General features: G+C 45.9%; 2 protein-coding genes across 5 annotated transcripts; one reads left to right on the forward strand and one right to left on the reverse strand.

Moving 5' to 3' along the window:
* The first annotated feature begins 4,736 nt into the window (after positions 1-4,736).
* Positions 4,737-41,560, forward strand: MASP2 (MBL associated serine protease 2). Of its 2 annotated transcripts, XM_060258997.1 has the most exons (11): positions 4,741-5,154; positions 7,478-7,700; positions 9,577-9,754; positions 14,395-14,526; positions 24,706-24,902; positions 28,130-28,277; positions 30,281-30,399; positions 34,350-34,428; positions 37,679-37,816; positions 38,940-39,014; positions 40,739-41,560. In XM_060258997.1, the coding sequence occupies exons 1-11, from the start codon at positions 5,147-5,149 to the stop codon at positions 41,512-41,514; spliced, it is 2,073 nt and encodes a 690-aa protein (XP_060114980.1). In that variant the 5' UTR covers positions 4,741-5,146; the 3' UTR covers positions 41,515-41,560. The 2 variants fall into 2 exon arrangements, with proteins under 2 accessions (XP_060114981.1, XP_060114980.1); XM_060258998.1 differs by lacking the exons at positions 24,706-24,902; positions 28,130-28,277; positions 30,281-30,399; ... (2 more) ...; positions 38,940-39,014; positions 40,739-41,560 and adding an exon at positions 17,032-17,223 and having other exon boundaries at positions 4,737-5,154.
* A 4,564-nt stretch (positions 41,561-46,124) lies between these two features.
* On the reverse strand, positions 46,125-56,066 carry TARDBP (TAR DNA binding protein). 3 transcript variants are annotated; one of them, XM_060258734.1, is made up of 7 exons: positions 55,906-56,066; positions 52,300-52,553; positions 51,769-51,932; positions 50,415-50,555; positions 48,991-49,161; positions 48,037-48,154; positions 46,125-47,059 (listed from the first exon to the last, which is right to left on the reverse strand). In XM_060258734.1, exons 2-7 carry the CDS (start codon positions 52,535-52,537, stop codon positions 47,037-47,039), a joined length of 855 nt encoding a protein of 284 aa, XP_060114717.1. In that variant the 5' UTR covers positions 52,538-52,553; positions 55,906-56,066; the 3' UTR covers positions 46,125-47,036. The 3 variants fall into 3 exon arrangements, with proteins under 3 accessions (XP_060114717.1, XP_060114716.1, XP_060114715.1); XM_060258733.1 differs by having other exon boundaries at positions 46,125-47,120; XM_060258732.1 differs by having other exon boundaries at positions 46,125-48,154; positions 55,906-56,041.
* Between the last annotated feature and the right edge of the window lie 15,107 nt (positions 56,067-71,173).

Consider the following 71,173-nt stretch of genomic DNA (forward strand, 5'->3'; position numbering starts at 1 on the left):
AGAGGCATCCTAGGGAGTCCTGCTCCTCAGAGCCAACATGGCACCTGTTCACGCCAACGCCATCCATCCTTCCTCAAGAGCCGCTTCTCAAAATGTCAGGAAGAGCTGCTTTGGCTTGGCAATTTGACTGGTGTTCCCAGTTCAGGGCACCTGCCAAGCTCTAGAAGGAGAGGCTCTCCTACTGGCTTGCTCATTTGTTCGGGGGGTTTTATCTGTGGGCTTGAAACACCCATTAGTACTCCTTGCTAATATCGGCACCAGCTGGCACTCGAACAGAAAGTTTCCTGTTTTGTTGGGCAATGGTGAATGTAAGAGCGTAAGAACAGGCCTGCTGGATCCGATCGGTGGTCCATCTAGTCCAGCATCCTGGCTCACACAGTGGCCAACCAGGGCCAATCAGGGGAAAGCCTCAGCCTTTCCCTGATAATAACAGCCCTGCTGGATCAGACCAGTGGTCCTAGTCCAGCAACCTGTCTCACACAGTGGCTAACCAGGGCCAATCAGAGGAAGGCTGAGTCTTCCTCTGATAAGAACGCAAGAACAGCCCTGCTGGATCAGACCAGTAGTCCATCTAGTCCAGCATCCTGGCTCACACAGTGGCCAACCAGGGCTCAGGCCTTCCCCTGATAAGAACACAGTCCTGCTGGATCAGATCGGTGGCCTATCTAGTTGAGCATCCTGTCTCACACAGTGGCTGACCAATTGCTTTGAAAGACCAAACGAACAAGGCATAGGGGCTGAAGCCTTCCCCAAAGGTGCCTCTTAGGATTGGTATTCAGAGGTTTACTGCCTCTGAATGTGGAGATTCACTTTAGAACAAAGCAGGAGTCAAGTCACACCTTTAAGACCAACAAGGTTTTATTCAGCATGTAAGCTTTTGTGAGCTAGAAGCACATTTCCTCAGCACGCTTCTACCACACGAAAGCGTACGTTCTGAATAAAACTTTTTGTTGGTCTTAAAGGTGAAACTTGACTCCTGCTTCGTTCTACTGCTTCAGGCCAACACAGCTGCCCACCTGGCTCTATCGAGATTCACTTTAGTTACCATGGCTAGTAGTCACTGATAGATCCCTCCTTCATGAATCTGTCTAATCTCCCTTTAAAGCCATTTATGTCTGTGGCCATCACCACGTCTTCTTGTGTGTGAAGCACTGCCAAGTCCCAACTGACATGGCAACCCCATAGGGTTTTCAAGGCAAGAGACATTCAGAGGTGGCTTGCCATTGCCTGCCTATGTGGCAACCCTGGATTTCCTTGGTGGTCTCCCATCCAAGTACCAGCCAGGGCAGACTGCTTAACTTTCAAGATCTGAAGAGAGCAGGCCAGCCTGGGCCAACCATGTCATATGAACATATGAAGCTGCCTTCTACTGAATCAGACCCTCGGTCCATCAAAGTCAGTATTGTCTTCTCAGACTGGCAGCAGCTCTCCAGGGTCTCAAGATGAGGATTTTCACACCTATTTGCCTGGACCCTTTTTTGGAGATGCCAGGGATTGAACCTGGGACCTTCTGCTTACCAAGCAGATGCTCTACCACTGAGCCACCGTCCCTCCCCACCGTCCCTCAGGGCACGACTTTTTATAAAGAACATCTTCTTACAAAGAACACTTTGGGGTTAGGGGAAGTATTGCCCTCCCAAACCCAGCCCTCCACACCCACTAACACCCTCCCCACACACACACAGGCAGCCTGTTTGTCCCTCTCTCACATGGCCCTAAATTCCTCTGTCTGGGGGGGGGGGGGGGTGGCACTTTGTGGATTGGCTCTGTCTTCACATTCTGTTTCGGTTTGCTGCCCAACAGCCTGCCTGGAGTGGAGTTTTCTTATTTTTCATTTGCAACCTCTTCTCAAACTGTTTCCACCTATTGAAAAATAATAATTTGATTCTCAGAACTGTGAGCTGCTATAGATTTGTGGGTGACGGGAGGCACTGGCAGCCTCAGAGAGCAGACACCTCAGATAACAAGGGCTGACGTGTTAAGATGGCTGGCTAATTGCAGGATCTCTGGGCAGAATTCATCTTCGGACTGAGAAAAGAAGAGCCAGTTGAGAGGCTGAATTTCCTCTCCCTCAAACCTTCTGAACAGGGGGGGTGTAGGGAACCCCGAGATGTACAGAAGATTGCAGCTAAAGAGTTAGAAAAGACAATCTTGGCAAGGTTTAGGGACCATGTGAAATTTTTTGAAGTTGGGCGAGCAGGTTCATTTCAAGCAAATCTTCTCCGCAGGGCTTCTCAGTCACTGGAATAAAATGATGATATTGGATTTATATCCCGCCCTCCACTCCAAAGAGTCTCAGAGCAGCTCACAATCTCCTCTACCTTCCTCCCCCACAACAGACACCCTGTGAGGTAGATGAAGATATTGGATTTATATCCCGCCCTCCACTCCGAAGAGTCTCAGAGCGGCTCACAATCTCCTCTACCTTCCTCCCCCACAACAGACACCCTGTGAGGTAGATGAAGATATTGGATTTATATCCCGCCCTCCACTCCAAAGAGTCTCAGAGCAGCTCACAATCTCCTCTACCTTCCTCTCCCACAACAGACACCCTGTGAGGTGGGTGGGGCTGAGTGGACTCTCACAGCAGCTGCCCTTTCAAGGACAACCTCTGCCAGAGCTATGGCTGACCCAAGGCCATTCCAGCAGGTGCAAGTGGAGGAGTGGGGAATCAAACCCAGTTCTCCCATCTATGAGTCCACACACTTAACCAAAGACAAAATGACCTGCATATAGCAAAAAGCTTACACCGTTCTCAAAGGTTAGGCTGTGATTAGCCATTTCCTGTTCAAAAGCTGCAGGCTGGAGCTCAATAAACCAGAGTTGCCAATCCCCAGGTTGGGGCAGGGGATTCCCCTGGTTTGGAGGCCCTCCCCCCGCTTCAAGGTCATCAGAAAGCAAGTGGCCACTGGACTCAAACTTCTTCATGTAAAATCTGAGTCTGTGAGAGAACAGTTGCTAGTAAAAGTAGGCACTGTTCAGCTAGATGGACCACTGGTGTGAAACTTTATTGAAAGGGTCCACAGTTTACAGCAGAGCACACACTGCTTGCATAAAGGTAAAAATAGTCCTCTGGGAAAGCACCAAGTCGTTTCCGACCCATGGGGTGATGTCACACCATGACGTTTTCTTGGCAGACTTTTTGTATGGTGGTTTGCCATTGCCTTCCCCAGTCATAGAGTTGGAAGGGACCTCCAGGTTCATCTAGTCTAAATCCCTGCACAATGCAGGAAACTCACAAATATCTCCCCCTAAATTCATCTACACTTTCCCCCCAGCAAGCTGGGTACTCATTTTACCAATCTTGGAAGGATGGAAGGCTGAGTCAAGCTTGAGCCGGCTACCTGAACCCAGCTTCCGCCGGGATCGAACTCAGGTCATGAGAAGAAGAAGAAGATATTGGATTTATATCCCGCCCTCCACTCCGAAGAGTCTCAGAGCGGCTCACAATCTCCTTTACCTTCCTCCCCCACAATAGACACCCTGTGAGGTGGGTGGGGCTGGAGAGGGCTCTCACAGCAGCTGCCCTTTCAAGGACAACCTCTGCCAGAGCTATGGCTGACCCAAGGCCATGCTAGCAGGTGCAAGTGGAGGAGTGGGGAATCAAACCCGGTTCTCCCAAATAAGAGTCTGCACACTTAACCACTACACCAAACTGGACTGGACTGCAGTACTGCAGCTTTACCACTCTGTGCCACGGGGCTCCTGCCCAAGGATCTCTAATAGCAAAGCTGTGAAGACCAACAGCACCTGACAATGTGGGAAGTGGCTGTCAGAAGAGATTGCCCTTTGCCTGCTTATAGCGGAAGGCCTTCTGGTGGCTGGGCTCTCTGCGTGCGTTTAAATGGCCACCTTTCCCACATTTAAACACAACACTGTTAAGACGTTCAGACGCTAGTTCCTGGGTTTTAATAGCAGGAAATAAAATTTAAATATGCCTTCATTCATTCAATCAGTTTATTATTACAGCCCATGGCCAGCATAGATTAAAACAGCAGGAACTCATTTGCATATTAGGCCACACCCCCTACATCACCATTGTTTCACACAGGGCTTTTTTTGTAGAAAAAGCCCAGCAGGAGAGCCAGTTTGGTGTAGTTGTTAAGTGTGCCGACTCTTATCTGGGAGAACTGGGTTTGATTCCCCACTCCTCCACTTGCAGCTGCTGGAATGGCCTTGGGTTAGCCAGAGCTCTCACAGAGGTGTCCTTGAAAGGGCAGCTTCTGGGAGAGCTCTCTCAGCCCCACCTACCTCACAGGGTGTCTGTTGTGGGGGAAGAAGATATAGGAGACTGCAAGCTGCTTTGAGTCTCTGATTCAGAGAGAAAGGCGGGTTATAAATCTGCAGTCTTCTTCTTCAGGAACTCATTTGCGTATTAGGCCTCACCCCCTGGCATCAAGCCAGTCGGAACTGCGTCCCTTGTGTTCCTGCTCAAAAAAAAGCCCTGGATCAAAACAAACTAATTTACATAAAATACAGAAAGTGCACAGCCAATGGGGGTATTATAGTTTAATATACAAAGACTTTAAAAACAAGGTATTTCAGGGGAGAAGGGAAGTTATCGCATTCTTGAAAGGAGCAGTGTATGAATTCTGCCAGAGACTGGATCAGGTTTTGTTTGTTGTAGTTGCTGAACAAGAGCCAGGATTCTCAGCCTGTTTACACATATTGCACAAGAATGGGGAAGACCAAATTGACGAAAGGGAACTAATGTTTCTAAAAGGTTTTCCCCTCCCATTCCTCCCACCTCTCCTGCCTAAAGAAATCATGTAGTTCCCAAAGCCTGCCCCAGGTCTTCTTCCGGACTTTGCTTTCTACCCTGCACAAGCACCTGGTCTATTGCTCGAGAGCTGAGAATTCAACACACGCTCTGACGGCTCATCCACTAGTATTTTTCATCTGTAAAAAGAGAACAAATGGACTGAAACATACTCATGCTCACTCGTTGCGCCGATCAATCATCTCTTGTGGAACTTATCCACCTATCAGACTGACGGGAAAGGACAAGATAAAGATTGGAGTTCAAAATACAGGCAAACACGGCCGAGCCAAAAGAAAGGACAACCTTCCCCCAACAGAGCAAACATAGCTGGGAGAGCGGCAGCATATACGGAAATCTTGGTGGAGTTTTCCTGGGCTTTTTACAATGTTAAGGTGGGTTCTAGCCACAATGTCTTCCCCTCCAGGAAATCAGGGGCCTTTCTTCTGACTCTTTCTTCTGTTTTTAGCCATGAACCTTTACCAATATGCAATTATGGAATTCACTGCCACAGGAGATGGTGGCAGCTAAAACCATAAACAGCTTCAAGAAGGGACTGGATAAACATATGGCGCAGAGGTCCATCAGTGGCTATTAGCCACAAGGCAGTGATGCTCTGTATTCTTGGTGCTTGCGGGAGTAACAGTGGGAGAGCTTCTAGTGTCCTGGCCCCACTGATGGACCTCCTGATGGCACCTGGTTTTGTTTTGTTTTTGGCCACTGTGTGACACAGAGTGTTGGACTGGATGGGCCATTGGCTCAATCCAACATGGCTTCTCATATGTTCTTATGTCTGGGGCAGTGATGCTCTGTATTCTTGGTGCTTGGGGGGCAACAATGGGAGAGCTTCTGGAGTTCTGGCCCCACTGGTGGACCTCCTGATGGCACCTGGTTTTGTTTTGTTTTTGGCCACTGTGTGACACAGAGTGTTGGACTGGATGGGCCATTGGCTCAATCCAACATGGCTTCTCATACGTTCTTATGTCTGGGGCAGTGATGCTCTGTATTCTTGGTGCTTGGGGGGCAACAATGGGAGAGCTTCTGGAGTTCTGGCCCCACTGGTGGACCTCCTGATGGCACCTGAGTTTTGGCCTCTGTGTGACACAGAGTGTTAGACTGGATGGGCCATTGGCCTGATCCAACATGGCTTCTCTTATGTTCCTATGTATATGATTGCCCCTAAAATACTCTCCTGTAAGGGCTTTGCATTCCCCCAGCACACTGCAAGTCCGTATTAGTTGGATTGGGCTTCAAAGAGCTGCTATACAGATTGTCCCACTGAGCAACCGACTCTGGAGGCTTTTGGATTCCGTCCAAACCCGTGATAGCTAGGCAGAAGTTCCATGTTCACAAGCAGTATTTCTTTAATTATGAGATGTTGAGGACAAACAACAGAGGGGATGAATGTCATCTTCATCTTCTGCATGGGAATAGCTGAGGGATACAAGGGACATTCCTGAAAATGTTCACTGAAATGCTTTGTGCTTTATCCTGCAACATTCCTAGATTCTTCACTGGGGAAATGTAGGCAAAGTTTAGGTGGAAATCTTGAAGAATCTTCTCTTTCTATATGCACCTGTGCTCAATTTATATTTCTCTAAATGGCTATTGCTTATAGTCCCCCCCTCTGCACATACACAGAGGATATGATTCCTTTTTGCATGAGGCTTCTTAGTTGCAACACCTCTGTTTGGGTTGGCTGAAAGAGATAGTGTGGGGGGGAGGGAGGGAGTCTTCATTGCTGACCTTCCAAAAGAGGATTGTGCTATTTGATAGGACTTTTCTGCAATGCTTTGGGGGAATGCAGCTGGAGAATTGGGGCAGATGGTGCAGGATGAAATGATTTGTGAGTCAGGTGGTATGCTATTAGGATTCACTGTGTATTTATTGTTGTTATGGATACTATCAGACCTAACCACTCCAAGTCATCGCAGGGCATTTATGTTGGCTAGACTAAACGCGTTTCCCTCCAAAGTTTTACAAGGGAGATATCAGCGAGTCCCTTTAGCCGACAGACTTTGCTCCTGTGGAGCAAATACCCCTGACTCAATCCAGCATATATTGCTTGATTGTTCTTTATACCATAACCTCCGTAAAGATTTATTTGGCAAGCTTTCTTTTTCTCCAGATTTGTCTATTCTGCCACCCTGTTATTATTTATTGAGTGATACTGAGGGGGTGGTTAGTGAGGCTGTGGCAAAATTTCTGGCTGACATCCTTACATTTAATTCTGACCATGTTTGAATGCATCTGTAAGCTCGGCTTTATCTTGATTTTATCTCCAATGTTTAAATTTTTATATTCTGTGTATTTTTATCTGAATCTATTATGCCATTAAAGGTTTGGTATGGTACTATCAGGTAAGGATGCCAGCTGAGAGGTGGGACCTGGGGATCCCTCAGAATTACTACTCTTCTCCAAACTACAAAGATCCATTCGCTTGGAGAAAATTGATGTTTTGGAGGGTGGACTCAATGGCCTTATATCCCACTGAAGTCCCTGTTCTCCCCACACTTCATTCCCAAGAGATTCTCAAACTGGATCTGGCCACCCTACATCCTCATCCCCCACTGGCGGCCAGGGAGGACCTGGCAACTGTAGTCTTTTGCAAGTCGCTTTGAGGAGGAAAGGTGGGACATATTCCAAATAAATGAAAGCTCAGAAATCGGCACAGATTTGCCATCCACTGCGCTACTTCTTCATTCCTCTTTCCCGCAGGATTTGTCTCTTCTTGGTTGCCTTCTGCCATGTTGTGGTCAGCGATGTTGTCCAACTGCAAAAAATGTATGGGAGGATTGCGTCTCCTGACTTTCCGAACGTTTACCCCAACAGCAAGGAGAGGACGTGGAATATCACCATGCCCCAGGGTTACACCATCCGCATCTACTTCACCCACTTCAACCTCGAGTTGTCTTACCAGTGTGAATACGACTATGTGAAGGTAGAGGCACCTGTTGTGGGAATAAGTGGGGTGTTTTATGTGGCTTTTGTGCCAGTTCACAAAGTACATTGAGGGCTGTTGTAGATCTGGAAGGCAGATGATTTCACATCCATTCAACTAGCAAGGGGCTCTTGTTTAACCTGGTAGCTCAGTTCTTGCAAATTCATCTTATCACAGAACATAAGAGAAGTCATGTTGGATCAGGCCAATGGCCCATCCAGTCCAACACTCCGTCACACAGTGGCCAAAAACTCAGGTGCCATCAGGAGATCCACTGGTGGGACCAGAGAAGACTCTGGAGAGATCGCATATCTGACAACTAGAAAGAATCTACTTATTCCTTCATGAGAATGCTGCAGCCAGGCTACTAATGGGGCTTCCTCGTCAGGAGCACATTCAGCCTGTGCTGAGAGCGCTGCACTGGTTGCCTGTTGCGTACCGAATCCATTTCAAGGTCCTGGTATTAACCTTCAAAGCCCTATATGGCCTAGGACCTACCTATCTGCGGGACCGCCTTGCCCCACATGTTCCCCAGAGAGCACTGCAATCAAGTTCTCAAAATCTTTTGGCTGTCCCTGGGCTAAAGGAGGCTAGACTCCACCAGAGCAAGAGCCTTCTCGGTTGCAACCCCAATACTTTGGAACACCCTTCCAGAAGCCATCAGGGCCCTGCGGGATTTATCACAGTTCCTCAGGGCCTGCAAGACTGAACTGTTTTGGATGGCATAGAACATCTCATGGGAGAGGGCTGCCGCTGTATCTGGGCCCATAGCGCTTTTATTACTAACTGCCCAGGATCTGTGCATGTGAGAAAGAAAACATTGAACATATGAACATATGAAGCTGCCTTATACTGAATCAGACCCTTGGTCCATCAAAGTCAGTATTGTCTTCTCAGACTGGCAGCAGCTCTCCAGGGTCTCAAGCTGAGGTTTTTCACACCTTTTTGCCTGGACCCTTTTTTGGAGATGCCGGGGATTGAACCTGGGACCTTCGGCTTCCCAAGCAGATGCTCTACCACTGAGCCACCGTCCCTCCCCATTATATGATCCGCCTGAAGTAGCACCATCGTCATTTATCTGATTGTTTTATTGTTTTAATATTGTTTTTGTTTACTGTCTATTTTATGCTGTTAGCCACCTTGAGTCTGTATGGAATGGGCGGGATATAAATATAACGTAAATAGATAAATAAAATAAATCACCCACAGAGACCAAAACATATGAAGGGCCTATTAAGGTTACCTGGTCCCAACAAGGCCAGAGGCCTTCAAGGAAACAAGGCAGCAGTCCAGCTTCTGCACGGACCGAAGTTCAAGGTCCCCTTTAAAATCAAAATCGGAGGTCAGCCCGAATACTGCTAATCAAGCCCTTTGAGAGGCTAAACCAGCCCATCTCTTTGTCTCTCCTGCTAAATTAATTAGCATTCCTTTAGAAATGCATCTGGAAGGCTGTGAGCTAACTTCCTCCCTTCCTCCTGCTTGGTGCCAACTTCCCAGGATACAAGGCATTTCTCCACACTACAGTTTTTTCCAGGTGATCTGCAGCTACCACCTGGAGACTGGCAGCCGCACTTTGGAGCGCCTTCCCCCTTGAGGCACACCTGGCACCTACTTCACTTTCTTTTAGGCACCAGGCTGAAACACATCTTTTTACCCAGGCTTGTGGGTTTTCTCTTATTAATCGGTCTGCTTCTGTTTTGTGGAGTGTTGTTTGTGCCGCTTATGTCTAACAGCTTGTGTTTTGATGGCTTGTGTTTTAATACCGTGACTTTTAACTGCAAGCTGCTTTCAGCAGGACTCTGAAGAGGCAGCACAGAACTATTCTAAATAGATAAACTTGCCACCCCACCCCACCCCTGCACAACCCACATTACAGATGCAGTCTGGAGGGGAGGTCTTGGCCACTCTGTGTGGTCATGAGAGCACCGACACGGAGGAAGCCCCGGGGGACAAGACGTTCCACTCGCTTGACAACAACCTCGCAGTGACCTTCCGATCGGACTACTCCAATGAAAAGGGGTTCACAGGCTTTGAGGCTTTCTACTCTGCTGAAGGTGAGGGGTGAAAGATGGTCTTTTCAGCACCAATAGAAACAGGTGTGCTGCAGAAAGTTTGCTGTCTGTGATTCTTTCTGAGAGCCAGTTGGGTGTAGTGGTTAAATGTGCGGACTCTTACCTGGGAGAACCAGGTTTGATTCCCCACTCCTCCACTTGCAGCTGTTGGAATGGCCTTGGGGCAGCCATCGTGGTTAAGTGAGCGGACTCTTATCTGGGAGAACCGAGTTTAATTCCCCCCTCCACTTGCAGCTGCTGGAATGGCCTTGGGTCAGCCCTAGTGGTTGTGAGCGGACTCTTATCTGGGAGAACCGGGTTTGATTCCCCACTCCTCCACTTGCAGCTGCTGGAATGGCCTTGGGTGAGCCATAGTGGTTAAGTGCGCAGACTCTTATCTGGGAGAACCGGGTTTGATTCCCCACTCCTCCACTTGCAGCTGCTGGAATGGCCTTGGGTCAGCCATAGTGGTTAAGTGTGCGGACTCTTATCTGGGAGAACCGGGTTTGATTCCCCACTCCTCCATTTGCACCTGCTAGCATGGCCTTGGGGCAGCCATAGTGGTTAAGTGAGCGGACTCTTATCTGGGAGAACCAGGTTTGATTCCCCATTCCTCCCCTTGCAGCTGCTGGAATGGCCTTGGGTCAGCCATAGCTCTGGCAGAGGTTGTCCTTGAAAGGGCAGCTTCTGGGAGAGCTCTGTCAGCCCCACCTACCTCACAGGGTGTCTGTTGTGGGGGCAGGGAGGTAAGAGCGGGCTAAAAAAATTGAATTAAATAAATAAATAAAATAAAGGAGATTGTGATCGCTCTGAGACTCTGAGGTTCAGAGTATAGGGCAGGATATAAATCCAATATCTTCTTCTTGCAATGCAGAAAACATAAACGCCCGAGATTCTGTGCTTGAACCTGTGTGGTTAGAGTGCTGACTACTGCTTTAGATAATAGTTTTGATTTATCTCTTTTATTAGATTATTTTAGGGAGACTGATTTTTATTTGGGTTTTATTACATGGATGGTTATTTTTAACTCATGAATCATCGTGTGAATCTTGTGAAGAGCACACGACAGATAAATAAGATATATAATAACAATAACTTGAACTTCCTTAGATTTAGAATCTGCTTACGAACTGGGTTTTACTGCCAAAAATCAATCTATGCATTTAAATGCATTAGATAGGAAAATAAACCAGATTTCAATGGCATTTTCCAAGCTTTCAGGTTTTTGTCAGTGTCGTGGCAGTTCAAATATCACGCTATCCGGGGCTTTTTTTTTTAGCAGGAACGCAGTTCCAGCTGGCTTGGCATCGGAGATGTGGCCTAATATGCAAATTAGCTCCTGCTGGGCTTTTCCTACCAAAAAAAGCCTTGTGTGAAACAATAGTGATGTCAAGGAGTGTGGCCTAATATGCAAATAAGTCCCGCTGGGCTTTTCCTACACAAAAAGCCCTGATGCTATCAATAGGCTTCCCAACCCCCCCACCCTGCCGGGGGACCCCTGGATTAGCAGCCTAATCCCCCGCTCTCTAAAAATCTGAAAGCGGGGGTGGGGGGTGGAACGGCACCGTGTCTCTTTCCCTGCCTGGCTTCAGGCTTCTCCCTTCCTCTGGGTCACAAAGACCCACCCACCGCCAGCCTGCTATTCGCTCCAGACCGGCCTCCCTTCGCGAGGTGCATGCTGGGACTCATAGTCCTTGCATCCTCTCCGGCTGCTGGGTGGCGTCTCCTTGGGGAGTCTGGCCGGCAGGGGTGGGGGAGCTCCACCCCGGAGGACCATGTGCGTTTCTACCTCCGGAGGCTTCAGTCGCTGATTGAAAGGCTTCCTCTTGGGATGGTGTGTTGTGTTACTTTGAAGAAGTTGGCAGCAACTCGTGAGTAGAAAGGCCCATCCCCTTCAGAGTCACCAGAAATGGGGGGGGGGGACACATCTGCTGAGCATTATTCTCTATGTGGAGATTGATTCTCATAGGGTATAATGGGGAATTGATCTGGAGGTTTCGGGGGCTCTGGGGGAGCTGTATTTTGAGGTAGAGGCACCAAATTTCCAGTATAGTATCTAGTGACTCTCCCCAAAGTATCGCCCAAGTTTCAAAATGATTGGACCAGGGGGTCCCATTCTATGAGCCCCAAAAGAAGGTGCCCATATCCTTCATTATTTCCTATGGAAGGAAGACATTTAAAAAGGTGTGCGGTTCCTTTAAATGTGATGGCCAGAACTCCCTTGGAGTTCAATTATGCTTGTCACACCCTTGTTCCTGGCTCCACCCCGATGTCTCCTGGCTCCACCCCCAAAGTCCCCAGATATTTCTTGAATTGGACTTGGCAACCTTAGCTATCGATACGATTTCTTTGGTCATTCCCTGCCTGTCTTCCATCCCTTTGGATTCACATTTGAGGACTGTTTCCCCACTTTTTTTTTGTTTTTTTATTTATTAAATTTGTTTCCTGCTGCCCCTGAGTCTGGCTCAGTGGGTGACAACCACTTATAAATATACAATGTACATATACATTTGAAACCTACTAAAATAGAATATTTAGTCCATAATGAATCAGTTTGTTCTGCATATGCACTGAAGTGCTGCAGCAGCCTCAAGGGTGGGGAAGAACTGGGGTAACGCTGGGATCAGGCCTCAGATTCAGCAGCTCACAGAAGCGCAGCTCCTGAACCTTTCTGTCACCTCCCCCTCTTGCTCCCCACCGATCTTGTCCATTGACTAGTAGGTGCAGCTGCATAACAATCCCCGGATTAGGAGAGCGGGCAGCCAGCCAGTCACCAGGAGCTTTGCCACGCCCCCAGCAGCCCTCATTAACCCCTGGAGAAGCCCACACCACCCTTTCTCCACCTTACGTGATTCCGAGTGGCATAACGGAACCGGCCCGATTCTGCCTTCAGACCCAGTCCCATCAACTCCCTTTTGAGTTGCCAACTCCTGAAGGGAGCTTATCTTCTTCCCGCCATGAGGGCACGCTGCCACCACCTGTTCAGTTTAGGGGTTCCTGTCCGAGAGGAACAGGACTCCCAATCCCCCTTCCTGCCAGTTCTGTGGCCTCAAGGTCCACTGCCAACCCAGCATCTGGTTAACAGCGACCACAGTCCTTCTTTGGGAGACCCCTGGAGTATTGGCACCCTTGCCAACTGTATACCTTACAGTAGCGTGGTCTAAGGTTAAGGTTGCCAATCCCCATGTGGGGGCAGGGGATTCCCCGGTTTGGAGGCCCTCCCCCCGCTTCAGGGTTGTCAGAAAGCGGGGGGAGGGGAGGGAAATGTCTGCTGGGAACTCTGTTATTCCCTATGGAGATTTATTCCCATAGAAAATCATGGAGGATTGATCTGTGGGTATCTGGGGCTCTGGGGGGGCTGTTGTTTGGGGGTAGAGGCACCAAATTTTCAGTATAGCATCTAGTGCCTCTCCCCAAAATACCCCCCAAGTTTTAAAAGGATTGGACCAGGGGGTCCAATTCTATGAGCCCCAAAAGAAGGTGCCCCTATCCTTCATTATTTCCTATGGAAGGAAGGCATTGAAAAGGTGTGCCGTCCCTTTAAATGTGATGGCCAGAACTCCCTTTGGAGTTCAATTATGCTTGTCACAGCCTCGATCTTGGCTCCACCCCCAAAGTCTCCTGGCTCCACCCCCGAAGTCCCCAGATATTTCTTGAATTGGACTTGGCAACCCTATCTAAGGTGGTTGGGAAATCTATGTGGTACAGAGGGACTACCTTTTTAAAACAGACAAAATATTTATTTAAAATTTATAACTATTTACAGGCATTCTTAAATACAGGGTGAACAGAAGTAATAAATTAAAGTAGGGATAAACGCTCCTTCTTTCCCTAATATATAACTTGCCCTAACCGTACCTTCCAGAACCGACTCACCAGTCTCCAAAACTCAAATCAAACTCAACCGACTGTCAGCTTCCCCTGACAACTTTTAACTGCCCGTTTCCCTCCAAAAACCTCTAATATAAAACCCAGTTCCCACCCAGGAACTGGTTTTTCCTCCTGCAGCCTGAAAGACTTCCTGTCTCTCTAGGAGGCCTCCTCAGAAGTGCTGCTTCCAGACAGGAGGGGAGGGCGAAGGAGGAATAGACTAGGCCAAAGCCTTGCCTAGAGTTTAAGACTCCTCTAGCCAACTCCCAGACAAGCACAGGCCTAAAATGGAGTTTCTCCACACTGATCTTTTGACTGGGGGGGGGGGAGGACAGCCCAGGAGAGCCCCAGGCAAGAGAGGCCTGCTTGGGCTGGCTGGATCACTAGCCAGCCCAAGCGGGCCTCGCTCACCTGGGGCTCTCCTTTCTTGCATCAGGTTGCTTTTGGCGGGGGGCGGGATATGCTAATGAGTTTTGCTAATTAGCTCTGCCACCTATTTTTCTACAAAACGACCCTTTACTGGGATGTTTACAAAGTTGTCTATACAAGGGTGGGGGGCGGGGGGGAGTAGCATTAGGGAATGAAAACTGAACTTTAAGGCAGTCTGGAAAACAGCAACATTGCACCTGTGCCAGGCTTTCCTCATGTCCCGTTATCAACCTTGGTACTGTGTATGCAGTCATACCTTTCTATAAATCCTGCCCCACAAAATAGCTTCGTCTCACTTTGGGCAAGATCAATTTAACCAGCTCTCTCCTTTCACCCTCCCTCAGATATTGATGAGTGTCAACAGCGAATCGACAATGAACCAATTTGTGACCATTATTGCCACAATTACCTGGGTGGTTTTTATTGCAGTTGTCATATCGGCTACGTGCTGCACAAAAACAAGAGGACTTGCACAGGTGAGTCTGTCCCATGGAAAATGGCAATACGGTTTCTGACAAAGAGTGTCAAGCCGCCCCATTCGTGAGCTGGTTACCAGCATTGACTTCCAAGTACAACTTCAGAGCAAAGTGGCTAAGTAGGCTTCCCACCCCACCCCCCGCCCTGCCGGGGGACCCCTGTATTAGCAGCCTAATCCCCCGCTCCCTAAAAATCTGATAGTGGGGGGGAGGGTGGAAAGGCGTCGTGTCTCTTTCCCTGCCTGGCTTCAAGCTTCTCCCTTCCTCCGAGTTACAAAGACACGCCCACCGCCGGCCTGCTATTCGCTCCAGTCTGGCCTCCCTTCACAAGGTGCATGCTGGGACTTGTAGTCCTTGTATCCTCTCACGTCTGCTGAGCATTATTCTCTATGTGGAAATTGATTCTCATAGGGTATAATGGGGAATTGATCTGGAGGTTTCGGGGGCTCTGGGGGAGCTGTTTTTTGAGGTAGAGGCACCAAATTTTCAGTATAGTATCTAGTGACTCTCCCCAAAGTATCGCCCAAGTTTCAAAACGATTGGATCAGGGGGTCCCATTCTATGAGCCCCAAAAGAAGGTGCCCCTATCCTTCATTATTTCCTATGGAAGGAAGACATTTAAAAAGGTGTGCGGTTCCTTTAAATGTGATGGCCAGAACTTCCTTGGAGTTCAATTATGCTTGTCACACCCTTGTTCTTGGCTCCGCCCCGATGTCTCCTGGCTCCACCCCCAAAGTCCCCAGATATTTCTTGAATTGGACTTGGCAACCCTATGGTTAAGGCTCAGGCCATGTGCAGCACACCGTTCCAGCAGTGCAGAATTCAGCACTCAACACCTCAAATTTCATCCCGCCCCCCCCCCCCCCAAAAAAAACCCCACACACGCACACCCTCAATCTCCTACTCTTTATGGTCGCAGTGATAGGTCTGAAAACATTTCGGTTGAAGTGATGTTTCTGGGGAGGGAAGACAACATTGTACAGGCCTGTGTTGTCACATCTGGAAAGCTAAGCCAGGTTGGTACTTAGAAGGGAGGTCACCAAGGAAGACTCTGCAATGGCAAACCAGCTCTGCTTCTCATTTGCCTTGAGAGCCCATGACTGGGGTCACCATATGTCCGTTGGGACTTGACAGCATTTATGTACAAATGCATATCTCAGGAGGTTGGGGAAGGCGAATGGAAACAGCCTGAAGTCTGGAGTAAGGTGTCCTTGCTTAGGTCTTGGTGATTAAAAGAAGCAAAATCAGCTGTGCAAAACAGGGTCCCCAACCACCGGTCTGTGGACCAGTACCAGTCTGTGGCCTGCTATCAACCGGGCCATGGAGCAAGGCAGAGGTGCTGCACGACCCCCACCTGCCCAGGACCAAGGTGGATGAAAGAGGCAGTGCGGCCTTGCTCCAAGGCAGGGAGGCAGCCTCAGAGTGAGGCAGAGTAGTCCCGTCACCCCTTTCACCCGCCGAGGACCCGATCAGCTGATCGATGGGGGTGGCAGACTGGCCTTCTGCTGCCTGGCCACCTAGCAGGGAGGTGGCAGAAATGGCCCAAGACTCCTCATTTAAAGACCCCCCCCCCATGTTGGGCATGGATGTGGGTTGGACCGGGGGGGGGGGGCAGCCTGAGGCGGCAAAAACCCCAGCGCCCCCCCCTCCCCCCTATGATCCATGGAAAAATTGTCTTCCACGAAACCAGTTCCTGGTGCCTAAAGAGGTTGGGAGACACTTTTAAGAGTAGAATAAAAATGAATAAGATGTAGCTTTCTGCCAAGAGTAAAATTTCAGATACCATGGTTCAGAATGGTATTGTTTGAGCACAGGCTGTAGCCCAGGCTAAACCTAATTAACCCCATGTTTGTACACAGAAAGAGCCCCGTGGCGCATTGTGGTAAAGCTGCAGTCTGAACTCTGCTCAAAACCTGAGTTCGATCCCAGCGGAAGCTGGTTTCAGGTAGCCAGCTCAGGTTGACTCAGCCTTCCATTCTTCCGAGGTCGGTCAAATGAGTACCCAGTTTGCTGGGGGGAAAGCGTAGATGACTGGGGAAGGCAATGGCAAACCACTCCGTAAAAAGTTTGCTGTGAAAACGTCGTGAAAGCAACGTCACCCCAGAGTCGGAAATGACTGGTGCTTGCACAGGGGACCTTCTTTTCCTTCTTGTGCACAGAATGCTAGCAGTTACTTTAGCTTGGTATGGAAGAACAATGGTATCCCATTTTGGACTGTGTATACCTACACACCAAACGTATCAATTTATATAATATGGCTTCTGCTAAAGAATCATGGGAATTTTAGCTTGCTAAGTGTATCTGTAGTTGCAGAATCCCGATACCACTCACTGAACTACAATTCCCAGGGTGCTTTGGGGAGAAGGAATGAGTCTTAAACTAGTATATGTCTTAGTTGGGGCTGAATCATAGATATATGACTTTGGGTGGGAGCACTCACTCGAGAAGGCTGATATTTACTAGCCCTTTTTTCTGTCCCTCTCTCCTCCCTCCTTTATTTTCCAGCGTGAAATAAATATAATCGCTTCTTCACAGCTTAGACGGAGATAGAAGCGCCAGCCTTCCCTGCTGAGCCGCCCATAGCTTCCTGCTGCGTTCAGAGGGCTATGCTTGATCAGTGGCTAAGCTTGCCTATTCCCCCTGCCTTCTAGTCTGCTTCCTGCAGTTAATAAAAATGGCACCTTTTTTTGTTCCTTCCCCAAGCTTGATGGAGCCTGCGATATTTTTTACATTGCAGCACCAAGAGAAAAGTGAATTCCTCATAAGGAGCACAGGCTGGATAACGGAGGTGTTTAGCAAGGCCGAAGGGACAGAGGAGGGTGCAGTCACAGAACCACAGATAAGAACTGTGTTGCAACTGGGGTCAACAACCCTCAGAATTGGATAAGTCTGGAACAGGGTTGCCTGCATGCTCTGCTGAGTTTTCAGCTCTTAAGGCAGGAACGGATAGGCTTTAAGGTGTGTGCCTCAAATTCCAAAATGTTAGCCCTTACGAGCCTAAGTAGCTGTAAGACGGGGATACCAGCCTGCAGGTTGGCACACCTGGTGTGGACCTGTAAGAGCACAGTGGCTGTATGTTAGAACTGGAGTCAAGCTTGTGACATGCCAGTGCACACGGAGAACCCGTTTGGGGTAATGCACAAACACTAATCAGAGAGAGCCAGGTTTAATTCCCCACCAGTGTTCCCTCTAAGCTGAGTTAGTGAGCTAGCTCAGTTTTTTAGCCCCCGGATCACACATATTTGTTTTAGCTCAGGAAAAATGCCCCCAGAGCAACCAGATTTATGCAGTAGCTCACAATTTTAATGCCAGTAGCTCAAAAAGTAGAATTTTTCCTCATAAGACTCCACAGCTTAGAGGGAGTATTGTTCCCCATCCCTCCACCTCCACCTGCTGGTATGACCTTGGGTCAGTCATAATTCTCTCAGAGCTGTTCCTCTCAAGAGCAATTTCTGTCAGAGCTCTCTTCTTCTTCTACCTACCTCACAGGGTGTCTGTTTTGAGGGGAGGAAAGGGAGGTGATTGTAAACCACTGAGACTCCTTCGGGTAGTGAAAAGTGGGGTATTAAAACCAACTTTTCTTCTTCTTGGATTCCCTCAGTGTCTCATCTAGTTAAACCCTGACTCGGTGGCAGCCCCAGAACATGGTGCTCCAGGCAGGTGCCCCCCCCGGCACCCCCCGCCCCCCTGAGCTTGCCGCAAGGACGCCCAGCCATACTGGCTTTGAGGTCTGCGCATGTTTTGAAGAGACCTCTGGAGGAAGTGTCCTGGGCATCAGGAGAGGGGGAAGCCTCAGGAAGAGGGGAGGGACGGTGGCTCAGTGGTAGAGCATCTGCTTGGGAAGCAGAAGGTCCCAGGTTCAATCCCTGGCATCTCCAAAAAAGGGTCCAGGCAAATAGGTGTGAAAAACCTCAGCCTGAGACTCTGGAGAGCCGCTGCCAGTCTGAGTAGACAAGACTGACTTAAAGGGAGGGACGGTGGCTCAGTGGTAGAGCATCTGCTTGGGAAGCAGAAGGTCCCAGGTTCAATCCGTGGCATCTCCAAAAAAAGGGTCCAGGCAAATAGGTGTGAAAAAACCTCAGCTTGAGACCCTGGAGAGCCGCTGCCAGTCTGAGTAGACAAGACTGACTTTGATGGACCAAGGGTCTGATTCAGTATAAGGCAGCTTCACATGTTCAAGCCCACTTCAGCGGCCCCTCCCTCCCGCCTGGTTTGCCTACTGGGTGAGCTGGCCCTGCTCGGTGGATCTGCAAGTCCATATTCATTGCTTGGTACAAGGAAAGACCAAGCCGCTATCCTTTGTTAATAATAAGCTCCTTTCACTCCAGGTCCTGAGCCAACCAAGCCTCTATTGATGGAGTCTGTCTGTCATTGTTTCCCTCATATTCTCCTTGCCATCACCAGATAAAATCTGGCAGCTATCAGCGAGTTCCAAACAGGATCTAAAAGCATGACAGAGTCAACTCTTTTATATGCAAAATGCCCTGAAGAGGCTTTCATTATCTTTGTACATAAATTTCCTGGCTTAACAAATCCTGAACAGATGTCCTGAGTCCTGTTCTCACAGAGGACTGATTCGGGCATGGAGAACCACTTCCCCATGGCTGAGCCCCCTTCAGAGAATCCAGGAAATGCTGGGGGGTGGGGGTGATGATGGGACCAGCTCCATCAGTGCCCAACTAAGAGGGAGAGCAACTGATGAATGGAAAGAAATTGTACCGTTAGCCCTCCTCACGAGGTTCCTGCTTTCAGGGGCTTAAGGGAACGATATAAGTCCAGCAGTAGCATGCCTTGAGCTGGGAAGCTGCCAGGAACCCTGGACCTGGCAGGGCCCACTGCTGTTGGCTCTCTACTCACGCTTCTCCTCTGCCGGTGGCTTGGAGAATGCACTTAAAGTAGCTTTCTTTCCACCTCTTCCTCCCTCCCCCCATCTATTTGCCTTCCTTCCTTCCACCCTTGTCTCAAGGCTCTCAAACATCTGACATTTATTCTATGTGGCTCTTATATGAAGCAAGTTTCACCACCCCTGTTCTGGTCCCATAACTTATTATACATGAAGCTCTCAGTTTACATCCCTGCTCAGTAGCTCTCCGTTGCTCAGCAACTGATTTAATTTATAGCTTATTCTTCCTTTCAGACCTAATGATCCAGCCATCAGGAGTTCACAAGTTGAGAGGGACTCGTTTCTCTGTGTTGAGGTCTCTAGTGGGCAGTGCACTGTACCTTGAATAAAAATATAGACCGAGGCGTAATTGAGTGCTCTCCTGGTGCCCCTAAAGCCCTGCCGGAGTTTACGGCCAAGGGCTGCATGAAAAATGATCTCGTTCCACTTGTGCAAGCCATTTTTTTGAAAATCTTATTTTAAAAATAGACTTCTGTTGCTTGCAGATCTGTGAAATAAAAATCCGGACCTTAATAACAACAGCTCCGTGTGGTCACATAGAGGGAGATATTAAATGGCAAAGAAGAACCTGTTCTAAAATGTTCCATTGTTGTGATCGCAACTGGAACATTTGTTCTCAATAGCCACAGTGCGATTTCAAACCACCACCATCCCCCTCCGTGTCCCACCCCAGCTAGCACATCGACTGTGACAAGGAGCACGGGGGTAAAACAAGAAGCGCATAGACAGCTTGTGGTGGGAAACCAATAACCTGAAGTTCAGGATAGACAAAAGGCACAACTTCTTTACTCAACAAGTAATAAACTGTAGAATTCTCTGGCTCAATGGGAGAACATCTGTTTTTCACCCAGAAAGTCCCCGGTTCAATCCCCGGCATCTCCAGTCGGAAAGACCAGGCAGGAGGTGGTGTGAACGACCTCTGCCTGAGACCCTGGAGAACCACTGCCAGTTTCAATAGACAAGGCTAAACTTGATAGACCAAAGGTCTAATTCAGTACAAGGCAGCTTCATGTGTGTTAAGGGAGGGATGGTGGCTCAGTGGTAGAGCATCTGCTTGGTGAGCAGAAGGTCCCAGGATCAATCCCCGGAATCTCCAACTGAAAAAGGGTCCAGGCAAATAGGTGTGAAAAACCTCAGCTTCAGATCCTGGAGAGCTGCTGCCGGTCTGAGTAGACAATACTGACTTTGATGGACCGAGGATCTGATTCAGTAGAAGGCAGCTACAGATGTTCATATATATATATATATGTTCCTCTTTAGGGAGGGATGGCAGCTCAGTGGTAGAGCATCTGCTTGGTAAGAAGAAAGTCCAAGGTTCAATCCCCGGCATCTCCAACTAAAAAGGGTTCAGGCAAATAGGTGTGAAAAACCTCAGCTTGAGACCCTGGAGATCTGCTGCCAGTCTGAGTAGACAACGCTGACTTTGATGGACCAAAGGTCTGATTCAGTAGAAGGCAGCTTCATATGTTCATATGTGTTCAGTTGGGAAGACAGAGTCTCTGTTTTGCAATGTTGGCAAATAGTCATCAATAAAACGATCATCCCTGAATCTATCTATTCTCACTGTAGATCTGGGGAGGGACCATAGCTCTGGAGTCATGCATCTGCTTGGCATGCAGAAGGTCCCAGGTTCAGTCCCCAGCAGTGGTCCCTCTCAGCTGATCTAGTGTGAGCTAGCTCACAGTTTTTTAGCCTTCAAGCTCACACGTTTTTGTCTTAGCTCAGGAAAAATGGCCCCAGAGCAAACTAATTTATACAGCAGCTCACAACTTTAATGCTGATAGCTCACGAAGTAGAATTTCTGCTCACAAGACTCCACAGCTGAGAGGGAGCATTGTTCCCTACTGTATCTCCACTTAAAAGGACCAAGCAGGAGATGATGAGAAAGACCTCTGCCTGAGACCTTGGACAGCTGCTGCCAGTCTGGGTAGACAAGGCTGGCCTTGATGGACCAGAGGTCTGATTGAACAATAAGGCTGCTTCATGTGTTCATGTTACCGAGGTGCAGACAATCTTACAACAGGCCTTGCCAGGCTGAAGTGCTGGCAATGGGCTTGGGAGTGACACGAGCTTCTCTTTGAGTGCCAAAGGGGAATGCACAAAACCCGAGGCCTCCCACTTGTGCCAGAAAATACAAGACTCTGTGGCTAGAGAAGCGCTGTTGGAGAAAATGAACAGAGCCCACGCTGTACTTTTAAATGGCACCACAGTGCACTGTAGCACTGAAGGTGGAAACGCCAGGACTGGCTGCTTAGCTGGGAGGAGGGCGGGATGAAAGAGGAGGCTCTAAAAAGGGGGGGGCGCGTTTCTTCAAGTTTAGATCGGAAAGCAGACAGAGAGAACAGGAGATGAAGCAAACTGAAGGGGCGCCTTGGAAGCGAAGTGCTTTTCAAATTCTGAATGATCTGTGGAGGCAAAAGAACATTTCAAGCAAGGATTTCAAGGCTCTATCTCCCCCCATGAATTAGTTTAGGAGGAAACTTGCTGCTGTGAACTCCTGCTGCCAGGGAACAACCCTCAGCCCCAGTTAGAGCCAAGCACTGTCAAGAAGCAGAGAAGAAGCAGCAGCTGCAGAAGATGACGATGGTGATGCTATTGGATTTATATCCCACCCTCCACTGCGAATCTCGGAGCGGCTCACAATCTCCTTTAATCTTCCTCCCCCACAACAGACACCCTGTGAGGTAGGGGAGGCTGAGAGAGCTCTCCCAGAAGCTGTCCTTTCAAGGACAACTTCTGTGAGAGCTATGGCTAACCCAAGGCCATTGCAGCAGCTGCAAGTGGAAGAGTGGGGAATCAAACCTGGTTCTCCCAGATAAGAGTCCACACACTTAATCACTACACCAAACTGGCTCTCTAAGATCCTCCAGGCACTCAAGAACTAACCAATCCCACCTCTTGCTGACTGCAGGAGAAGCTGTGGCTCCAACATACCAGCAAGGGCTGCAGCTGGATTGTGCCAAGAGAAAAGGATTTCCACTCCTGCAACCGAGAGCAGCCAAGGAATGGCTCATAACTTTGAGGCTTCTGGAAGGAAACGGGAAAGAGGGCTACGATCCAAACTGTGCTGTGGCCTGAACACATAACAGGGGTTGGATTCTCTGGACGATTACTGCCAGGGAACCACAAATAAAGTCGCAGAGGGCTCACAGCTGGGGCTAGGTGTGGCAACAGACTTGCAAAGTCACACAGAGTCAGTAATCAGTTCTAAAACTAATATGCCACTTTTATGAAAGGAAATACATGCTGGAGAGTGCAGGTAAAAGATAATTACCTATTCTAGGTAACCAGATAGTGTTGGGTGCTGGATGAATGTTTAGCCTCCATGGTGCAAGATGGAGAGATCGTGCACCTTTTTTTGTGTGCAAGTGAGACAGAAGAATGTGAGAGTGTGGAAACAAAGGAAATTGCTCCTAAGAAGTAGCATTCTACTTCAAAGGAAAGGATCAGATAGCAGAAAGGAAAGGATGCTCAAGGTATCCTGACCTCTTTGTTTAAACTCTGGTGCCATCTCTCAAGTCTGAGACTGGAGACCGTGCAAAGTCCTCCACTTCCAAAAAAAAGGCTTTCATTTAGCCCAAGGCCGTTTGCAGTGTATGCGGTAAAAACAATTAGATACACACATTGGGATTTGCAGTGAAGTTTAAAGCAGGGATTGGACGTGGTTGGCCCCACAACCAAACTCTTACCTAAGAAAGGGCTGGACTACCTTCTTCTGCAGAATGGCTACATTTGGAGAGCCTGGATTCAACAAATGAGTAACTGAAAGTGCCTAGTTGCTTATAAAAGGTATGAATAGCGTAGGCAAGGTGATAGTTTTTATTACTGTTGAATAATACTAGAATATGCGGCTCTTTCACACATATTGTGTGGCTCTCGAAGCCCCCACCACCTCATTGGCTGGTTTGGAGAAGGCATTTGTCTCTTTAAATCTCTTCTCCAAGCCAAGAAAGCTGGCAGCTTGGAGAATGAATTTAAAGTTGCTTTCTTTCTATCTCTACCTCCCCCATCTATTTGCCTTCCTCCTCTCGGACACCTGATGTTCATGTACTGCAGCTCTCAAACATCTGACATCTATTCTATGTGTCTCTTATGTTAAGCAAATTTGACCACCCTTGTACTAGAACCTCAGGAGACCTGATGGAAACTGACAGTAAGTGGAAATCCTTCTTCACCCAACACATCATTGGTGGTAGAAAGTCCTATTAAGTCACAGCTGACTTATGGTGACCCCATAGAGTTTTCAAAACGAGAGATGTACAGATGTGGTTTGCCATTTCCTGCCTCTTTGTAGCGACCCTGGATGCTTCCTAGGTGGTCTCCCATCAGAATAGTAACCAGGGACGGCCCTGCTTAGTTTCCAAGATCTGATGAACATATGAAGCTGCCTTATACTGAACCAGACCCTTGGTCCATCAAAGTCAGTATTGTCTTCTCAGACTGGCAGCGGCTCTCCAGGGTCTCAAGCTGAGGTTTTTCACACCTATTTGCCTGGACCCTTTTTTGGAGATGCCGGGGATTGAACCTGGGACCTTCTGCTTCCCAAGCAGATGCTCTACCACTGAGCCACCATCCCTCCCCTCTGGGCTATTCAAATCAGGGTAAATGCAACATGACTCTGGGCTATTCAAATCAGGGTGAATGCAACAGCCTCTAGCTCATATTTTAAAAACAGTTTGACCAAGTCAGGGGAAGATAGCTCTATTCACAACTGCTCAGTGGTGTAAGGAACTTCCACATCTGGGGGTGGTGTTCCCCCCTGTACTGATGCTAGACTTATTTAAGGAGTGTACAACATAGTTTTTCCAGCAAACCTTTTGGAACTTCAGTAACTATTTTTGTTGGTTGATGAATGGATAGTATATTTTGCTATTTGTAAACTGTTGGATTTGGGAATTTTAAGCTAGTACAAGAGAAATGCTATAATACTGGAGGCTAGCCCAGCCTCTCAGATCAGAAGTAACTAGTTCATTCAGTTTTCTTACACTGAACTGGTCTCCCCCCACACACCCCTCACCACCTTGTCTTGTGGCCTTTGAGTTTTTAAAAATGGGAATTTTGGGCTGAGTAAGCATGCATATATCCTATAAGTCTGATGTCATCTTGAGAACAAAGTTTGAGCCCAGTGGCGCCTTTAAGACCAACAAAGTTTACTTCTGGGTATAAGCTTTAGCAGGCATGCACACTTCTTCGGATTTTGAGACGTATTTCAAGGGAGGAAAAACTAGCGCATTCGTATTCAGGAAGATGATTTGTGCTTTCCCCCTTCCTTTCAGCTGACTGTCCCAAAAAGTTACTGACAGAAAGATCCGGAGAAATCTCCAGTCCAAATTACCCCAAACCGTATCCCAAACTCTCCTTCTGCAGTTATACCATTCAAGTGGAAGAGGGCTTCATGATCATTCTGGAATTTGTGGGGAAATTTGAAATTGAAACCCACCCGGAAGTACCATGCCCTTATGACATCCTCAAGGTCAGTTGGATTTACATTCCAGGTCTGTCTTACTAATTCATGTACTCTTTGCATAGCACCAATTCTGACCAGAAGCAGACAAGACAACCCCACACAGCCATCAAAATGCATGGCTACTACTGTTCACCTACACGCAAAGGAGTATTGATTATAGCTTTTTGAAAATCCATTCTCCTTTACAGGAACCCTTCATTTTACCTTTTTAATTGGCATTCAAAAGATCTGACGGGTAGGGGAATCGCATGAAGCTGCCTTCTACTGAATCAGGCCCTTGGCTCATACTGCCTACTCAGACTGGCAGCAACTCTTCGGGGTTTCAGACGGAGATCTTTCACATCACCTACCACCTGGTCCTTTTTAAGTGGAAATGCCAGGGACTGAACTTGGGACCTTCTGCATGCAAGATCCATTCTGTCTTCATTACAATACTTAACACTGAAAGAGACTAGAACCCAGTCATCTCCTTTCTGTTGGACACTCACAGAGCTTTTTTTGTAGCAGGAACTCATTTGCATATTAGGCCACACACCCCAATCCTACAGGCCTCTTAGTACAGAATCTACTATAAGCTCCAGGAGGACTGACTACATCAGGGGTGTGTGGCCTAATATGCAAAGGAGTTCCTGCTACCAAAAAAAAAAAACCCCAGCCCTGCTTACAACTACTGTAACTGGCTAGCATTCACAGAGTTTGTATGTGTGTACATGCGTACAGACACACACACCTTTAAAGCCCTATATGGCCGAGGACCTGTCTACTTGAAGGACCGTCTTTCCCCGTATGAACCCCAGAGAGCGCTGAGGTCAGCTGGAAAGAACCAGCTGAATATCCCTGGGCCAAGGGAGGCCAGATTGAAGTCCACCCGGGATCGGGCCTTCTCTATAGCGGCTCCCCAGCTGTGGAACCAACTTCCGGAGGAGGTACAGGCCCTGCGATGTTTAGACCAATTTCGCAGGGCCTGTAAGACCCACCTCTTTAAAATAGCCTTCACTTAATACCGAGCCAAGAAAGTCCTGCTGGATATGTTTTATGTTTTAGTCACTGGATTTTATGGAAGATCTTAACTATAGCACCATAATCTTAATCTTAATGTAATTTTAATGATTTTAAGGTTGATTTTGTAACTGAAATTGTAATTATTGTATATGGTTTTATTGCACACTGCATTTACGTGTTGTGAGCCGCCCTGAGCCTGCTTGCGGGGAGGGCGGGATATAAATAAAAAGTATTATTATTAGAATAATACTCTGCCCAACATTCCTTGCGTATGTTATAACCTTAGACTAGTCTGGTCTGGTGGTTAAAGTGGTCCAGACTAGGCCTGGAGATATAAACTGGTGCAGTTTAGTGGATAAAATCAAGTGGCCCTGGAATCAAACACAGTCTATACTACAAACCAGATGGCCACAGGCTGGTCACTCTTTCTCCGTCGTTATCCTATCCCCAGTTTGCACTGGCATACCTTATAGCGCTATACTACGAAGATCACAAAACAATGTATAAAAAGCACCTTGAACCCTTAAATCAACTCTGCCATGAAGGTCAGTGGGTGACTGTGAGCCCCTCACTCCTTGGCCTAACCTACACTTCACAGCAGTGTTATGACAATAGAACACAAGAGTGGGAAATGGCGCTCCTTAGAGGTCAGGCTATGAAAGAGAGTTTGCCCGCAGAACACAAAAACACATTGGGAAGGGAAGAAAGGATCACACCAGCTGGAGTCACTTGATAGATCTCTGTCATTCAGGTCTCATCAATGGCGCCAACCAAAGCCAGTCCCATCCCTCCCACCTGCTCTCTTAAGGGTCCCACTTAGGATGACAAATTCTTTGATTTGATTTCTCCGTCATTTGTTGCTCTGAATCACTGATTACCATTTCTTAAATCAGTTATCCTCCTCCAAGCAAATCCTTCACTTTAACTGGCCTTGGGGTTCATTACTCGACTCACAACTTGCCATATTAGCATTTCTAATTTAGTTTCAATTCCCACCTCACCCCACAACCCCGCCGTTGCCACCAGGTTTCAAAGTATCTTGGGAGGCTCCAACTCAAGACAAAACAGCAGAGGAGTTTTGAAGAAAGACAAAAAAGTTTCAACAGCAGCTTCCATATATATATACATAAGAGGTCATTTGATACATATTGAATCTAACAATGCTCCTTAAGGAGGTATAAAGTCCTGAATTATTTATCTTTTTTGATAAATAATTATTTATCCTTCTGCATGTAGTTTGGCCCAGCCTTAGGGGGAAGTTGCTGGAATACACTGCCCAAAGTCAAGTTTATACCTGTTAATTTGAACCCAGCAAGGGCCTGGATTTTTACTACTTCGCCACAGATGGAAACACTCGGGTTTGGGCATGACACGTCTAAGACCATGGACTCTAATGATCTTAGAAGGGAGTGACACTGGTAAGGGTGGCACTGTAAATAGGGTTGCCTGCTCTGGGTTGGGAAATTCCCGAAGATTTTGGAGGTGGAGCTTGGAGAAGGCAAGGCATGGGGATGGAAGGGACTTCAGCAGAGTAGAACGCCATAAAGTCCACCTTCCAAAGTGGCCTTTCCCTCCAGGGAAAACTGATCAGTCAATATACCACTTCTTCCACTACCCCCTGGAGCTTGGCAACCCTCAGGGCTTTTCTGATAGAAAAGGTCCAGCAGGAACTCATTTGCATATTAGGCCACACACCCCTTGATGTCACCATTGTTTAACATAGGGCTTTTGTAGAAGAAGCCTAGCAGGAATTTATTAGCATATTAGGTCACACCGCCTGATACCAAGCCAGCCAGAACTGCATTCCGGTTCAAAAAAAGCACTGGCAACCCTAGCTGTAAAGTATGCAAAACAAAGAAAAGTGAAAATTTAGGTTGTTTGTATAGTTTACCAGTTTGTTTTTTTAACTGCAACATCTAATTTACTTTTTCTGCCAACCCTTTTGTCATAACCCTCCTTGATATGGAGCAGAAGGTGGCTTTCTTCCCCCCACTTCTCTCCCTTCCAGCAACAATGCAAAATGGGCAGCTTGGCCTCTTTGCAGTTGCCAATTTCCCTCCTGTTTTTGTTTTTTTTTTAAGTTGTTCTTTTGTTTTAAATGGATTTTATAATATAATAAACCACTTGATGTGTCTGTCGGGACATAAAAGGTTTTAAGCAAATAGTTATGGATCAGCGATACTGTATTCAGGGGCCCAGCAAAATGTGAGCTTTTCCTTTCTTTTCTTCAGTTCAAAACACCCAAGGAAGAATATGGTCCGTTCTGTGGGGATACTCTCCCTCCAAAGATTGAAACCCGCAGCCATGTCGTGGATATCCTGTTCACCACAGATTCGTCTGGAGCTCATGCTGGATGGAAAATCAAATACACAACTACAGGTAGGTCATTTTGGACGTGTGGCAGGAGTTGATGGAGCTCAGTGCTTTCCAAGGGCAAATCTCAAGACTCCTGTCACGGCTGGGGCCGGGTCAGGCAGAGTCCAGAGGCAGTCCAAGGTCTGTAGCCAGCAAGCAGGAGTGTCCAAGGTGCCAAATCCAAATCGTTGTGCAAGTATCGCAGGTCCGAGGTCCAGAAGCCGAGGTCAGGGAGTCCAGAAGTCAAAAGCCAAAGTCAGGGAGTCAGGAACCAAAGTCAAGCTGGAGTGGATGCTAGAACATCAGGGAGATGACTAGTTGCTTCCACAAAGCCTCCTCCCAAAGCCCACAGCTATATAGCCCTCTGCTGGCTGTTGCCCATTTGGGCTAATTGCTGGCTCTGGGAGGCAGCCAGGATCCTGTTACAACTCAAGCATCCTTGCTCTTAGGAGGGCCAGAATCCTCTCAAAACTCAGGACTCAGGGAGCGTCTTGCTTGTGAGCGTGCCGCCCTCCTCCGATCCCTGAGGTCCTGACGGAGGCGGTCACGCACACGAGCCACCCGAGAGGGCGAGGCAGGGGGGCTGGGATCTTCTTCAGCAGGAGGCAGGGGTACTGGTGCGGGTGGCAGGGGTACAGTTTCCTCGGCAGACTCGTCTTCCTCTGCAGGGTCCCCAGCACCCATGACAACTCCTTTCTCACATGCGGAATGAGTTGACGGAATCACAAGAGGGTGGGGTGGACTGTCGCACTTAGAGTTGCCAATCCCCAGGTGGGGCAAGGAATCCCCCAGTTTGGAGGCCCTCGCCCTGCTTCAGAGTCGTCAGAAAGTGGGGGGGAGGGACATGTCGGCTGGACACTCATTATTCCCTATGGAGACAGATTCAAATAGGGAATAATGGAGAATTGATCCAAGGGTATCTGGGGCTCTGGGGGAGATGTCTTTTGTGATAGAAGCACCAGATATTCAGCATAGCATCCCGTGCCTCTCCTCAAAACACCCTCCAAGTTTCAAAAAGATTGGACCAGGGGGTGCAATTCTATGAGCCCCAAAAGAAGGTGCCCCTACCCATCATCATTTCCAGTGGAGGGGAGGCATTTAAAAGCCGTGCAGTCCCTTTAAATGTGATGGCTAGAACTCCCTTTGGAGTTCAATTATGCTTGTCACAACCTTGCTCCTGGCTCTACCCTCAATGTCTCCTGGTTCCACCCCCAAAGTCTCCTGGCTCCACCCCCAAAGTCCCCAGATATTTCTTGAATTGGATTTGGCAACCCTAGTCACACTTCAGACTGCAGGCCAGGTGACGGAGGGTTGCTTTTGAATGCACCATCAAAAATAAAAAGAGGGGGATTGCAAAAGTCCAGAGGATTCTGAGGTGGCTGGAGCCCTCCTCCCCCATCAGCCAAGATATGTGTGGCTTAAATAGTGCTTCACTGATCCACATCAGATTGGCACCTTTACTTCCTTGTTACCCTAACAGGACTCCAGTTGCTCTTTTGTCCTAATGACTGTTCACAAAAGGTAGTTTTAGGAGGGTCAGAGGTGTCTGGCTGTATTCCTTTTCCGCAGACAGTGTTGGGGCAGTAGTTCTACAATCTAGAGAGCCTTAATAATATGAAACAGTAGGCTGCATTTCAGTGTGCAAGATCCACATAGTCACCTGTGCAAGGAATTATTGGTGTCCACGTTGGGAAAGAGGTAAAAGAAGGTCAGAGAGGGAACAAAAACGCCGAAGAAGTCTGACAAATGCTGCTGTAAAAGAATTCTTAGCATCCTTTCCAAACAAGAGTTCACAGACTTCCTAGAGTCTAGGCAAGTCATGGCAATTAAACCTATCTGTTTAATTGCCATGTGAATAATCTGCAATGTGACTAGGAGGGCCATACATTCGGGTGGCAGCTGGCCATGTTAAAGCTGCAGAAGCATCACAATTCAATTTCCATGACCAGCAGGATGCAGGTAGCCATTGGCTTTGCACACAGAGCTGTTGAGTCCATTTTCTCAAACAATTGTTCATCTTTCTGCAGCTTTGCCGTGCCCCATACCTCAAGCGCCACCCCATGGACAGATTCATCCAGTACAAGCACAATATATCATGAAAGACTCCTATAGTCTCTCCTGCAGTGTTGGCTACGCACTTTTGGAAGTAGGTAAATCGAAAACTCCTTGTTTTCTCATTATCTTTCATATACATTCGAGAATTTGCTAAACATGTCCCAAAGCAGTCATTCTGGGAATTTCTCATAACTGTTGTCACCAGAACCCAGCATGCATTAAGCTACCCAACAGGCAAACACTTTCAGATTCAAGTGGGGAGGGAAAGAAGAAAGATCCATATATACAGAATTTACTCTACATGTGAAAAGCACTTTTAACGCCTCAAAACACCTAAAGATATTTGAAATCTCCCAAGGGATTGGGGGGGAGGGGAACTGGCCTCTCGTCTCCTCTGAATCACCTGTTTCTGTTATCAAAGCATACTATGTAAGAAGAAGATGATGACGTTGGATTTATATTCTGTCCTCCACTCAAGAGTCTCAGAGCAGCTCACAATCTCCTTTATCTTCCTCCCGCACAACAAACACCCTGTGAGGTGGGTGGGGCTGAGAGAGCTCTCCCAGAAGCTGCCCTTTCAAGGACAACCTCTGCCAGAGCTATGGCTGACCCAAGGCCATTCCAGCAGGTGCAAGTGAAGGAGTGGGGAATCAAACTGGGTTCTCCCAGATAAGAGTCTGCACACTTAACCACTACACCAAACTCTAAGTCCTGTTTACACTTCTCTGACTTTCTTAATATGACATTCACTCTGCCTTACTATTTCCAGTGCCAGACCCTCTCAGAACTGCTAGGTGACCTTGTGCCAATCATTTTCTCTAACCAAATTCACAGGGGTGTCATAAGGATAAAATGAAGGGGAATGGCAGAACCATGCGCGTTGCCTAAGCCAGGGGTGTCAAACACGCGGCCTGGGGTCCTGAGGCTTCTATCAGGCCCCCAAGCAACCGGCTGTCCTCTGCTTCCTTCTCCCTCTCTCTTGCTTCTTTCTGTGTCACAGCTTGCTTTGCAAGGCTTGCTCAATTGCACAGAAGCTACAGAGCAAAACCTCTATTTTCTCCATTGGCTGAGGTTCCTCCCTTGGCGAGGGAGAGCTTGCTTTGCCAGGCTCTCTCAATCGCACAGCAGAGTTACTGAGCCAAGCCTCTCCCCTTTCTATTGGCTGAGGCTCCTCCCCCTCCTGGTCCCCTGGAGAAGGAAGGAAAGAGCCAGAGCTTCCTTCGCCCAGTTCCCTGGATCCCACGGGAGAGATACAAAGAAAGCACTGTTAAGACCACTGAGTGCTGTTTTAAGCATGTTTTGGGTTGTTGTTTTTTTAAAATCTTTAATCATGTTTGTCTGTGTCCTTTTTAAAGGTTATATCTCTGCTATCTGGCACTACTTTTTTATGACACACATGGCCAGCCAGACAAGGTCTCATTTGTGTCAGATCTGGCCCTCATGACAAATGAGTTCACTGGCCTAAACTCCTCGGAGGAAGGGGTGGAATAAAAACGCATCAAGTAAATTAAGAACTAGATAAAACCATTTTCCCCTGCTGTGGTCTTCCTGGATAAAAATACATCCTCCCGACAGCTACAAACCTCCTTCAGGCCAATGTGACAGACTGCCATGGGTTGTAGGCAACTTGTCTGGGGAAATGTACCAGCAGAAAGGGATAACCCCAGCACTGCATCCCCAGTACAAATTAGTACACACCCCTGCTGCTTTTATATGAAATTAGTAATTGGGAGAGCCAATCATTCATCTCTTGCATCGTGCCTAGCCACAGTGAAGCGCAAAAGGCACAAAAGCGAGGCATACCCATTACCTATTTCCTCAGTTGTGCTATTTGTACACAGCAGTGACACTTAGTGGCATAAGAGCTCCCTGTGGCTCTGTCACCTACAAAGCCCTTAAAGGTACTGAACGCCCCTGCCTGCAGAACCAAGTCTCCTGCTAAGAGAGTTGCAACAGCTCCATTCATTGGAGCAGCCTTCCGAAGATGCCACCTTGTGAGCAGGTAAAATTGGCATCAGCCTGTGTAGGGATAGTCTTCCCTATGCTTATTTCCAGGAGAAAATACATTCCATAGGCGTACCCTTGGACAACCTCTGCATGCTAAGTGAAACGCAGGCATTCAGAATCCTGAAACAGAGGATCTTAGATATTGAGAAACAGCCCCTTTGTTCTTCTGGACATAAAACTTGTTCCTCTTTAGCATTTGGTATCTTCCCAGATCATGGGCTGCCTGCTGCCTACCTTTCCCAGATTATTTCACCCCAGTTACACTGCTCTTTTATGTTAGCAAAACTCATTGTTCTACCCTCAGCGGTATTGTCTGGGAGGTTTGCCGACATCGCTTATCAGGATAGAGTCTGCCCATGTAATGGAAGGCACCTTGAAACGGTCGCCCATGTCTTACTTTATTGTGATTTTTATGGGGAAGTGTGGGACTGCATAATCAAACCTATTCTGCCTAATTTTTATGGATTACCTGAAGCGAAGTTAGTTTTTTTTTTCTACTATCTGAACAATGTTCCCATATCACAAGCCTGGTTGCAAAGTACCTTTTGGCTGCCACAACAATCAGGGAGCAAAAGACTAGCTCCCCTTCTTGATGTTTGACTGGTTTTTATAGCTGAAACTCCATGTAAATTTGCTATGCTGTACTTTTTTATTTCCATGCCAATAAAGGTATTTGGATTTGGATTTCCTGATTATTGTCCTGTTGCCTTGACACATTTACATGCCTTCTCCGTTCCTGCCGTTCTACAATCCCAGCCCAACTTCCATTTCTTTGCCTTCCTACAGAACTCTGCTGTTAGATATGTATGGTATCATATTTTCTCATCTGAGTTTATCACACTTGTAATCCACCTGGAGTCCTGATAAGAAAGGTAGACGATAAACGAAAATATTGGATTTATCCTGAGAACCTGTTCCCAATGTGGCACCCGTCTTGTGCTCCAAGGAACTGGGCCAGGCCATTACCCAGAGCTTCAGGTTAGCGGGTGGTTCCCACCTTGAAACACCCACTGCCGGAGCGACTGGAGGGGCAGGTAAGCTGCAAGCATCCTTGGGGTGCAGGCTTCATGCCCTGGATGGAAAGCCCCAACGTCTCTGACAACCCACCTTCCTCTGAAGCCTCCATGCTCTCACCCCAGCACCTGAGTGGCTGATGGGAAGACAGTAAGCTGGCCACAGATAATGCAACTGTCCTCGTGGCTGGGATTTTATTCCCTTTTCTCTGCAATCAGCTTGCTTTTATACCGGCACCTGCTCTCTCAGCCCAGCTCCTGTCCCTCCTGCTGAGAGGCAAGCAGGAAGGCAGCAAAAGAAGAGCCTTCCCCTTTCCCCTTATTCCAGATACAAAAGGATGGGCTGATGTTCAATAGCAGTAGAGAGACAGACCAACATGCTCAGAGGTGCTCTGGTAATTAAAAGTCACAAACATGAATTTAAGAGCCAGTTTAGTGTAGTGGTTTAGGGTGCGGACTCTTATCCGGGACAACCGGGTTGGGTTCCCCACTCCTCCACTTGCACCTGCTGGAATGGCCTTGGGTTAGCCATAGCTATCGCACTTGTCCTTGAAAGGGCAGCTTCTGGGAGAGCTGTCTCAGCCCCACCCACCTCACAGGGTGTCTGTTGTGAGGGAGGAAGATAAAGGAGATTGTGAGACTCTGATTCAGAGAGAAGGGCGAGGTATAAATCTAGTCTTCTTCTTCTAGCTGTATCTTACATGATTGTGAGTGGTTTGGCAGGGAGGTGCATAGGATATACCATAGACACACGGCTCTTCTAGTTGAAAGTCAGTGTGAACGTAGCTCTCTGGGAGACCCTGGTGTAGCGGTTGGACTCCCAGCCCTTCTCAGCTCCAGAAACAGCTTGCTCTCTTGCCTTACAATCATCGTTATTGATAACCAGCGGCAAATGCACATTTTCACTGTACTAACCATTTTTCCCCCGCTGGGGAACATCCATTTGCGCTGTCAGCCCCATGATTGTTTTCAGGAGAAAAACAAATAAATGGTTTTGTGTTTTCCTCTCCATCCACCGCAGAATGAGCTGATTGTGAAATCCTTCACAGCAACGTGTCAAAAGGATGGATCCTGGAACAAGCCAATGGCTCAGTGCACCAGTATGTTGACGCTAACAGATCTTTTGTGGAGGGGGAATCTTTGCATTTGCAATAGTCCGTTGGATTACCAGTTTAATCATTTCTCGTGGGGATCCATATTGTTTGACGCAGCAAAGCACTTTCATTTTAGAATAAAATGGCTGAGTGGCTCAGACTGAGCGGGCTGATGCTAAATCCGGCGAAGACAGAGGTCCTTTACCTGGGTCGTCAGGGTCCAGGGAGGGAAATCCCCCTGCCAGCTTTTGATGGTGCGCCGTTGATAGCGGCGAACAGGGTCAAAAGCCTGGGGGTACTATTGGAGCCCTCCTTAAAGATGGAGGCTCAGATAGCAGCCACTGTCAAGTCTGCATTTTTTCATCTTAGGCGGGCAAGGCAGCTGGCCCCCTTCCTGGAGCGCGACGATCTAGCAACAGTGATCCATGCTACGGTCACCTCGAGGTTGGACTACTGCAATGCCCTCTACATGGGGCTGCCCTTGTGCCAAACCCGGAGGTTGCAGCTAGTGCAGAATGCCGCGGCCCGGCTGCTATTGGGGCTCCCAAGATGGGAGAACATTCGGCCGGGGCTCCGGATTCTGCACTGGCTGCCAATAACATACCGAGTCCGGTACAAGGTGCTGGTTATTACCTTTAAAGCCCTATATGGCCTAGGACCTGCCTACCTGAAGGACCGTCTCTCCCCACATGTTCCCCAGAGAGTACTGAGATCGGGAACCCAAAACCTTCTCGTTATCCCCAGGCCAAAGGAAGCCCACTTAAAATCTACCAGGGACAGGGCCTTCTCTGTTATGGCCCCTTCCTGGTGGAACCAGCTGCTGGAAGAGGTGAGGGCCCTGCAGGACCTTGCTCAGTTCTGCAGGGCCTGTAAGACAACCCTCTTCCGGCTGGCTTATAACTAACCGGCACAAGAAACTAAGTGTGGTTCTATTAGACTTCTGTTATTCCTAATGTTTTAATGTTTTAAATGTTTTAACTGTGTTAAATGCTTAAACTTAATTTTTATGTTGGATTTTATGTTGTGAGCCGCCCTGAGCCACTTGGTGGGAAGGGTGGGATATAAATCATAAATAAACTAAACTAAAACTAAAATAAGTAGAGAGCATAGGAGGAAAATATTCTCCGCAGCAGCCCAGGCCCAACAGGCTCCCTGGCAGAGCTCCTATGACACTGTTAAGAAGCGGCCACCTTCAGGGCCATTATTAGCTCTCTGGCAGTCAGAAGTTCAACCTGTCCAGCTTCTCCTGGCGAGAGAATACAACTGACGAGGAACACGGACCACTGGTAGGATCTTGCAAGGCTCTTAGACTAGAACACGGATTAGCAAGCAGAGTTCCCAAACCAGGGATGGGCAGTGATGGGGAATAACCTTATCTTAGAGGTGCATTCCATAACAGCTTTATGTATGCAGTGCTAATACCCTGCTTCTGATGCTGCCAAGAACTACTGGGACGTTAGTCACTACTTAGCTGCTGTGCCAGCAAAACAATCTGCTTTGGGTCACAACATAAGTGCAGTGCCCTACTGCTCATACTGCTGCCCATCACTCTCCATCATCACCATTTATCTTCCCGCAGAACCACTAAAGAGGAACTTTACAGGAACAAGTTGCTGGATTGTAATTTTAAAAACAAGACATGCGCCCTCAGGATTTTCAAGTCCACATGTGCAGCCTGCACTGCATAAGAACATAAGAGAAGCCATGTTGGATCAGGCCAATGGCCCATCCAGTCCAACACTCTGTGTCACATAAGAACATCAGAGAAGCCATGTTGGATCAGGCCAGTGGCCCATCCAGTCCAACACTCTGTGTCACATAAGAACATCAGAAAAGCCATGTTAGATCAGGCCAGTGGCCCATCCAGTCCAACACTCTGTGTCACATAAGAACATAAGAGAAGCCCTGTTGGATCAGGCCAATGGCCCATCCAGTCCAACACTCTGTGTCACACAGTGGCCAAAAAAATTATATATATATATATATATATATATATATATATATATATATATATATATACACACACACATACATACACACACACACACACTGTGGCTAGTAGCCACTGATGGACCTCTGCTCCATATTTTTATCTAACCCCCTCTTGAAGCTGGCTATGCTTGTAGCCGCCGCCACCTCCTGTGGCAGTGAATTCCACATGTTAATCACCCTTTGGGTGAAGAAGTACCTCCTTTTATCCATTCTAACGTGACTGCTCAGCGATTTCATTGAATGCCCACGAGTTCTTGTATTGGGAGAAAGGGAGAAAAGTACTTCTTTCTCTACTTTCTCCATCCCATGCATTATCTTGTAAACCTCTATCATGTCACCCACGCAGTCGACGTTTCTCCAAGCTAAAGAGCCCCAAACATTTTAACCTTTCTTCATAGGGAAAGTGTTCCAGCCCTTTAATCATTCTAGTTGCCCTTTTCTGGACTTTTTCCAGTGCTATAATATTCTTTTTGAGGTGCGGTGACCAGAATTGTACACAGTATTCCAAATGAGACTGCACCATCGATTTATACAGAGGCATTATGATACTGGCTGATTTGTTTTCAATTCCCTTCCTAATAATTCCCAGCATGGCATTAGCCTTTTTTATTGACATTTTCAGTGAGTTATCCACCACGACCCCAAGATCTCTCTCTTGGTCAGTCTCTGCCAGTTCACACCCCATCAACTTGTATTTGTAGCTGGGATTCTTGGCCCCAATGTGCATTACTTTGCACTTGGCCACATTAAACCTCATCTGTCACGTTGACGCCCACTCACCCAGCCTCAACAGATCCCTTTGGAGTGCCTCACAATCCTCTCTGTTTCTCACCACCCTGAACAATTTAGTGTCATCTGCAAACGTGGCCACTTCACTGCTCACTCCCAACTCCAAATCATTTATGAACAAGTTAAAGAGCATGCAAACTGGCCGTAATGGGGATATTCTCTGCAGAAGCCCAGGCCCAACAAGCTCGACATATTTCAGCAGAGAACATGCCTACTTCAATCTATGCATAGCCCCTTGAAAAACACAGGAATATCTATCCCTGAATACTGTCCCTCATTTTCTGCTAGTGTCAGAATGAAAGCCCAATACAGCAAGCACGAGTGCTTGGCAAAAAGTGAATGTCTGAGTATACGCTATTTCCACCACCCAGTCATGTTGCACTGATGTAGGAGGGAGACTTGCTGAACCTCCTCCTCAAGATTTCTCTCACCCTCTCTTGCAGGGCATTTTTTTGTAACTATTGCTGTTTTTCAGTTGTTGACTGCGGGCCACCAGAGGACACAGCGAATGGCACAGTTGTGTACGTCACACAAGTCAAAGTTAACGTCTACCAAGCCGAGATTGAATACAGATGCAAGGATTCCTTCTATGCTCTAAGAACAGGAAGTTCTGGTAAGAGGATCCTTTCACAGGTGATACACCCTTACATGCAAGATGCTTTGACAGATCTAAGTTGTACTCAATACATAATCTATCAGGAATATCTTATAATAATGTTTAATGCCATCCCTTTGGCCATAGGGGATGCTTTCTAAATATATGATGGGCTTAAAAAGGCTGCAATTATGGTACAAGCCCTACCATCCCATTGGCTGTGATGCTGTGACATCATAGCACATTGCTATAATGACTATTCAGTATACTGTTGAATGACAATAGTGAATTTGGGCCAGAGACCCCAGGTCAAATCCATACTCAGCCACTAACTACATTCTCTTTAAGATACTTCAGAAAGTTTTAAGGAGGATAAAAATGGGTTAACTACATGTATGTTGCTCTGAGCTCCTTGGAGAAAAGGCAGCATACTAAGGTGGTCAATTTTTACTGTCTGGAGGGAGCGAGACGTAGTGAGACCACTGACATGGCTCAAGAACAAAAAGCGCTGATTATGTTAGGGGTCCTGAGCGTCAGGAGGGAGATGGTATCCTCAGGAACTGCACACTAAGGCCACAAATGTCAAGATGGTGGAGATGTAAGGAAGAGTTGGATCTCACATTGATTTGTAGAAGATGGTGAGGGGTCTGGAGACCAAGTCCTATGAGGAAAGGTTGAAGGAGCTGGGCATGTTTAGCCTGGAGAGGACGTGGCTGAGAGGTGATATGATCCCCATCTTCAAGTACTTGAAGGGCTGTCATATAGAGGATGGTGTGGAATTGTTTTCTGTGGCCCCGGAAGATAGAACCAATGGGTTGAAATTAAATCAAATTAAATCAAAAGAGTTTCCGGCTCAACATTAGGAAGAACTTCCTGACAGAGCGATTCCTCAGCGGAACAGGCTTCCTCGGGAAGTGATGGGCTCTCCTTCCTTGGAGGTTTTTAAACAGAGGCCAGATGTCCATCTGATGAAGATCCTGTGAATCTAGGGGGACGTATTTGTGAGTTTCCTGCATTGTGCAGGGATTGGACTGGATGACCCTGGAGATCCCTTCCAACTCTATGATTCTATATAGGAACCAGCTAGACTTTGGGGCGCTGCTCTGCATTTACCAGTAGTACTTTCTGAATTGTTATGCAGGTCACTACAGGTGTACCCATGATGGCTACTGGAGAGATTCCAATGGAGAGCAAGCACCTGCTATTTGTGAACCAGGTAATGTACAGAGCCGCTACAAAACAGATGTGCTGGCACGGTCTTACTGATTTTGTTACAAATGACCAGGCATCAGATATTTTTCTTTTAACGAGAATAATACTACAGTCTTGACTGACGATAACGCAAGATTTAAAATGAGTCATCCTTTGTATCATATTCTGTGGGACTGTTTTTCATAGGATTAGAGAGAATGGAAGAATGAACCACTCCCCTTCAGAAAACAATACTAGAATTCAGGGCCACTGATAAGACAATAGATTCAGGACAACCAAACAAAATAACATTACATGAGTTAGTTAATTTATGGACTGTAACTCCATAAATTTGTGAGACAAACAGGGCCTGATGAACCTATAATGTCATGAATCCATCTGACAGCCACTGATAAACCTACAATGTAATCCTAAACAGAGCTACACCCTTCTAAGCCAATCACGTTGTATCTGTCAGTGAGCTTTGACACACAAAAATTTAATACTCTGAAACATTTTGCTGACTTAGGTTCTTCTGCGCTTTAATTTTGCCCACTGGACTTAGAATTCTATTTAGCATTGCACTGCTAGTAGCTACTGATATACTTAAGTGTTGACACACCTCCATGTTGTATGTTCTCAGGCCTTTGGTTGAGGTGACTGGCATCTCATAATTCTATCCTCCCCTACTCCACCCCCCTCTGACAGATTAGGTAATTGTGGGGGGTGTTTGCCCACCACCCTTTAATCTTGGGCATTTTATAGACCTATGAGCTGTCTTGGTATATAAAAGTGTGCTAATTTCTTGCTCTGTAGAATTTTTTTAGCTATAAACTTTATCTGCTGTGAGCTTCCAAGCTTTGTACGCAGGGAAGGGTGGGATACAAATCCAAACAATAAATAAAGTACACACCCCTTTTAAGATGCCGTTAAAACATTTATAGGGTGCAGAGATAGACACTTCATACACACAAACTACCATCTCAAACAGGTCAGATCAGGGGTCCTTCTACCTGATGTGCAAGTTTACTATGGGCCAGGAAAGACAACATATGTGTGCTGTTTTATTTACTTAAATTTTATTTGCTTTCTTTTATTTATATACTGGAGTTTGGTGTAGTGGTTAAGTGCATGGACTCTTATCTGGGAGAACCGGGTTTGATTCCCCCACTTGCAGCTGCCAGAATGGCCTTGGGTCAGCCATAGCTATCTCAGGAGTTGTCCTTGAAAGGGCAGCTGCTGTGAGAGCCCTCAGCCCCACCCACCTCACGGGGTGTCTGTTGTGGGGAGAGAAGATATGGAAGATTGTAAGTCATTCTGAGTCTCCGATTCAGAGAGAGGGGTGGGGTATAAATCTGCAATTTTGTGTGTGTGTGTGGGGGGGGTTGTTTACAGAGAGGTTTGGGCCATCAACCTCTGCCCTAACTAAATATTTAGGGGTTTTAGACTGCAATCAGCAGTCACCCTGCATGGGATCTACACTGTTCAGCAGTTAGCCTTCTTTGTAGTGGAGCCAGCAAAGTACTAACAATACTTGTGCTAAACTGTTCTTGTCCATTTGTTTCAAGGGGAAAAAATGTGGATGTTTAGAGCCAGACCTAATTGAATGTTGGGAGTTCTGTTGTTGAAATGTCAAAATACAGATGACAGAAATGAAGCATGGTGTGTGTGTGTGTGTGAAACAGCTGAAAAGGGCTTGTCTTAAAAATGTAGTTAGGCTTTTGTTAAAAATTCCAATTCTTTCTTCAGTCTGTGGTGTCCAACACGTGAAGCCTCTGAGACGCATATATGGTGGAAAGAGGGCAAGGCACGGACAGTTCCCTTGGCAAGTTCTGATAACCGATGCACAAGGAGTAACAGGGGGCGGTGCCCTTTTGTACGACAACTGGATTTTAACAGCAGCGCATGTCGTCACTGATCCAGCAGATGCCTCTTCCTTGACCCTGAAAATGGGTCTGGTGAACAAACGAGCCACTAATCACCAGCAGGCTGAGGCAGAATCTGCCTTTGTTCACGAAGGGTACAGGAACGATGGCTTCAACTTCAACCACGATATTGCTTTGATTAAACTGAAGTACAAAGTTCCCATTAATGCAAATGTCACTCCCATTTGCTTGCCAGAAAGAGAAAGCAGATTCAACCTGAACATCAGTGATACCGGATTAGTAGCTGGCTGGGGAAAAACAGAGAAGGAGAGGCCTTCCCTTTTCCTGCTGTATACAGAGCTAGATGTTGTTGACCCAGAAAAGTGCAGAGCAGCATATGCAAACCTAAGTATGGATGGAAAGCCCCTTGTAGTGACAGAAAACATGTTTTGTGCAGGATATGACCAAGGGGGAAAAGATTCCTGCAATGGAGACAGCGGCGGAGCGTTAGCTTTCTTTGATCTTCAAATGAGGAAGTGGTTTGTGGGTGGTATTGTTTCCTGGGGTATGCAATGTGGTGCGGCAAACATGTACGGTGTGTACACAAAAGTGGCCAACTACATCTCATGGATTGAAAACATAATTGTACATAATTCTTGATTGTGACTTGTAGGATGCTCCATTTCAATAAAGAGCATTCAAAGCCTTCCTCTTTGATATTTAAATACATAAAGCCACTTGTATCTGAAATTTGCTACTCCAAGCAGACATACCATTCTAAGCTCAATGAAGTCAATGGGTTTAAGGAGAATACAAATCTATTTAGGATACTACAAATCTATTTAGGATAGCCGATTCAGTACACAGGAAAACAAGATGTCAAAGAGCTAAGGAGACAAAATGGTCTGGATCTTTGCAGACTGTAGATGAAGGATCACATCTAAGAATACTTCCTCCTTTAAAAACTCCCTGCAAATAGAACAGGCAGGGTATTTATCCCTACAGTGCAAACTGTCTATCTGCATAGAATTCTGATACGAAAGAAATACTCAAAACTTCTGAGAGGGCAATGGTTCAGTGATGGAATATCTGAGGCCCCAACTTAAGAACATAAGAGAAGCCATGTTGGATCCGGCCAATGGCCTATCCAGTCCAACACTGTGTCAAACAGTGGACAATACACACACACAGTGGCGAATAGCCACTGATGGACCTCTGCTCAATATTTTTATCCAATCCCCTCTTGAAGCTGGCTATGCTTGTAGCTGCCACCACCTCCTGTGGCAGTAAATTCCACAGGTTAATCACCCTTTGGGTGAAGAAGTACTTCCTTTTATCCGTTTTAACCCGACTGCTCAGCAACTTCATTGAATGCCCACAAGTTCTCGTATTGTGAGAAAGGGAGAAAAGTACTTCTCTACTTTCTCCATCCCATGCATAATCTTGTAAACCTCTATCATGTCACCCCGCAGTCGATGTTTCTCCAAGCTAAAGAGCCCCAAGCGTTTTAACCTTTCTTTCTAGGGAAAGTGTTCCAAACCTTTAATCATTCTAGTTGCCCTTTTCTGGACTTTTCCCAATGCTATCCTTTTTGAGGTGCAGTGACCAGAATTGTACACAGTATTCCAAATGAGACCGCATCATCGATTTATACAGGGGCATTATGATACTGGCTGATTTGTTTTCAATTCCCTTCTTTATAATTTCCAGCATGGCGTTGGCCTTTTTTATTGCAATCGCACACTGTCTTGACATTTTCAGGGAGTGATCTACCACTTCAATCACTGCCATCTTCTGTTACAATAGTTCAGAAAGCACATTATTTGGAAGACACTGGAGAGCGGCTGCCAGTCAAAACAGAAAATACTGACCTTGACAGAGCAATAGTGCGACTCTGCACAAGGCAGAAACATATGATCCAGTGAATTCAACAGCATTGGCAGTCTCAGGCAGTGCAGGCTATTCAACTGATCCATTCTCATTGTTTTTCTGCTTGTTTGTGCCAGTAAGTGCACAAAAGACTGGGTTGTAAAAACAACCAAATGGTTCCAAGTTATGTCCAAACCTATAAAGGTTTACTCGACCCTGCAGAAGCCGAGAAGGCCTGTGTAGACAAGCCACTGTAAGCTCCTTCAAGCAAAAGGGGAGGCAGGACAGAAACCTTTTGCTAAAACCAGGACTGCAGCACTGAAGTATCAAGTCAGGCATAATTCTGCTTCTTGTAGCCACCTTTTACATTTTTAAACAGACAGCTGACTTTTTAAATGCTTTCCCCCCCTTTCCATTCCAGCAAGGCAAACCACCTCTGCTTCTCACTCGCCTTGAAAGCCCTTTGCTGGGGTTGCTGAGTTGGCCTGATGACAGTTTACATACACATTCTGGCAAGGAAACTGTCGTGCTGTCCATATATAAATGCACTCACCTCATGATTTCAATTTAAGTATGCTTGACATTTTTTCCAGATGCAGGGCATGAAGAGAAGTCTAATGGTGCCATAAAGCCCAACACAATGTCATTCCAGCATGAACTTTCATGGACTTCTTCAGATGCAACCAACTAAGATTATTTTATGCTTGTCATGAATGTCATTTCTTCCACAGCATAATACTTGGATTGTTATTTTAATGGGAGGGCATGGAGGAAATCAGAGGGCCTTACTGATCATATGCAAACTTTTAAATTCCAGCTGGTTTTCAAAAATCATGGAACACTAAAACAAAATTACATGAGATATGCTGTAATGATCACAGTAACCTGCCATCCTAGACCAGATGATTCATGAGCAGAGGCCCACCAGTGTCTATTAGCCACAGCGTATTGTTGGAACTCTCTGTCTGGGGCAAGTGATGCTCTGTATTCTTGGTGCTTGGGAGGGGCAACAGGGTGAGGACTTCTGGTGTCCTGGCCCCACTGATGGACCTCCTGACGGCACCTGTTTTTTTTTGGCCACTGTGTGACACAGAGTGTTGGACTGGATAGGCCACTGGCCTGATCCAACATCGCTTCTCTTATGTTCTTAATGCCTACGTTCTCTCTTCTAAACAGCAGACTTTGAACCAGGAGTCCCCAACCTTTTCCAGCATGTGGGCACCTTTGGAATTCTGATACAGTATGGTGGCCACAACCACAAATTGGCCACCACAGGAGGTGGAGCCAACCACACAGAGAGAGAGGAAGCCCTAATGCAGGAGACAAGAGGAACACTTTTTAAAAATACACTGGGAAAGGGGAAGGGGTAAATTGTGGTTATTTTAATCTGTAAAGCCAATCAGATGAACAATGGCCGATCAGAAGCTCTGCTGGACAGGAGCCCCAACTGGCCTCACCCGCTTCTAAAAACATTTGGTGGGTGCCATGGGTCCCCTAGGCATCATGTTAGAGAGCCCCTGCATTGAACTTAAGTAGGTTAGGAGTTTCGTTAACATTTTCCTACAGCCATTTGTAACAAGCAAAGTCTTAAATTTAAGTCAGGTCTGGGTTTTTATAAAATTCACACAAGCAGCTACTAAAATTCACTCCGTGTCACCACTGCAGTAGCCATGGACCCCTCTATGAGTTTAGAACAACAATAATTTTTTTCAAAAATGAATATGCTGTTCTGTTCTTACAAAAGCAGGCAGTGCTGCCAGCCAAGAAACACAGATGTATACAGCTCAGAGGAATAGGACAAGACCTCCCAGTGGTACTGTTCAATCAGCTGCAACATTACATTTGCAACTGCTGAGACTGAAAGTGCTCCAAGCCTCAATCACACCCACACAAATTTAGCCTGCAAGAGGAAAATTGTCAACATTATATCTATTGGAATAGCTCAGATTCAGTAATTAAGAGATGCTCAGCAGGTAACCAAAACACACAACTCACTGGTTCACACAGGGCCTTTGTTAAATTACTACACTGTTTATTACTAAATGAAGCTCATTAGCAAGCTAATCCTTCCAGCAGTGTTAAACTGACTACGTTCCTGATTCTCCCACTTTAAATTGCATCAGTGCAACAGATACAAATCTACTGAATGTTGAGGCAAAACAAGACTCCAGACACTCAAGTTACAAGAACACCTTTTATTGACTCACTTTAAACACTAAAAAAAAATTAGACTATGAATACTGTTTGAAAACATTTCTAATACACACAGGGATTTGAGGGAGGGGATATTAGAACCCTTCATGCTCTAGCAGCATTAAAAATATCACAGATGTTCCCCAGTTGGGCCTAGACTCAAAAGACAAGCTGAAACAAGTTACTTGAAACCATGCTAGTGATGTATAAACTTACCCTCAAGATCCTTCCCGGGATGGCAGAGTTTAGCCTTTGGAGGTCCGAGAATACCATTTTAAGTGTTACTCAGCAGCAGTAGCTGGTATTAGTGCAAATGCTAAAATGCAAAATTCAGATGGTACAGAGTTTGGCAATGGATCTGATTTAGGTGCAGGAAAAAAAAATTAAGCATCTTATGAAAGAATATTTCTTCTCAGAAGGATCACAGATTGTTTTACAGTGAGCAGTACTGGGAGTGGGCTTTAGAATTAAAACAGCAAAACTATCCAAAGCATCCCCACAACAATTTACGAGTCTGTGTACTGATATTTCTTTAAGGAAAAAACAGGATTCAGGCTTTAAGCTCGAGATCCAAGGGAAAAAGAGGGAAATTAAACTAGCCTTCCATCCAGCACACATGGAAGAATCAGGACTCCATCAGTTTCAGGTGGGTTCCACAATCTGCCAGATTTGTATCAGATATAATAACGGGATCACCAAGATGCGTTAATTTATTCAACAAGTCTATAGGACTCCTAAGTCCATAATCCTGCCAACCCTCTTCCTTCAGACAGTCAAACCTTTCTTGGGCTTTGTCAATTGACATTCTGGAGGGTGCTTACATATGGGCAAGCTGTTCTCCATACTCCCATCAACAAAGGAGAATTAACACTGTACCACCAGTTCAGCCATCTAAGTAGAATGCACTGGACAGGAACAATACATTTTATATTTAAATGAAATTTTGGCTCTTGCCTTCAGCACTCCCTAGTGGGAGAGAAATCACTCACCGGGGAGAGCTATCTCACTTGGTAAAGCAGGATTTCAGATATGTATATTACTAAATGCTGCAAAGATGGAACTGCAGTTGAGTTACTGGTATCAATGACATCAGTGAAGAGTAAGACATTAATAGCAAAGATATTTTACAGCTAGCTCAACTTAAATTGATGACTACGAACTCTTTGCACTCGGGGGGGGGGGGGGCGGCTGTCAAACACACACACATATTACTTAAATCAGTTTTATTTAAGAATTTCCTACATTGACAAATCTTATAAAAAGCATCCAAACACAGAACTGCAGCAAACAGCATTCATATGGATATCTTACAGGCAAAGAAAACTTCCACCCAAAGGAACCTCCGAGCTTGGGACTGAGCTTTGTACAAAAAAATAAAAAAAAACCTTTTCCACAAAACGCACCCCAAGCTGGGTGTTCCCACCAAAAGTCCATCTTCAGTTCACATTACCACACTTACAGAATCATTAACAGAAAAGAACACACACCATACAGCATTCACATCAGAGTTGACAACGGAGGAAAAAAAATACAAATATTCATTTCACTTAACACATTCAAATAATTGGTTAACTAGGTAAAAAAGCCCCCCATTTAAGTTCTTCCAGATCGGGATGTCCTTTGAATGCAAGAAAAAACACTCGTACGTCCGCTCCCAATGCTCTCCGCACACTCTCTCACCAAAGCCACAGGATCGAGGGACATCGCGCCAAGAATTTGTTTTTTTTTTAAAAAAAACCACCAAATCCCATTAAGCATCACCAGGTCTCTCTCTGCATGCGCCTCCTCCTTTTTCTCGCACATACCAAGCCCTCACATGCCTCGGCACCACCAATCCAATACCACACAAGGTTTTCAAGAGTTCAAACAAGCCTTCCGGTTCCATCTCACAGCCTTGCGTTCACAGCGTTGAATACGACTCCATGAAATAAAAGGGTAGCGGATAAAAATGGAACACCCACCGTCTTAAGACGAAGCATGTGCAGTGTGATGGAGTCTTGGATGAGAAAGCATGGAGACAGAAGTATTTCCTAAGGCAGACCTTTTTTTTTTTTTAAACTGCACTGCTTTCAATGAAGTGCTTCTTCCATAGACATTTGAAATGAGATGAACTGCAAGGATTAAATGAGGTCTTCATACCGTACTTTAGTATGAGGAGGGGAGACAGTGTTAAAAGGAAAAGAAGCCGACACCAACATTGCATTCTCCACACAGGACATTTGGGGGGAGGGGGAGGGAGAGAAAGAGAGAGAGAAATTCTTATGGCGGGGGGATCAAATTAAATTTTAAAAGAAAAAAAACTAACAAGGAAAGGATGCAGTTTCTGGAAAAAATGGCTTCCATTTTTGAAACATGCAGAGATCTCAGCTGACTAGGAAATGAGGAATCGGGTTTTTTGTTTTTAACAAATCCCTATCAAATTACAGTGGGTTCGTTTACCCATCAGGCAAACCAGCAGGTCCACTTTCAATCATTCAACATCCCAACTCATTGTAACAAAACCTATAAATCTCCATTTAATTTTTTATTTTTTTCCCCTCCCCCCCTTACAAAAGAAAACGTGTCAAAAATACTGTTCAAATATACTACACGCTGAACAAACTGATCTGGATTTTTTTTAAAGTATATGCATCTTATAATATACTTACCAGACGCTCTAGAAAAAAAAACCTGATTTCCCTCCACAGAGTCAGGATTGGATTGCCTACATTCCCCAGCCAGATGACTTGGAATCCATGCTTGAGCCAAAACCTCCATTAAAGCCACTGCTAGAGCCTGCATTGGATGAGCCCCACCCGATTGCTGCACCAGAGTTAGAGCCTCCATAGGAATTGCTCCCTGAACTGAAGCCCTGATTCTGCTCCCTCTGCATGTTGCCTGGCGGCTGGTTGTTCCCAGATGGCCCAGACTGGTTCTGCTGGCTAGCTAACATGCCCATCATCCCCCAACTGCTCTGGAGTGCTGCCTGAGCTGCTGCCATCATGGCAGGGTTGATGCTAAAAGCTCCAAAATTCATCCCGCCCCCCATGTTGCTGCCCTGGTTGTTTCCCAACCCACCACCTCCACCTCCTCCCCCCCTGTTAGGAAATCCACCCTGATTCCCAAAGCCTCCTGGATTACCACCAAATCTTCCACCTCTTTCTAGTTGTCTACTGCTATTATGCTTAGGTTCAGCATTGGATATATGGACGCTGATTCCTTTTATGATCAAGTCCTCGCCACAAAGGGACTGGGCAACCTATAAGAAATAAGGCAAGCAGATGAGTAACTCTGAAGAGTATAAAAGCAAGCAACTTTAAAAACAGAAGCAGCAGCCATCAGGTCTAGAGGGCTTAATGTTAACCAAACAGTATCACCTTCTGAGTATTACTACTTTCCTTGCAAATATCTCTACAGAATGGCATTCATATTGAGGGTGCAGTGCCTTCAAGAGTTGCTGGTTTGTGTACAAGCTCACTTGCTCACACAAAATTCACTTAAGATTTCCAGATTTGAAAGCACTCATTTTTTTACCAGTCAACGTTTAATACAATTTACTGCTCTCTTAATCACTGCCTTGTACATACTTGTCAATAGCTGCTCAGCTGGTTACCTGTGGCAACTTCCAGGCAACCAGGCACGGAAGTGTTTCTGAACTAGGAAAGCTGAGAATCTGTCCACTCCCTCCAGTCAATATGCTACGGATGATTAATGCAGGTACATGAAGACACTTTTTGGCCTAATAATTTTTCTGCATTAACTTGCAAGGCTGGCCTTTTGTTTATGTTCCATGGTGGCAGCACGATACAATTAACGCCTGATGTGCTAGAGATGCATTTGCTGTACTAAGAAAGCAATGAACAAAGTGTAGCACTCCAGGTAGTAGCTTTACTGGATCAAAACCTAGCTTAAAGTAAAAGCGCTCATGCACTAGAAAGGAGTGGTATTAATAGGTATTGGAATTGTCTGTTATCTCTCTGGCCAGTTGCTCTTACGTTTTACAAGCAAACAAAGGAAAACGGAAACTTAAACCAAAAAATTAAGAACAAGTTGCCTCGTGCTTCAAGGAATAACCAGATGGATGAGGAAGGATACCTGATCATCAGCAAACGTAACAAAGGCAAAAGCTCTGAACGGTTTGGGGATGAAGACATCAACCACTTCTCCGTATTGCGAAAAAAACTGACGAAGCTCATCTGCAGTCATGTCTTCAGTGCAACGCCCAACAAACACCTTCCTGCTACGCAAAGGTTCATCTGGACTTTGCTGGTGCCAATGCAGAACAAGAGACTCCCATTAATACAAAAAGCTGTTTTGTCTAGATACTGTAATAATCTAATGCAGGTGTGCGCATACACAAGAAAATACTGATCTGCCAAGTGAGTGCTGGCTAGCTGGATTACAGGTTTTACCAAAAAATAGAAACACTTCTTCTAGGACCATGTTTCTTGCATGGGACCAGCATTTGGAACAGAAATTGCACTGAGTTTATTACACTCCCTTTCTTTACTTTAGTTACACATTTTGAGAAAGGGAAGAGAATGTAAGGGAAATGACACTTTTAAGTGTTTTACCCACTCTTCTAGATAATTTAGTATATTATAATTTCAGCCAAAGCACACATCTTTGAAAGTTCTACAAGGAGCCTTTTAAGCAGCCAGGGCCAAAGATGTACTTTGGGCATAGCTATCAAGACTGATATGCCCACTTCTTTTCAACAGTAGTCCTTCACAGTATATCACAACAATCTGCTTTGGAATCTCCCCTTATATTAAATTGGTCATGTGGCACAAAGAGCTGTTGTTGGACTAGTTGCCTGATAATTTGAATCCCCACTATCATGTTTAAAACTGCAGAGTCTCTCACCCTGACCTGGATAGTCCAGGTAAGCCCAATGTTGTCAGCTTTCAGAAGTTAAACAGGGTCGATTATGGTTAGTACATGGATGGGAGGAAAAAGGAAAGGTCCCCTGTGCAAGCACCAGTCGTTTCCAACTCTGGGGTGACGTTGCTTTCACGTTTTCACGGCAGACTTTTTACGGAGTGGTTTGCCATTGCCTTCCTCAGTCTTTTACACTTTCCCTCCAGCAAGCTGGGTACTCATTTTACCGACCTCGGAAGGATGGAAGGCTGAGTCAACCTCAGCTGGCTACCTGAATCCAGCTTCTGCCGGAATTGAACTCAGGTTGTGAGCAGAGAGTTCAGACCACAGTACTGCAGTACTGCTGCTTTGGATGGGATGCTACATGGATGGGAGACTGTACTAGAAATACCCAGTTGGCAGTGGGGGCAGGCTTAATCAGCCACCTCCCGAAATATTCTCTGGCCCCCAGGAGGCATCACTCAGCAGAGATCAACATGACTTCTGGGTGCATGCAGACACAGACACACACAACCCCCCCACAAAAATACACACACACACAAAAGTCTCTCATTCTTGGCAATCATTTAAGACAAGTAATTGACAACAATGTGGCTTGCACATTAACAAAAGCCTCTAACAAGTCATGCCTAAAGTACCTTAGAGTTTGGAAGTTTGCAGTCACACCATCTTCCATCTATCATGTGCCGCTGAGACATGACTTTCACCTGGGTTTCATAGTCTGTAAATCGTACAAACCCAAATCCCTTTGAATGGCCAGTTTTGATGTCCTTCTTAACCTGGGAATAAGAGAAGAGATCTAACTGTTAGAGCTGTAATGGAAGTAAAAACTGGCATTTGTGAGCGATTTCACAGTATTTTTTGTGAAGATGAAAGCAGTACAAAGATGAGATCTGATGTTCATCCAAACTTTCATGACTCAAATTGGCCTACCCCACTTATACAATATGCATCCAACAACTAAAAAATAGACAGCCAGGATGTCAAGACTTTAATCCATTCTAGTTAAGTAGAAAAAAAATTTGGTATACAAATCAGTAGCCCACAAAGAACTATGGGGAGAGGGAGCCAAAGGAGAAATTCCCCTGTGGCCTAGAAATGATTAGCTCTAAGAAAAATAAGCTTCGTGCTCATCTAGTTCTGAAATGTAGCTGTCTAGCACAATTACTCCAAACCAAAGTGGTTCAGTTCTGAAGAGGGCGGCATTTTCCTTTCTTTCCACAATGCATGGAGAGTCGGGGGGCCTCTATATTCTATTATCTACGCCTCCAGATTTGTGTGTCTCACCTATAAATCAATGCTCATAGCCCCCACCCCGTTTTAGCATTGTTTTTTTTAAAAATAATTATAAATTATCTGCATACCTTGGGAGTACTCCATGCATACAGAATACCCCTATCTTGTCTGCAGGTAGCTTCCATTCCCATAAGCACATAACCATCAAGTTTACTTATCAGGACTGACATGAGATAAAACAGGCAATGCTTAAGATGTCACCAAGTAACTTCCAGAATTACATAAAAAGGCAAAACTGACCCCAAGAACACATCAAGAAATCTCAGCTAGCACTGTGAAAAAATCTGAACCACAACCAAATGAGCCAAACTAAAGCCAACACCAATACATGCATGTATCCTTGGGAGTAAAGACAATCAAAAATCAGAGGAATTTCCTTTACTTACAAAAAAAAAAAAAGACCTAGGATTACACTATGAAGACATTATTTTACTTTATAGAACTGTTTAAAGGATTTGGAAGTCACTGGGAGGAGCCTGCATAGGACGAGCCACAGCAGGAGCCAGGACGGCAGTTGTCATGTGACAAATAGCAAAAGGAAAGTTTGCTAATAAGCATATATTTTGGCAACTATATTTTGCCATTGAGGAAGTGGGGTACTGAGTGCTTGGACTGCCCCTATTGAATAGGTTTCTGTGCTCAACCACTGGAAAAAAAACCTGAGGACTTCCAGAAAAAGGAAAGCCAAGTAAGTACCTGCACCATGAGAACCTCTCCAAAAGTGCTGAAATATTCCTTTAGATCTTGTTCAGTTGTTTTCCATGGCAGTCCCAAAACGATGAGATCAGAGGTTTTCTGCACTGCTCGCTTCACTTTCACAGCTGATGAAGCATCTGTTTCATCCATTTTCCGTTTATTGTCTAAAGAGAGTGAGAAAGAGGCCAATCGCCAGAGCAATTTTAAAAAATAAACTAAACAAAATAAAGCAAAAGATCTGTAGGAGACTGCTCATTTTTAAAGCAGTCAAATCCTAGGCACGTTTATTAAAAAAGACAAGTCCTGCTGTGCTCAGTGGGGTTTACGCCAAGGTCAACGTACACAGGATTGTTGCCTTAGTATTTATGAGGAACAGAACACATTCACTTCTGAAACTTGCATCACTTTTGGAGTTTATCTGAATATTCACAACTTTTTTTAAAAAAAATCTATTCAATAGATTTCTAAGTCCAAAACATCAAACCATAATTATTCTTTAATAAAAAAAAAAATATTATATGCTACACAAACCTTTGGGATAGTTAACAACATAAACCAGATTTCCCCAGCCATTATCTGGTGCATGCAGAATTCCTTCCACTAATCGGACTCCTCTCATACACTGAGACACGGGGTTTCTGTAGCGCAGCCCACAAGCCCCTGGGAATTGAGCAGTGACCGTAGACAGTAACACAGTCCCATCATCCTCGGAGGGGATCTCAATGGGTTCTTCGTTCTCATCCTCTGTAACCCGGATGTACTCCGACATATCTGCCGCGTAGTAACTAATAGAATAAAAATATTAAAGGAAAGGTGTGAGCCATATTAAAAAAAAAATCACAGGCTGGGATTGTGGCATCTAGTCCAGGGATGGACTAGACTGTAGCTAGGGAGCCACATATGGCTCTTTCACGCATCTTGTGTGGCTCTCAAAAGCCTCCACTACCCCATCAGCTGGCCTGAAAAAGGCATTTGTCTCTTTAAATTGCTTCCCCAAGCCAAGACAGCTGGTGGCTTGGAAAATGCATTTAAAGTTAAAGTTGCTTTATTTCCACCTCTCCTTCCATTTGCCTTCCTTCCTGCTCTCAAACATCTGATGTTCATGTCTTGTGGCTCTCAAGCATCAGATGTTTATTCTGCGTGGCTCTTCTGTTAAGCAAGTTTGGCTACCCCTGTTCTAGTCGATCCCTTTACAGAAGCTACCAAAGGTCTTAAACTGAAAGGGCTTGGGGGGGGGGGGGGGTGTTTCTCTATTAAAGTTATACCATAGCTGATAGTTTACTAACTACTACATATAACCTTAGCACAGTCTTCAAAAACCCAAAAGGGAGACATGGCCTGATCTTTTTGTTTGCTCTCAACATCTGGTATTCACATTCTCTTAGGCTAACCAACCTTACAGGCAACGTTCCCTCTATGCTGTAGTCTTGTGAGCAAAAATTCTACTTTGTAAGCTACTGGCATTTAAATTGTGAGCTACTGCATAAATTAGTTTGCTCTGGGAACATTTTTCCTGAGCTAAAACAAAAATGTGTGAGCTAGAGGATAAAAAACTGTGACCTAGCTCACATTAACTCAGAGTAGGGGTGTCAAACTCATTTGTCATGAGGGCCGGATCTGACATAAATGAGACCTTGTTGAGCCGGGCCATGTGTGTCGTAAAATGTAATGCCAGGTAGCAGAGATATAAACTTTAAAAAGGACACAAACACAATTAAAGATTTTTTTTAAAACTTAAAATAAAACATGCTTAAAACATTAGCACTTGTTGGTCTTAAAGGTGCCTGCTTTGTTTTTATCTGTCCTGTGTGATCCAGGAAACTGGACAAAGGAAGCTCTGGCTCTTTTTTTTTCCTTCGCCAGGGGACTAGGAGGGGGAAGATCCTCAGCCAACAGAATGAAGAGAGGCTTGGCTCAGTAGCTCTGCTGAGCAACGCTGGCAAAGCAAGCTGTGATACAGAAGCAAGCAAGAAAGAGGGAGAAAAGAGCAGACACACAGCCAGTTGCTCAGGGGCCTGATTCGGCCCCCAGGCCACATGTTTGACACCCCTGGTTTAGAGAGAACACAGCTTACAGGGTCGTTATGAGAATAACACAGAAAACATAAGCTGCTTTGGGCCCCCATTGGGGAGAAAAGCATATGAATTTAGTATGTAATAAATAGGAATAGCTGCAACTCAGTTATATTCAGCAGCACTGAAGGGGGGGGGTGATTTGGAAGGCTAACCTATGCCAAAATATGATCAATGGCAGGCTGCCTAACTCATTTCAAAATGGACTCCATGGAATTATACCTCACCGAGATCTCTCCCCTCCCCAAATCCCCTTCCTTGGGGGTTCCACCTCCAAAAGCTCCAGGCATTTCCCAACCTGGAGCTGGCAACCCTATTTCGGGGGAAAAATAGATAAAAATTATAGACCATATAGGAAACACTCCACTTCTAACGGGCCACTAAGAAATACTTTCAGAACAGGGCAACCCCCCCAGCAGAATATATGAGGCAGTTTACGCCTTTTGTGACATATGAATAAACGTTATAGCCCAGGGGTGGCCAAACTGTGGCTTAGGAACCACGTGGCTCTTCCACACATTTTATGTGCCTCTTGAAGCCCCCACCACACCATCAGCTGGCTTGGAGAAAGCATTTCTGTTTAAATCACTTATTCCAGTCAAGTCAGATGGCATCTTTGAAAATGCATTTAAAATTAAAGTTGCTTTCTTTCCACATCTCCTCCCTCCCAACATCTGACATTCACATCTTGAGGCTCTCGAACATCTAACATTTATTCTATAAGGCTCTTATGGTAAGGAAGTATGGCATATGAACATATGAAGCTGCCTTATACTGAATCAGACCCTCGGTCCATCAAAGTCAGTATTGTCTTCTCAGACTGGCAGCAGCTCTCCAGGGTCTCAAGCTGAGGTTTTTCACACCTATCTGCCTGGACCCTTTTTTGGAGATGCCGGGGATTGAACCTGAGACCTTCTGCTTCCCAAGCAGATGATCTACCACTGAGCCACCATCCCTCCCCTGATCTACCACTGAGCCACCATCCTCCCCTAATGGCCACCTCTGTTACAGCCTATCATTCATAGGACAAACAGGAAACACCCTGCTTCCAAGAGAGGCCTCTAAGAGATGCTTCCAGGATACTCCACCCCCACCAAGCAGAATACATGAGGGAGGCAGCTGCCTTCTTCAGTCCCATATTCTCAAGGCAGGGTACACTGCCCCGAAAGAGGGAGGTTCTATTCCAGGGGTGTCAAACTCATTTGTTTTGAGGGCTGGATCTGACATAAATGAGACCTTCTTGGGCCTGGCCAGGCTGTATGTGTTCCTATTTAAAATTGGGTAGCAGAGATAGAAACTTTATAAAGCACATAGACAAACACAAAGTTTTTTTTTTTTTTAACTTAAAACATGCTTAAAACATTGGCACTTATTGGTCTTAAAGGTGCTTTCTTTGTATTTCTCCCATGGGATCCAGGGAACAGGGAAAGGAAGCTCTGGCTCTTTCCTTCCTTCCCTAGGGGGCCAGGAGGGGGAAGGAGCCTCAGCCAACAGAAAGAAGAACGGCTTGGCTCAGTGGCTCTGCTATGCAATTGAGAGAGCGTTGAAAAACAAGCTCTCCCTCTCCAACGGAGGAGCCTCGGCCAATGGAGAAAACAGAAACTTTGCTCTGCAGCTCCTGTGCGATTGAGCAAGCCTGGCAAAGCGAGCTGCAGAAGGAAGCAGACGACAGCCAGTCGCTTGGGGGCCTGACTCAGCCCCAGGGCCGCGCGTCTGACACCCCTGTATCTACTCCTCATGGAGGTTAACATCGTCTGCTCTGAGGAACCGGACCACAGCTCCATCGGCTTCCCGGCCTCGAGACTCCGCGCGGGCCAATCCGGCGGGCCCCAGGATCCCATCGCGTCTCCTCCCGCGGAGCACATCCCGCCCGGCAACCGCCGCTCCCTCCGTTCGCCCAGAGCGGGTCTCGCCCCGTCGCGGAGTGTGACGCGCGTCTTCCACGGGGCCCCCTCCCTCCCTCCGCCGCCGCCCGCTAGGCCCGACTCTGCCTTTCCCGCCGCCACGGCAGCGCCGCTCAGCTCAGGGCCCGGAGCCGCAGCTTCCGCCCGCTCGTCGTGCTTACCGGTGGCGATTGCCCCGAGGGCGTCAAGGAGAAGGGGCGGCGGCGCCCTACAAAGGCTCGGGAGAAGGAAGGCCTCCGGGTCCCTCTCGCGCCGACAAAATGGCGGCACCCACTTTCCCTCAGAGGCGACGGCTTGGAGCCGCGGACATGGAATGAGCCACGCTCTTCCCGCGAAGGGGTGCTCTCGTATATAATAGAGGGGTGTTTTTTTTTTGTTTCTTAAATGTTACGGGATACGCAGGAGCTCGGGAGAGAACAGCCTAGCTTATGAATTTGCGCGATTCGTTCTTCGTGGGGTATTTCTTCTCGTCCCTATGAAAAAGGGAGTATTTGCGTAGGTGGTTCCCCTCGCCTGTCGATGGAGAATGGGACGGTCCGCCCGAAATCGTAATGCGCGTGCGTCGGAAAGGATGAGCTAAGGAAGGGGAGGAGAGAGAAAGAGTGGTGGAAGCGCGTCGGGAGTGTAGGCTGTTATTACGCATGCGCCAAACCTTTATTTTTCTCTCCGCCCCCCCCCCCCCGCACGCCTGGGCTGTGTGGCTGGGAGAAAAGAGCGGGAAAAGTCGTTGCGCGGCGCCAAAGCGGGAGTCTGACGAGATTGTCACAAGTTCTCACTTTTTAGGGGGAACAAATTGGTTATTGTTGCCTCCTTCTCGGCCGGTGTGGCAACACGAACGCCCGTTTCAAATCCTGCCGGCCTTCAGGGAGGCGGGTGTGGGGTCACATTACCACTTGGTGCCTCTGAGACAGTGCAGAGTGCGGTTCCGCGCGCGCTGGCCCTTGAACTCAGGGCAGCCTGTCGAAGAGTAGCCATGACGAGGTAACACAGGCACTGACTGATGTCTATTGTTATTTATTTCTTTTAAACATTTCTGCGGTGCCTTTTCACTGAACTGGCGCCCCATTCGAATGCACACGTAGAACACACACAACCAAGGAGGAGAGTTAATAAGAGTTAGTGAGGGATTGTCAAGCAAAGCAAAAAAGGTAATGGAAGGGGGGGGGGGGACAAACAATGTCCTCTCTCATTCCCTCCCTTGAGAGCAGCATTTCACATCTTGAGCAGAGTATAACTGCTGTCATCTTTAAAATGGGCAATTGGAGCCAGTTTGGTGTAGTGGTTAAGTGAGCGGACTCTTATCTGGGAGAACCGGGTTTGATTCCCCACTCCTCCACTTGCAGCTGCTGGAGTGGCCTTGGGGCAGCCATAGTTCTGGCAGGAGTTGTCCTTGAAAGGGCAGCTGCTGTGAGAGCCCTCTCAGCCCCACCCACCTCACAGGGTGTCTGTTGTGGGGGAGGAAGGGAAAGGAGATTGTGAGCCGCTCTGAGACTCTTTGGAGTGGAGGGCAGGATATAAATCCAATATCTTCATCTACCTCACAGGGTGTCTGTTGGGGGGTGGGGAGGGAAAGGAGATTGTGAGCCGCTCTGAGACTCTTTGGAGTGGAGGGCAGGATATAAATCCAGTATCTTCATCTACCTCACAGGGTGTCTGTTGTGGGGGAGGAAGGGAAAGGAGATTGTGAGCCGCTCTGAGACTCTTCGGAGTGGAGGGCGGGATATAAATCCAATATCTTCATCTACCTCACAGGGTGTCTGTTGTGGGGGAGGAAGGGAAAGGAGATTGTGAGCCGCTCTGAGACTCTTCGGAGTGGAGGGCAGGATATAAATCCAATATCTTCATCTACCTCACAGGGTGTCTGTTGGGGGGGAGGAAGGGAGAGGAGATTGTGAGCTGCTCTGAGACTCTTCGGAGTGGAGGGCAGGATATAAATCCAATATCTTCATTTACCTCACAGGGTGTCTGTTGTGGGGGAGGAAGGGAAAGGAGATTGTGAGCCACTCTGAGACTCTTCGGAGTGGAGGGCAGGATATAAATCCAATATCTTCATCTACCTCACAGGGTGTCTGTTGGGGGGTGGGGAGGGAAAGGAGATTGTGAGCTGCTCTGAGACTTTTTGGAGTGGAGGGCGGGATATAAATCCAGTATCTTCATCTACCTCACAGGGTGTCTGTTGTGGGGGAGGAAGGGAAAGGAGATTGTGAGCCGCTCTGAGACTCTTCGGAGTGGAGGGCGGGATATAAATCCAATATCTTCATCTACCTCACAGGGTGTCTGTTGTGGGGGAGGAAGGGAAAGGAGATTGTGAGCCGCTCTGAGACTCTTCGGAGTGGAGGGCAGGATATAAATCCAATATCTTCATCTACCTCACAGGGTGTCTGTTGGGGGGGAGGAAGGGAGAGGAGATTGTGAGCTGCTCTGAGACTCTTCGGAGTGGAGGGCAGGATATAAATCCAATATCTTCATTTACCTCACAGGGTGTCTGTTGTGGGGGAGGAAGGGAAAGGAGATTGTGAGCCACTCTGAGACTCTTCGGAGTGGAGGGCAGGATATAAATCCAATATCTTCATCTACCTCACAGGGTGTCTGTTGGGGGGTGGGGAGGGAAAGGAGATTGTGAGCTGCTCTGAGACTTTTTGGAGTGGAGGGCGGGATATAAATCCAATATCTTCATCTACCTCACAGGGTGTCTGTTGTGGGGGGGGGAGGGAAAGGAGATTGTGAGCTGCTCTGAGACTTTTTGGAGTGGAGGGCGGGATATAAATCCAATATCTTCATCTACCTCACAGGGTGTCTGTTGGGGGGGGAGGGAAAGGGGATTGTGAGCTGCTCTGAGACTCTTCGGAGTGGAGGGCGGGATATAAATCCAATATCTTCATCTACCTCACAGAGTGTCTTTTGCGGGGAGGAAGGTAAAGGAGATTGTGAGCCCCTCTTAGACTCTTCGCAGTGGAGGGCGGGATATAAATCCAATATCTTCTATCTTCATCTTCTTAAATGTGCCAGTTGTTGTAAAGGTACAATACATTAGCAAACTTGAATTACATATTTAAAAAAAAACTAGATGCATACAAGAAGCCTGTGAGGTGGGGCTGGAGAGAGAACGGCTGGCTCTGGGGCATCCACTGCCATTCGTGACTACGTAGCTATTTATTTGTTCCACCCAGCAGTGTACACAGTCCTCCCACCCTTTATTATTTATTTATTATTTACAGTTTATAGCCCGCCCTTTCCCAAATGGGCTCTGAGCGGGTAACAACAATCAATAATACAAGATTAAAATCAAATACGTATAGCAAAACAATATACAATCTAAAAGCAATATAACAATCTAAAAACGAACTCCCAGTTCTGCAGTTGGTAATATCAGTTTGCCTCCACTCCTTCCATACATCCCCCAGCTGGTGTAAGATAAATGGGTCAGCAGAGTTAGATCATCAGGGTCCCTGCAGCAGGGAGGCCACAGAATAACAAAATGTTATTTATTTATCCTTTTATCCTTGCAACAATCCTGTGAGGTCTGTTAAGCAGAAAGACAAGGACAGGGCAAGGCCATCCAGTGAGCTTAATTGGACCTCGATTTCCTCATTTGGAAATCTCATGATCTCTAATCCAGGGGTGTCAAACTAATTTTGTTATGAGGGCCAAATCTGCCATAAATGAGACCTTATTGGGCCAGGCCTTGTGTGAACCTATTTAAGATTAGGTAGCAGAGATATAAAATTTATAAAGGACACAGAAAAACAAAATGAATTTTTTTTTAAAAAATATAAAGCATACTTAAATCATTAGCACTCATTGGATTAAATGTGCTTTCTTTGTATTTCTCCCATGGGATCCAGGGAACTGGCAAAGGAAGCTCTGGCTCTTTCCCTCTTTTCGCAGGGAACCAGGAGAGGGAGGAGCCTTAGCCAGCAGAAGGAAAAGAGGCTTGGCTCAGTAGCTCTGTTGCATGATTGAGAGAGCCTGGCAAAGCAAGCTCTGCCTCCCCCCCCCTTCCTCCCCAAGGGAGGAACCTCAGCCAGTAGAGAAAATAGAGGTTTTGCTCTGTAGCTCCTTTGCGATTGAGCAAGCTTTGCAAAGCAAGCTGCTATGCAGAAGGAAGCAAGATATAGGGAGAAGGAAGCAGATGACAGCCGGTCACTCAGGGGACTAATAGGAGTCCTCTGGGGGCCTGATTCAGCCCCCAGGCCACATGTTTGACACCCCTGCTCTAATCCAACACTTTTAAGTATTACAGGCTAACTCACTGTTGTCTTGGAGGGGGTGGCAGAGAAAAAAGCAGGTTGATTTGATTAATGGGCATTCAGGTGGGTAATTGACCAATTGCTGATAGAGATGCCAGATGGGGGACCAGCTGGAATGTGATTTAACCAGGCTTCTTACCAGCAGTATAAGAGCAGAATACCTCTATGCTGGAAAATTTCACTGAACCACTGCTTTGACAGGGAAGAGGGAGATTCCCTACCCCCCTCATCTCAGGCTAGTTTAGGGAGAAAGCTCGCATCTATGTAGAAACATGTTTTTATTTATTTAGGACATGTTTCCACCCAACTTAGGTGGCAAATGATCAAAACTGTTAAAACAACTTTTTAAAACACTGCCTCCTGATTATAATTTTAGGAGGGGGTTGGGTGATATTTGGGATCAGGCAACAGGAATTTACATATTGCACGTGTGCACAGATGCAGACAAACACATTTGTCACAGACACATACAAAGACATTTGTGTTTAAGGTTCCCTACAGGTTTACCTGTGAAAGAGATAGCTGGTGCTAGCAGCAGGTGTAGAAAATAGCTTTTCAAAGTAGAATCAGACTTCAGAAAGTTTGGAAAAGAAAGCAGTCTGCTCTGTGAAATGCATTAAAGGGCTTTTTCAAAAATGCAGGATAGCTCTCTGGATGCAATAAATCCTGCCATTTTGTACTTTATAACGATAACGCTATAAAACAATCAATTAAGAGCCTCTCCCTCTTATTTTTAAAATCAATCTTTTTTATGTCCCCCAGATAACTGCCTTTCCATGTTTCTGTACATTATTATAAAAATATCAGCATTACGGATGTTAAAGTCCCTTCATCACCAACTCATCAATCAAGGAAGCCTCATTAGCTGCAAGTCATGTATGGCAGGGACATCTGTAATGCTCTGTCAAGTTTTCTTTCAAATAACCATCCTGTTGGAAATTCTGTAAAGCATTGATTACTTGACTGTGATGGATTTTCTGTAATCCAAGTTATCATCATGGGAGAAGTGGGGAAACAGAGTGATTTTTCTTTCCATGCAGCATTATGTTAAGGCAGTATTCCCCCAGAAAACTTTTTACCTACTTGGGTTTGGAACGCTGTCTGCAGTCTTTTTTCTCTTAGTGATCATCAGCATGTCTATCACAAACATAGGTGTCACAGAAATCCGAAATATTGTAAAAAATATGGAAGGCTTGTTCTAGACTGACCATTTGTTTCATAGGAGGTGTTGGCCAAGACTATTGGAACTCATCTTTTTTCTGCCTGAACTGAGATTGCAACACAATTTTATGAAATCACTGGTTTGATTTGAAAGTTCTTTTTTTTAATAGTGCCCCATCACATTAACAAAACTTGATTTAAAAAATACTGTTTTTACTTTAGTAAGGTAAAAATGGCATATTGTATAATATTGTAAATAAATGAAAAGTCAGGCAATTTGCCTGTCATGGAAGGATAAAATAAAGGGTGGGAGGACTGTGTACACTGTTGGGTGGAACACAACAGCAAGTGAATCAGGCAACATCAGCTGGGAGTGGAAGGTTTCTCATAGGTTAGTATGTTCCCAAGAAAATAGATCCAGGTGGATAGCCATGTTGTCCCCAAGAGTAACAGCAGCCTGTCTGTGCATGTCTCATATGAGAACATAAAACACAAAGGGAAATTATCAGCAACAGAGGACTTCCTTAGCTTTAAACTTGCTCACTATTTGGTGGTTTATAAATTCAGGACTGAGCATAGTTTTTGAATCCTTATAACAATTCTCTTATTGCTCCTTTGCTTTCTTTCGCAGTTTTCCTTTCATTGTTTATACCTTGAATGTCCTTTTTTTCAAAGCCAGGCATTTCACAAAAACTATTTCCATCAGCCTAATAACACTGCTGGGCATGCAAATGTGTGCTTTGCCAGCTACCTTTGTGCCATGGCAAGAGTTCAGCGAGTGCCCACCAGAGTATTAACATTAAAAATACTTGTAGCCGCCAAGCATGCTCAGCTAAGTGCACTTGTTAACATAGTATATAACACAGTGCAATGATGATTTGTTGCTCCAGGTTAAGTACGCCCATGTGGGCAAGCAGACACGGTGTAACGATTAGCCGCTGGCCCTCATAAAGGTTTCACTGGAGTGGGGCACTAACAGGCATCTAAATATAGCCTTTGCTATGGAGGTTAGTTACAAGTAACTCTAGTGTGGCATACTTGACCATCCATCCAGTTTTGGTTTTGTTCCTATGTGAACCTGGGACCTAAAACTCCTATGAGAGTTGATTGTCACAACTGCTTTGTCTTCTGTATGCTACTGTCTCCTTCCTGAAATCTGAAGGCTTTATCAGCATTAAAGTTCCTGATGATCTTCTCTTAAAGCAAGTTTCTAGCCCTCACTTTAAACCCAGAAGCAAGCAGTTGAGCTGTATGGCTTCAGTTTCCTGGCTTTCTTCTGCAGCTACCAGGCCTTTTGACTGATCCTGCTGGCCAGTTAAGAACGTAAGAGAAGCTGGCCCATCCAGTCTAACACTGTCACACAGTGGCCAAAAAAACCCCCAAATGCCATCAAGAGGTCTACCAGTGGGGCCAGGACACTAGAAGCCCTCCCACTGTGCTCCCCCAGGCACCAATAATACAGAGCATCACTACCCCAGACAGAGAGTTCCAACAATATGCTGTGGCTAATAGCCACTGATGGACCTCTGCTCCATATGCTTATCCATTCCCCTCTTGAAGATGTCTATGCTTGTAGCCACCACCACCTCCTGTGGCAGTGAATTCCATGTGTTAATCACCCTTTGGGTGAAAAAGTACTTCCTTTTATCAGTTCTAACCCGACTGCTCAGCAATTTCATTGAATGCCCACGAGTTCTCGTATTGTGAGAAAGGAAGGAAAGTACTTTTTTCTCTGCCTTCTCTATCCCATGCATAATCTTGTAAACCTCTACCATGTCTCCCCTCCGTCGATGTTTCTCCACACTAAAAAGCCTCAAGCATTTTAACCTTTCTTCATAGGGAAAGTGTTCCAACCCTTTAATCATTCTAGTTGCCTTTTTCTGCACTTTTCCCAATGCTATATTTTTTTGAAGAAGACTGCAGATTTATACCCTTGCCCTTCTCTGTGATTCAGAGACTCAGAGAGGCTTTCATTCTCCTATATCTTCTCCTCCCACAACAGACACCCTGTGAGTGGGTGGGGCTGAGAGGGCTCTCACAGCAGCTGGCTTTTCAAGGACAACTCCTGAGATAGCTATGGCTAACCCAAGGCCATTCCAGCAGCTGTAAGTGGAGGAGTGTGGAATCAAACCCGGTTCTCTCAGATTTTGAGGTGCAGTGACCAGAATTGTACACAGTATTCCAAATGAGGCTGCATCACAGGTCTGTAACTACAGTGGGGCCTGAGAGGGGCCAGGTCCATCCTTTCGACCCACCCCCCTTCCAACTATATGGCCCCTCCATTGGAGGGCCCCCAATCTGCCCCCTCTGCTCACCACCAAGTAATAGCATTGCCGCTGGTCTTTTTGCATTTTCCTCTCCCCTTCCCTAACACACCTTGCAGAGACTTTTCCTTTTACTCCATGACACTCAAGCTTACTAAGGAGCCTTTGATGAGGAACTTTATCAAAAGCTTTCTGGAAGTCAAGGTAAACAACATCTATTGGGTCCCCTTTGTCCACATGTTTGTTCACCCCCTCAAAGAACAGGTTAGTGAGACAAGATCTTCCCTTACAGAACCCATGCTGAGTCTTTTTCTAACTTTTATTCATCAATGTGCCTACTAATTCTCTCTTTGATAATGGTTTCCACCAACTTTCCCAGTATTGAAGTCAGACTGACTGGCCTGTAATATCCTGGATCTCCTCTGGAACCCTTTTTAAAGATGGGGGTGACATTTGCTACCTTCCAGTCCTCAGGAGTGGAGGCAGATTTCAATGAAAGATTACATATTTTTGTCAAGAGATCCACAAGTTCACCTTTGAGTTCTTTCAGAACTCTTGGATGTATGCCACCCGGGCCTGGTGACTTATCAATTTTTAATTTGTCTATCAGTTGTAGGACATCCTCTCTTGTCACCTCAATCTGACTCACGTCTTTCAAAACCCCTCCCAAAATTAGGAGTTCTGGAGTGGGCAAACACTTCTCATCTCCCACAGTGAAGATGGAGGCAAAAAATGCATTCAGCTTCTCAGCCATTTCCCTATCCTCCTCCAGTAATTCAGACACAATGAAGATCACAGATCTCAGTTTGTAAAAGGCCCAAATTACAAGCATGCAGAAGGGCAAGGGGTTCACCCACTTCATGGTTTCACTGACAGAATCCACTCTTAACCCATCTCCATGCTGTTATCAGCACTTTAAATGAGATAAGGTGAATCCTTTTACCCAGGCCTCGGATTCAGTGGGAGCTCACAGGAGCACAGTTCCTGAACCTTTCTGAGAGTTCCACCTCCTTCTGAGAGTTCCACCTCCTTGTCCATTGAATAGTATGTGCAGCTCCATGATAATCCCTGGATGAGCTCCACCACCTATTTTTCTACAAAATGACCTCTGCTTTTACCTGTTATCAACAATGCCAGAGTGTGGTGGTTTCAATTAGCAAGCCATCTGGGAATTTAAGGGTTAAATTCCCCTCTCTGTGTGGCCCTGATCCAAATTCCTTTAACAAATACACGCAGGAATTTCTGTGGTCCTTAAGTGAGCAGGTGAACTTGAGGAGAATGATTTCCATGAGGCTGGGTGGGCAAAGCAGCCCTCACTGGGATTGCTATGAACTCACTGTCTTCTTCAGCCATTAATTCCCTCAACACAGCAAGATGTAAGCAACTAAAAGATCCTAGTCTAAATAACATACAAGAGCTGGCAATTACCACAGCAGGAGACGTCAGCAGAGCTGCACTATCAAAGCTATTTTCTCATTAAAGTCAGAAAGTCATTTGCACTCAGGGAGTTGCTGCAGCAGCATCAACAAAAAGACCAAGGAGTAAATTCTCTTAAGTTTCCCCCAGAAGTCAAGGGAAGAGGTGATATTGTCCAGGAGATTACTGGAGACTTTAGAAATGGCCTGGATGGCACACTCATTTTTCTCTCACGAGGAACACTGCCTTTGTGTGGGTTCCCTGATGAGGAATGTTCAGACCTGCTATTTTAAAGCTTTGTGGTAGTAGCTGGGTGGGACAAGTAGCACAGACAACAGTGGTTGCGGCGGCATTTCCTGCCCCTGCATTTCAAGCAGAGTTTTAGAAGCAGCTAATCCATTTCCAGGGAGCTGGGGTGGATGTTAATGGTGTCCTGAAGGAGATCTTCACACATTCTGATTCCTCATCAGGAGGACATACACTCCAGGAACTCAAGCCGAGAACAGTTTTTCCTACCTGAGATGCGTTAGCCGGAGATTGGCAGGGCTTAAACCTAGAACCTTTTGGAACAAAACTGTTACAGAAACATTTAGACTCTCTGAAGTCCTATATATACATAAATGCTGTACTGTGGTAATTTCTGTCATGACAAAGCTCCAAATTCCAGCCTTCTTTGCTGGATTTCGGCCCTGGACTATATCAGGTAACAGAGTGGAAATATTGTTATATGTTATTTTGGAGAGCCAGTTTGGTGTAGTGGTTAAGTGTGCTGACTCTTATCTGGGAGAACCGGGTTTGATTCCCCACTCCTCCACTTGCACCTGCTAGCATGGCCTTGGGTCAGCCATAGCTCTGGCAGAGGTTGTCCTTGAAAGGGCAGCTGCTGTGAGAGCCCTCTCCAGCCCCACCCGCCTCACAGGGTGTCTGTTGTGGAGGAGGAAGGGAAAGGAGATTGTGAGCCGCTCTGAGACTCTTTGGAGTGGAGGGCGGGATATAAATCCAATATCTTCATCTACCTCACAGGGTGTCTGTTGTGGGGGAGGAAGGGAAAGGAGATTGTGAGCCGCTCTGAGACTCTTTGGAGTGGAGGGCGGGATATAAATCCAATATCTTCATCTACCTCACAGGGTGTCTGTTGTGGGGGAGGAAGGGAAAGGAGATTGTGAGCCGCTCTGAGACTCTTTGGAGTGGAGGGCGGGATATAAATCCAATATCTTCATCTACCTCACGGGGTGTCTGTTGTGGGGGAGGAAGGTAAAGGAGATTGTGAGCCGCTCTGAGACTCTTTGGAGTGGAGGGCGGGATATAAATCCAATATCATCTTCTTCTTCTTCTTCTTCTTCTTCTTCTTCTTCTTCTTCTTCTTCTTCTTCTTCTTCTTCTTCTTCTTCTTCTTCTTCTTCTTTTACCATACCAAACCTTTAATGGCATAATAGATTCAGATAAAAATACACAGAATATAAAAATTTAAACATTGGAGATAAAATCAAAATAAAACCGAGCTTACAGATGCATTCAAACATGGTCAGAATTAAATGTAAGGATGTCAGCCAGAAATTTTGCCACAGCCTCACTAACCACCCCCTCAGTATCACTCAATAAATAATAACAGGGTGGCAGAATAGACAAATCTGGAGGAAAAAGAAAGCTTGCCAAATAAATCTTTACGGAGGTTATGGTATAAAGAACAATCAAGCAATATATGCTGGATTGAGTCAGGGGTATTTGCTCCACAGGAGCAAAGTCTGTCAGCTAAAGGGACTCGCTGATATCTCCCTTGTAAAACTTTGGAGGGAAACGCGTTATATGTTATTTATTTCTGAAAGCATAATGAGTTTCAGTGGTAATGTCTGGGTTGATTTGGAAGAAAGAACTCTGAAAATTTGTATATTATTTTTGTTATGTTTGCTTTATTTAAAATATCCAAGTAGACAACAGAGAGATACAGGCTGCAGATCTGCTACCACATTAGCAAAACAGTTACAGAAACATTTAAACTCCTGAAGTCCCAGATGTACATAAATACCATACTGTAGTAATTTCTGCCATGACAAAGCTCAGAAATTCTGCCTTCATTGCTGGATTTTGGCCCTGGACCTCAAGGAACAAATTCTGCACCCCAGGGTGCTTCAGGTACATGTTTCAAGTACATGCCTACCTATCCCTCTCCTCTCAGCTCCCTTTCACCAAGCTCAAGACCATCTCTCCTGGTACACCCCCAGAAGAGCGTTGCACTCTGCAGATCAAAATCTATTGCTGGTCCCGAACTCAAGAGACATTCAGCTGTCTTCAACCAGAGCCAGGGTCTTTTCTGCCCTGGTTCCAATCTGGTAGAACTTTATACCAAACATATGAACATATGAGACTGCCTTCTACTGAATCAGACCCTTGGTCCATCAAAGTCAGTATTGTCTTCTCAGACTGGCAGCGGCTCTCCAGGGTCTCAAGCTGAGGTTTTTCACACCTATTTGCCTGGACCCTTTTTTGGAGATGCCAGGGATTGAACCTGGGACTTTCTGCTTCCCAAGCAGATGTTCTACCACTGAGCCACCGTCCCTCCCCAAATAGCAGCCATGCCCAGCAGGATTTGTTACAGTTCCAAGGGGCCTGTAAGGCAGAGATATTCTGACAGGCATTTGATTAAGGAAAGTGATGGTTCCACCTTGGCACTCCCACTCCCTCTTCCCCTCCTGTGAGACAGTGCCGTTAACTGGCTTCTCTTGTGCCATCTCCAGCTACGTTTCTCTTACTGATTTTAATCTTGTTTGTATTTGATCTTTAATTGATGTTGTACACCCAGCTTGCTTGGGGTGGTTGAAAAATCTAATAAAATAAATAAAATGTTCAACAAGAATGTGTACAGGCCATAGCTACTATGTAGTTCTTTTTACCTGTGTCTGTAATCTTTTACCTAAGAGCTGTAAAAGTTAGATATTTATGGATACTAAAAAGTTATGATTTCTACTATTCCCCACACAGCTATTGCAAGAAGGTAATTTCAGCATCTCTCTTGGATTCAAATTACAGAAGCTATTACATTCTCTTTTTTTCCCCTCCTAAAGGTGTGGTGATGGTCCCCATCTCTTGGAGGAGCAACAGAGCTGCTGCCTTTCAGCATCCATAAAAGAGCTGCAAGGAGAATATCTCCATACAAAGAGCAAGTCTGACCCCTGGAGGGGAACTGGAAAGATGTGTTGAGCCAACCAGGTTTTGAGATCAACCATTCACAGAGTAAGATGCCAGCTCAATTTGAGATATGTTTCCTGGCAAAGGAAGGGGATGGGGTCTTTGGGAGTGACTTCATTTTTAAAAAGGAACAAGGTTGTGTTTTTATTTTTCTTTCAGTTATAGTGAAATAAATAAATAATGACGCTAGGCAGAGTCGCCTCTGGAAATAAGGTTGTCTTGAGGCACAAAATGCTTTCCCAAAAAACCCTTACTATACCTTTTACACTTTTTCATTGTTCGCATTTGTTGCATGTGTTGTTCCCATCACTGCTTCTGCTGCGACAACTTCCTTCTCAACAAAAACTATGCCCTCCTCTTCCTAGGTTTCTTCACTGTTGCTTTGTTCTTACTGAGTATTAGAGACAATGCAAAGAATTGTATACAGCATTTTGGAAATGGCTTGAAGGATTTAATATTGTTAGAAAATAAACAAATTCTGCCCTTAATCTAGATAGTGCACTATACTAGCAGCTTTCAATAATTGGCATGGAGAATTTATTTGCTTGTTATTATTGATTATAACCTTGTTATTATTGATTATAAACTGTTAACGGATGACAGTGTTAAACAAGCGCTTTCCTTGTCTCCATGCAGTGATGTGAAAAGTTTTAGTTGTTCAATTTCTTTCTGCCATGCTTCTGTGAAAAGCATCATCGCCACGTGAAGATGGCAGTCCCAGATATAGTTGACCTGATAGAAATTTCTGGTGCACTACTTTAACTATCTTCCTTTGGGGCAATCATGGTATACATGTTTAGGGGAAAGCCATTTTAAATGCATTTGTTCATGTCTGAAAAAATTGATGTTTGTTGTTTTTGCTATCATCACAGCTGACTTATGGCAGCCTTGAAGGGTTTTCAAAGCCCAAGACATTCAGCAGTGGTTTGCCATTCCCTGAATCTGTCTCCGGGCCAATCCTTCTTAGCTTCTGAGATCTGACAAGATCTGGCTATCCTGGGCTATCCAGGTCAGGGCGTGTGAAAAAACAGGCAGTTTTAAATTGGTTTGTACATGAGTGAAAATCAGGAAAGTGGTTTCAAATGCATTTGTGTATGTATGGAAAACTGAGGCAGCCTTAAAATGTGTTTGTATCATGTTTCTGGATTGATTGAGGGTATAAAAAGAAGACTGATCTACAGTTGCGTTTCAGCATTTCTTTGGTTCACAATGGATGTTTGATTTTGATCTCAGTTTCTTAATCTTATCATAGTGTGCTAAATCTAATGGGATTCACAGTTCTGACGTGAGGGGGCAGTGTTACCTGTTATATTACTTCCAGTGGAGGGAGGGAATGTTTTACCCAATTTTATTATTGTAGAAGTGTAAGCTGTTCTGTTCTGCTGATCTAAACTATCTTCATGGTGAAGCCTAGGATGCCATTCTCCATGCTGAAATGAAAAATCTCACAGGTGTTTAATGTCACTGGGGATGAATCAGTGAGGATACTGGCTTTCCAAAGGCTCACAGGGGCAATACCACCCTAGACTTGGGCATGGCCTCTTAGAGAAGAACTATGATTGCTGTAGTTATGAATGCAAATTTAAGGGGTTGCTGCTGTTGCTGCATTGAGAGCTTCATAATAAGGTTTAATATTCATTGAGGGGGCTATAAAACATAAAGGATGAGAATTTCCATATTTGAAAATGTCCTCGATTGGCAGTTTTATTATCTCTGAAAGGTGCCTGGCATCCAACACAATCAACTCGTGGGTTTTTCTTTTATTTTAAATAGAGAAAATAATCTTGCTGCTTAAGTCATGCACTCTACTAATTGTGTTTTAATAAGTCTCTTAAAATCTTTCTGTATGTCTTTTCATATCTTAATATTAGACAAAGCTATTGCTCAGAGACACTAGAGGACAGTGAAATTTATGAAAGAGAGGGCATTTGGAAATGAGGCTATAGTAGCAAAACATTACAATCAATGCAATAGTAATGCTTCTCAGCTTGAATAAGCACCTGAATATTCTCCCTGGACCTGGACCTGAGCACTAAAGCATGTTTCCAGCTCATAACTGACTCAGAAAATGGGCAGCCTCTGGCTCGTAACATGGCTTTTCCCCATCTTATCAGGATTTTCTGACTTGGAACACATTCAGAGCCTCTATCAGACTTGCAAATATCCATTCACATGGTTGCTTGTCACAATCAAGAATTGCTTCCAAGTTATGAGGCATGGAAGCTTTTACTAGAAAAGAATGTCTATCTAAAGTATGGAATGCTTTTGTCCACTGGTCGCCTACCCTTGCTGCCCATAGCAATGTGGTTGTGTGCACCACCATGCATTGAGGACCCCAGTTTCAACCTGCATTTGGAAGCAGTGCTTTCCTTCCCATTGCATATGAAAGCTCCATCTTGTGTATGACAACCAGCTCATCATAGGGTCAACTGGGGACCTCTGTATATATGCTTTTCCCATGGATACCACCTTTAAAATGAACAGCCTCTTAGAACTGGCGTAAATAATTCCCTATCTGAGCTGGACAATTTCTCATCCAAAAGCTGATTTCAATAGCTCTGAAATGTATTTATTATTTATTTAAATGATTGATTGATTGATTTGTACCCTGCCCTCCCCACCAAAGGCAGGCTCAGGGCGGCTCACAGATTAGGGGTCAAGCAATCAGATTTGCTTGACCAGACAATATAAAAACAACAATACAAACATAAAAACATAAGAACAATTACTAAAAACATTGACAGGTGCTAGCACAATAGTTTCAGACAGCAGTTAAAATTCTAATGATGGTAAATAGCTAGTTGGTCAATATTAGGCGTTCTAAGAAGGACCCAGAGTTGCCATAACATGGTGAGATAGCTCATAAGTAGTATTTACGGGCCTGTTCCATTGCTATAGGTGTTACCTTTATGAGAAGGCATGGTGGAAGAGTGCCATTTTGCAGGCCCTGCAGAAATGTGAAAGCTCTCGCAGAGCCCTGACTTCCTCCAGCAACTCATTCCACCAGCTAGGGGCAGCAACGGAAAAGGCCCTGGCTCTAGTTGATTTAAGCTTAACTTCTCCGATGCCGAGAACTGTCAACAGGTTTTGAGACCTGGACTGAAGTGCTCACTGGGGCATATACTGTTGTATCTTCCTGCAGTTCTTGTCAA

Source organism: Heteronotia binoei, chromosome 18 (genome assembly GCF_032191835.1).
Source record: "Heteronotia binoei isolate CCM8104 ecotype False Entrance Well chromosome 18, APGP_CSIRO_Hbin_v1, whole genome shotgun sequence".
NCBI lineage: Eukaryota > Metazoa > Chordata > Lepidosauria > Squamata > Gekkonidae > Heteronotia > Heteronotia binoei.

Coding starts and splice junctions, on each gene's coding strand:
- TARDBP (XM_060258732.1), bottom strand. CDS start 52,537: ATGTCGGAGTACATCCGGGTTACAGAGGATGAGAACGAAGAACCCATT. Junction 51,933..52,299: donor TGTTGTTAACTATCCCAAAG/GTTTGTGTAGCA, acceptor CACTCTCTTTAG/ACAATAAACGGAAAATGGAT. Junction 49,162..50,414: donor GCAAACTTCCAAACTCTAAG/GTACTTTAGGCA, acceptor CATTGGCACCAG/CAAAGTCCAGATGAACCTTT.
- MASP2 (XM_060258997.1), top strand. Junction 9,755..14,394: donor GGCTTTCTACTCTGCTGAAG/GTGAGGGGTGAA, acceptor ACCCTCCCTCAG/ATATTGATGAGTGTCAACAG. Junction 39,015..40,738: donor ACCTGCTATTTGTGAACCAG/GTAATGTACAGA, acceptor TTCTTTCTTCAG/TCTGTGGTGTCCAACACGTG.